The sequence below is a fragment of the Coloeus monedula genome (genome assembly GCF_965178545.1).
Source record: "Coloeus monedula genome assembly, chromosome: Z".
Taxonomy (NCBI): domain Eukaryota; kingdom Metazoa; phylum Chordata; class Aves; order Passeriformes; family Corvidae; genus Coloeus; species Coloeus monedula.
Genome location: NC_138822.1, coordinates 19,587,219 through 19,659,307, shown reverse-complemented (window position 1 = coordinate 19,659,307; position 72,089 = coordinate 19,587,219).

Genomic DNA, 72,089 nt, shown 5'->3' with positions numbered 1-72,089 from the left:
AAGCGCTGACTCTACAGACTGAAAACATTAATATCTTTTAACACACATAGATTATGATATCAGTTACCCTAGTGAAATTAATGAGTTAAATCTGCATGTGCTTCAGCTCTACTGGAATCAAAATTATATGCAGAGTGCCATAATCAATTTGTATTTAACTAGTGTACGCAAATGAATATAAGAAGTGTTGAAAAATTGGCACATGAGGTTGGGGTTTAGGTAACAAATTCTATAGGTTGTTTAAAATACTATTTCAGTCTACAGTGAAAGGATCTTATGGAAAGAAACTTCTTCACAGGGAATTTCATAATATGTTCTATTATCTCATGGTTAGAAATTTACAGTTGTGCCAACTTCTCAGCCACAGCAGTCTAGAAAGAGGCTGGTGTGTGCGAAAGGAGTCAAGATTTGTATTACCACACAGTGCAGCTAGATCTTACTGATATAAATCTACAGAGTAACTAAGCTGAAAGTAAGTGAAACTTCCTTACTTTCACTCTTCTGGGTTTCAAAAGACAGCTGTTTCTCTGCATACATTCATGTAGTGCACAGCTGGCTAATATATGTATATCATTAGTCCAAACAATTGTATAATTGGAAAATAAATCAAAAGAAACCAAGTCAACCTGTAGGACTGAAAATATGACTTTTAGAAGCTGAAATAACAGAGAAAGCAAGATAAGAGTGTAGCTATGAGAAGTATTTTAGTATCACCAAGCTGTCTTTAATAAAGGCTGTTCAGACCAGAGGTGTAAGGAGATGGGACCAGAATTATGCAGAAGAGACTGAGGATGGGAATGGATGCATTGTTTGGTACAGTATGTTTGCTTAAGTGTCTAAATGATTTTATTTTCTAGAATTTAATGTGAGGAGATTTCATCAAGGCTGGTTTGAACTCCAGCTGTGTTCAGGATTCCTCTCCTTTGCTTTTTCTCAGGGTTGCACTGTGATACACATTCTCCTGTGGCTTAGTTTTTGCTTGTTTTCTACAGGCTTCTGTAGAATATTTACTGGGATATTTTTAAAATTTTTGTTTCTGGTTTTGTTTGTTTGTTTGTTTCTTGTTTTGGGGTTTGTTTGTTTGTTTGTTTTTAATCATGTACAGAGACTTAACAATTCTCTCAACTCTCCCTTTGTTAATTGGGAAACCTTTTAGTCAACACAACTTATCCGTGCTCAGGCTCAGCTTTTCATTCAGCATTTTTCCATTATTAATGAACAAGTACATCCACACATACAGCCTGCATGGATTTACCTGTCGTTCCTAGAAAATTTCCTGAAGGAGTAGGACTCATCTGTCCTCCACATGAACTGAGACTTTTCCAATGAGTTGTAATATGGTGAAAATTCTATTATTTTTAAAGAAAAAAAAATCATCATAGGATAATCAAACACTGGAAAAGGCTTCCAGAGAGAGCATGAAATATTAGTTCTTTGAGATACTAAGAGCTGATTGGATAAAACCCTGGAAAATCTGCTCTTCATCTTTCCTGCTCTGAGCAGGAGACTGGGCTAGAAACTTGCAAGGCTTCCCTTCAATCTACATAATGCTATTATTCTGAGGTTATAAATGACAGCTGGGCAAACCAGAAAAAACACCTCAAACCATATCAGCAACCTCTAATATAAATGCACTCTGGGGTAAAAATGAAAGTGACAGAAATTATTTTTATGTGGGATCAGACTCTTCCCACCTAAGGACCATCCAGCGTAGCTGAGTCAAAGTAATCCTGAGCGGCCATACCCCACTGTGAGGGAGTTACTGTACTGGCAATCTGCATGCTTCTCCACTGTCCAAATCCTACATGGGGAAATGCTGTTAGTGGATTTTCCTACTGGTTGGTGATCCTTGCTTTTGTTATGGCCTCACGATGCCACTCACAGCCAAAACAGTTTAGGAGAATCCTCATGACATGTTCCATTCAATCAGGGGGCAGGACACTACACATGTGGTTTATGATCCTGTAATCTTTTAATTCCCACTCCTTGTATCTGCCAGTCTTCTATGTGTGCCAATGGGTGATAGCCAAGGGATAGGCAATTACTGTATTTGGCTCTAAAGAACTCATTCTCTCACGTTAATGATAGCACCAGTCATAAGGGAGACCAGTGCTGTGTCAGTACATTTTAAAAGCTCCATCTCAGCTCAGTAAGTGTCCCTCAAGTAGATCACCACAATATTTAGTAGCTTTGGATCCAGTGATACATCCAATGTCTTTTTCTGGCAGTGGGCAAGGAAAATGTTAGCATGAGGTTTTTTTGACAGCAAGATTGCAAGTTTTGTTGCACGTAGGGAAGCAAGGGCATATCTCCCATGCTTATTTGCTCTGGTTTTGGCTGGGGTAGAGTTAAATTTCTTCAGGGTAGCTGGTATGGGGCTAGGTTTTGGATTTGTGCTGAGCACAAGATTGATAATACAGAGGTGCTTGTTATTGGTGAGTAGTACCTACACAGAGCCAAGACCTTTTCTGTGCCAGTACTGCCCTGCTGGTAAGGTAGGGGTGCATGGGAGCCTGGGAGGAGACACAGCCAGAACAGGTGACCAAAGGGATATTACAGACCATATGACATCATGCTCGGTGTATAAATTGGTGGGAAAAAGGAGGAGGGTGGGGGGACATTTGGAGTGATGGTGTTAGTCTTCCCAAGTCACTGCTATGCTCACCTGGAGGTGGCTGAATACCTTCCTGCCTGTGCGGAGCAGCGAATTAATTCTTTGTTTTGGTTTGCTTGTATGTGTGACTTTTGCTTTCCCTATTAAATTGTCTTTATCCCAGCCCATGACTTCTCTGGCTTTTACGGGCTTTTACCATTCTGATTCTCTCCCCAGTCTTGCTGGTGGGAGAGTGAGGGAGCAAGCAGCTGTGTGGGGCTTGGTTGATGACTGGGGTTAAACCACAGCACTATTGCTATGTCTATCTGAAATAAAAGTCCTACCAAATGTAAATCAGAGCTGAAGTTTATACAGTACATGGATACTGAAAGTATTCATTTGCTACATGTTAAATAAAGTGGTTCTTTTTCAAGTTTTACATCCTATGGGTGGATGAGAATATCTATTATAAAAGCACAGAAAAGCCTTTTCAACTGGTTCTTATAAATATTTGCACTTAAGCAGCAAAGAATGGATATTGTGTGTCAGGAACTGGAAATCTGAATAATAAAATTATAAGAAATGATCACATAAATCTAAATTATGATTAGCTAGAATTTGGAGCATTACTCAAGCAGAGAAAAATGCTAAATTTGTTTAATGAGTATTTTGCTTTGCATGATTTACTCTGCTGTGTCATTTGACATCTCTTTTGGAATAGGGCTATGTAAAATTTTTGAAGAGGAAAACACAAATACATCATTACTTTGACAAGATATAGCTGTGTCCTATTCACCATATGCATATTACTTATAAGCTACAGAAAGTGAGGTCATTCAATATGGTTATGTCTGTAAGTTATTGTTGCCTAAAAACTCTGTTTTCTATATGTAATATATAAGTTTTATATGGCAGGTATATAAAATTTAGATTTTTTTAATAATTACTGTGGCACACTAAGAGTTTTTAACTAATTGACTGTATTAGCTATAGCTTAATAAACCCATGTTAATCATTTAAGTACTTCGTAATTTCCCCTTTTTTATTTTTTATTCATTTCATTTTTTTTCTTTTTTTATGTATTTATTTTTTAATATCATAAGCATCTCCTGTTTGGGGTAAATCCTTTTCCACTAGGATCCGGTACCACATGCCTGCTTAAATAAACATGTGTGACTTTTCACACTACATATCTACGCTTTTAAATGAAATCAATATTCCTGTGAAACTTAGGAATTCTTTAATGCTGTTTTTCTTTATTAAAAAAGCCTTCTGTGTGCAAGCCATATAGGGGGGAGATGGACCAGTAAAACACTTTTTGGCATTTTGCACATCAGCAGTTAACCAGCGTCAATTTGATTCTTTCCTCCACATGTTGAAACACAGCTCAGAGCATTAAAGTCATTCTCCAGTGATTGGGACAAAAGTAGGTTAGTAGAGTGGGTTGCTAGGAAACCAGTGTCAGTGTCATCTATGACCTTGCAGAGCATAAAGAGACCATATAGATTTATTGAGCTCTGTGGCACATTGTCCAAGTCCTCTGCTTGGCTGTCTTACTCTATTTCCATCTGCCATCATGCTGCTGTGCTCCCTCACACATGGACACATGCCCTCCTCCCCAAAAGCAGCCATGTAAAAGGAGAAGCACTTCTGCTTTTTGAGACTTCCTAAAGCATCATTGTAATTATTCTGTTGCATTAATCTACAGCATAGTCTCTCAGCTAACTAGACAGAGAAAATAGCATAAGCAAAACTGTATCCTTTCAACAGCTGTTGGGGTCTCCTCCCCTGCCATGGAGCCCTGGGAGATGGGCCCTGGGGGGGAGACACGGGGTTTCCCTGCCCCTGGTCAGCCTCATTCCCCATTGGTTGTTTTGCGTTCCCCGGGGTGGCCAAGGACCCTGGGGTCCCATGGCTGCGGGGTTCCTGAGGAGAGCCCCGGCCATGCGGCTGGAGAAATAAACATCTCTGAAACATCTACCACGAATCTGTCCATATATACTGCATTTCCACAGGACTCCTGGTTTGATATAGGCGTGTTACAGTAATCCCCGCTGCAACAAACTGGTGGTTTCATTATTCTGTGGCTGCAAGAAATATCAGTTCTGCTGGAAGCAGAATCATTAAAAACGTATAAACATCGCAAAATAATTTTGCTGTCACATTCAAAACATTTTTTCAAAGTTGCATCCACAGTTTTCACAGCTGAGGTGACTTAAGGTTAATCAATCACATATTGTAGGGAGCTGTGGCACTCTTGTCATCTTCCCAATTCCTTTTTTAGAAACAGCTGAAGGTAGCAGGTAGGAAGGAAAACAAATGAAAATTTTATACTCACAGAAAGAATACTAAAAAAAAATTCCTTTGAATATGCAAAATCTCCTTGTTATAAGAATTTCCCTTCCTCTTAGGTAGCTTTAGGTGCTTACTATTTAATGTTGATATTTGTATTATGAACTAGAAACAACATGTGGTGGGAGCCAGATAATGAAATCCTAGTCAGTTTATATTAGCATTTTACTTTAGAGAAAAGGACCACTTGTGAAAATTTCAGTTAAAAAGTACTATGTTGGGTGCCTGGACTATTGTAGGGTCCCCTCCATAGCTCATAATGGATATATGCTATTTTGTCATACAGAAATATTTGTGATACCAAAAGTTATTTTTAGAAAGGGAAGGATCACATTTCCTATGCAACCGAATTATCCATATTGCTTTCCTTTACCCTGTTAGGTCCCAAAAGAATGCTAGAGTGTGAGTAGGTTACTCTGTGAATACCACTGAACTCTGGTTGTATCACAGCAGCCGAAAAGTGCACTCCAGCTTGAAGGGGCTTCTTGCATTTAAAACCAGGGACCATTTTAGAGAATTTCAACTGACTCTATCTGTCTTAGAGGTTCTCAGGCATCATGGCGAGTATTGGGGCGTTAAACTTCTAGGTCACCTGCTGCCAGTAGATATGGCTTCTTACCCAGTCTGTGCAAAAAGTAAGAAATTCAATAGTTTGTTCATTTGTTATTACTCCCTCTCATGTTATGAAACATAAAAATGGGAGAAATGGTAACAGATTAGGCAGCTCTATTTGTTCTGTAAGTAGTCATTGAATCTTTATGTGTGATGGGGCCTAGAAGTGAGATACACAAACTGCTTTGTTTTCCAGCATAGCCTATCAGCAGAATTCAGGGTCTACTGTGCAATCCAGGCCTTAGAACACTCCAAAAATTCACCTAGCTCCTTAGATAGCTAGAAGAGCTCCTGTGACCATTTTAGACTCAAAATTCCACAGAATGTTCACACTTTTGCAGTTGGACATATCTGCAGGAACCTTTACCGTACCAAGAGATAGAGGATGTGTCCCCGCACATTTGATTCAGAAACTATGCTTCTTGCAAAACCAAACTCCCCCTGATGTAGGCCATCGGTGTCAGCTTGGCACACAGCCTAATTATCATGGACATAGTCAGGCTCTCTGGTTCTGCCATGCTTTTGAGTCTGTCAGGTAATTAAACAAAGACTGCCCTAAGTTCTTCATTCAATTTACACTATTTAGATAATTTGACTAATATGGATCCTCAGGTGTACAATTAGAAAGAATTTAATTTTTTTCCTGTTATTTTTTATAATCCATATTGAACTATGTCCACAGGTGGCAGAATATATAGTATAGTTCCCTCCGTTTATAAATGGATAAACCCTGTCAGAACCATTCAAAGCCTCTCAGCACAATATAAAAACGTATATTTTGAAAGTTCCAGGCTCCATTTGGGAGAAAGAAGAGATACAGAAGGGAGATGTATAGCCTTAAGATAGAGCCCTGAGAGAAAAGAAACCTCTTATATCCCAATCTGCAACCAGTTCAACTTACTAGGGCTCTGACACAGGCCAAATGAGTGACCATCCTTGTAGCTTTGTGTCCTACACAACTAGCTGCTAATTTTGTGCCTTCAGTGATGGAATTTGATTAGGAATGTACCGATAAAAGGGTCCTCTAAACTGACCTGGAAATAAATTCATATTATTTTCAACTAATGGACAGAGAGAAGACTATGCCTCTTAATCTCATTAGACAGGGAAGAAAAAGTTAACATATATAAAAAAAATCCTAAGAAAAAATACTGAAGTATAAATCTACACCGCTGCCAAACTTTTACTTTCCCACAGTTTTGAGTTCCCTCTCTACCTTAAATTAAACATTGATCTTTAAAGTGAATACTGTCTCAGGAAAAGAATTTCCTCGTCACAGTATTGTTGTCTATGCAAAGCAAGGGATTGTGTTGTCCTCAGGGTTAGACAGCACATAGCCTGAGTCTTTGTACAATTAATGTCTGAAAAGCAAAGTTGTATTACTGCTGGTCTTCTCCAGAGCAATAAGACCTGGTGTGCTCTTGATTGTCTTTTAAAGCAACAATTAAAATAATAAACAGGAATTTCCCTTTTGCCTCATTTGGATTAAAGTGAATCTGAGGCTGTGTCTATATTAATAAGTAAAGAGAGTACCCAGAAATACCATCATCTATACTAAACTCCCAGATTAGTCAGTACTGTGCTTTGGCTTCTGCCCACAAGTACTCCTTGTGCTGCTGGATGTTCTCAATTTAAAGTACTGCAAAGAACATTACCATTAAGGAGTAGGCATACAACTACGGTGTTGTAGAGGCTACAGGGACATAGGAATGGGGTGTCACACTGGGTGTCAAGGATGCTATGGAAAACACATAGGAAGCATTAGAAATCCGTGTGCTGTTGTGAGCTTTGATTTTAGTGGGACTGTGGAGGTGTTGTGGAAAGGTTCACGTTACTAGGGTGCTTCAGTGGAGGGACACAAGATTTTCCGGAAGGACCAGGTAGGAAGATGTGGACATACAGTCACCCTTTATGTGAAAGAACAGCTTTCTGGAGCTCTGTCTAGGCATTGATGATGAGTCAACTGAAACTTTATAGGTAAAGATTATAAAGCAGACCAGCACAGGTAACATATATAGTGAGTATCTGTTGTAGGCGACTTGACCAGGAAAACGTGGTAGGTAAGGTCTTCTAAAATTAGGTCCAAGTAACCTCACAGGACGTGATCCTCAAGGGGGACTTGATATCGGCTGTAAGAACAACACAGCAGTCCGTAACCAATCCAGAAATTTCCTGGTATCAAATTCCTAATCACTGCTCAGCTGGACCTTGTTGGAGCCATGTTGGAGGGGCAAATGTCAGAGGCAGCCCTGTTTGTGGTGACCATAAGATAGTGGAGTTCATAATTATGAAAGGAGGGAAATGGGAGTGTTGTTCTGCTGGAGGGTAGGAAGGCTCTGCAGAGGGATCTGGATAGGTTGGATTGATGGGCCAAAGTCAGTGGTATGAGATGGAACAAAGGTAAGTTCTGGGTCCTGCCCTTGGGCCATGACAACCCCAAGCAGCACTACAGGCTTGGGAGTGAGTGTCTGGAAAGCAGACCAGGGAAAAGGACCTGGGGGTGATGGTCAAAAGCATCCTTTGCTTGCATCAGCAATAATGTGGCCAGCAGGACTGGGGCAGTGATTTTCCTCCTGTGCTCATCACCAGTAAGGCTACACCTTGAGTCCTGTATCCAGATCTAGGCCTCCCACTACGAGAAAGTCATTGAGGTGCGGAAGTGTGTCCAGAGAAGGGCAACAGAGCAGGGGAAAGGTTTGGAGCACAAGTCTTATGATAAGAATCTGAGGGACCTGCTGAGTTAGTGGAGAAGAGGAGGCTCAAGGAGGTCCTTGTTGCTCTCTACAACTGCCTGAAAGGAGGTTATGGTGAGGTGGGGGTCTGCCTCTTCTCTCAAGTAGCAAGCAACAGCATGAGAAGAAATAGCCAAAAGTTGTGCCAAAGGGGTTTGGATTGGGTATTAGGAAAAATTTATCAAAAGGGTTGTCAAGCATTGGAATAGGTTGCCCAGGGAAGGGATTGAATCACCATTCCTGGAGATTTTAAAATATGTGTGGGTGTGTTGCTCAGGGTCGTGCTTTAGTGGTGGACTTGGCAATGTAAAGTTAATGGTTGGACTTGATGACCTTAAGGATATTTTCCAGCAGTAAAATTCAATGATTCTATAAGAAGAGAGTATACAGATCGTAGAAGTACGGGAAATCTGAGAGGAATACATAGATTCAGAGATACACATAAAACATTATGATATGATTAGGAAAGGCAAAGCTGATCCTGAGTGTGATGGCAAAAGCAATGAGAAAGGCATATATGTAACATATGTATAGGTAGTAAAAAGGAGAGTAGACAAAATATGTACCCACTACTGAATGGGTCAGGGGCAGTGTTCATGCAGAACATGGCAAAGAGTGAGATCCTAAATGTCTTCTTTGCCTTATTAGAAAGATCAGTCTTAAAGAACTGAAGGTCCTTGAAGCTGGAGAGGACTGTGTGTGTGGCAAGTCTGGAGCAAGGAAAACATCCTCTTGATAGAAGAGGATCAGGTCAGGGAATACTTAAGTGAACTGGGCGTACATAAGCCCATGGACACTGATGTGATGCACCCAAGTGTTGAGAGAACTAGCAGATGTCAATACAAGGACACCTTTTGCAATCTTTCAATGATCATGGCAATTGGGAGTGACTCCTGAGGACTGGAGGAAAGCAAATGTCATTTCTGTCTTCAAAAAGATCCAGAAGGAGGACCCTATAAACTGGTCTGGCATACCTGAGTTCCCTGTGAATGTGATGGAATAGCTAAACTTGGAAACCATTTCTGGAGTTATGAAAGATATAGGGGTAATCAGGAGTAGTCAGCATGGATTCATAAAGGGAAAGTCATACTTCACCAACCTGGTAACATTCTACAATGACTGGCTTGGTGAGAGCAGCTGACAGTGCCCACCACAACTTCAGCAAGGCTTTTGACACTGTCTCCTAGTAGATCACTGTAGAGAAGCTAACAAAGAATGTGTGGAATGAGCAGATAATGAGCTGGATTGAAAATCAGGTGAATGGTCAATAATAGGTCCATTGATAATCTAGACAATAGGGCAGAGTGTAGCTTAAGCAAGTTTGCTGCTGACACAAAACTGAGAGGAGCACCTGATGCACCAGATGCTGCCATCCAGAGAAACCTCAGCGTGCTGGGAAAATGGTTTAACAGGAACCTCATGAAGTTTAGAAAAGTGAAGTTGGAAGTTCTTACCTGAGGAAGAATAACCCCATGCATCAACTTCTGCTAAGGACCAAGTGGCTGGAAAGCAGCTTCACAGCAAAGGCCCTCAGGTTCCTGGTGGATTTCAAGTCGAGCATGAGCCAGTAATGTGTCCTTGTTGAAAGGACAAGGCCAAAAACATTCTGGGTTGCATGGCCAGGATATTGCCAGCTGGTCAAGGGTGGTGATCCTTCACCTCTCTTCAGCACTGCTGATGTCACATCTGGAGTCCTTAGGCCAGTTCTGGGGTTCCAGTACAAAATAGATACAGGCATACTAAAGATAAGTACAGTGAAGAACCATGGTGTTACGAACTGGTTTAAACACAGAAGAGCAAGGAAAATTAAGTCTCTGTGAACTCAGAAAGGTTTGACATATACTACAAAACTTGACTAAAACCAAACGAGGTTAGATGTTAGTGCCAAAAAAAGGTGACATATTTTATTTAATAGTAAAAGAGGCAAAGAGAAAGAAAGAAAGAAAGAAAGAAAGAAAGAAAGAAAGAAAGAAAGAAAGAAAGAAAGAAAAGAAAGACAGAAAGAAAGACAGAAAGACAGAAAGAAAAGAAAGAAAGAAAAGAAAGAAAGAAAGACAGAAAGAAAGAAAGAAAGAAAGAAAGAAAGAAAGAAAGAAAGAAAGAAAGAAAGAAAGAAAGAAAGAAAGAAAGAAAGAAAGAAAGAAAGAAAGAAAGAAAGAAAAAGAAAGAAAGAAAGAAAGAGAAAGAATAACAAAGAAATAGAAAAGGAGGTGTGTATGGGGGGGACCCAGGGAGAGGTTGATGGGTTAGGTAGAAACATATCACCCTTCCGGGGGTCCCAACAACATCTCCTTTCTCCCCTCCATCCTGGTCTTCTTGTTAGTGAGGGTCCGCCGCTGCCTGCCAGCAAAAAGTATAGAATCCAATGGATTAATACACCTTTGGGCCAGGTGGGAACGCCCACATGCATCCCTGGGGGAGGGCAAGTTTGACACTGTCCCTTGCAACACTGTGGATCTGTTGCATCATTTGCAGTACTCTGGAGCAGGGTCTGGGGACTTCTTGGGGGTGTCCTTTGATGGGCTATGACACCCCCTCTGCTGTCCTTCGTGTGGATGCAGCTTTCCTGGGATGAAGGGCCCCACAGCTCAGTTGGTCTACACAGTGGAGGATGGATGTTAACTGCCTCGGACTGTTACAGTGGGGATTCTGTAACACGATGTATCAAACAAGGAGGCCCGTGGGAAAGAAATAGATACGGACCGATTCTTGGTAGATGTTTCAGAGAGATGTTTATTTCTCCAGCCACATGGCCGGGTTCTGCCCAGGAACTGTTACAATCACCGGGACCCCAGGGTCCTTGCCTGAGCAGGGGAACACAAAACAACCAATGGGGAATGAGGCTGCCCAGGGGCAGGGAAACCCCGTGCCTGCCCTCAGGGCCCCTCTCCCAGGACCACATGGCAGGGGGGAAGGGACCCCGACATTTCACCCGTTTATTTTTAACAAAAGAGATTTAAAACTTAACATTGAAAACAACTGGATAAACATAACAAGAACAGTTTCAAGACAAAACAAGCCACCCTCCTGAGTCTTTAAATGTCCAAACAGATACTGTGGAACATCTTAGGGCTGACAGAAGGGAGACAGAACTCTCCAGGCATGCTTTGTGGGGAAACTGAGGCAGGAGAGGGTTTAATTTCTTCCCTCCCTCTTTTCATCCCCCCCTCGGCATCGGAGAGGAATTGTAGGGAAATGGAATGGTATAGGGAAGCCATGGGGTGAAAAACGGATTAGGAATAAACTGGGGATGGGGTAAACTTAGGAAGGGGTTCATACTGGGTATAGGGTAAAAGGGGGAAGTAGGCTGTGGGTAGGGAAATTGCAGGGATGAATATTGTTTATAATTTTGTGCATAACAGCTGCCTTTGACAGGAATACCTCCAGGCCCAGTAACATTTGCTGCTTGAAAACCCTTCTTTCCTTGCACTATATCAAATTGTACAACTTCCGCATCTCCTACACTTTGCAGGTAATTTTTAGGGTTATTCGTTTTAATGGCAGTTCTGTGGATGAATAAATCTTCCCCTGTATCATCTCGTGTTATAAATCCATAGTTGTTTTTTACATTGTACCATTTCACAGTTCCTGTGATTTTCATTGCTATAACTTCTCACGCGCTTGCGTGTTTGTCATAGCTGCTTGTCCCGTGTGGCCACCGCCTCGCCAACTCCGATGTCTTGGCCAGGCCCCCGCATTGCAGCTGCTCCGCGCCCTCTGAGCAGCGCTGCTCCGGCGCGTGTCTGGGCTCTGCGCGGCCCCGCTTTGCCTTCACCATTGGCCCCGTGCCCTGTGAGCGGTTCCACTCCACAAACTCCACGCTGCTTTGAGAGTGGCCCCATTTTGGCTCGGCGCTGTGTGGCTTCTTGTGTTGCTATTGAAACCAACGCTTCTCGCTCTACAGAGCTCTCCGAGCTGTGTGCTCAGAGCAGGCTTCCATGCCGATCCCTGGTTGCTGGCTGCTCGTGGGGGCCGCCTCTCTGCTGCATGTGGCCCACGGCACCTGTGGCACCTGCAGCATCGCTCCCTCACTCGTGGTCGAGCAGCAGGGGACCCCGAGACAGGGATGGGGTCCACCATAAGGCGCGCGCTCCCGAGGGGGCCGGGCGCATCCAGCACAGGCACCTTCGCTGGCACAGCTGCAGTCATGTGCTCCCAGGATGGCGGCCGCACGGTCTTGGCCATGGGATAAGTATGATCCTCTGCTTTAGGGGTAATGGGACCAAAGAAATGCTCCTCAAGAGCTTCACTGATTACAAAGGATCCATGAAGAGGTTCCGTCACTAGTCCATGTTTTGTTTGATCCCTTATCTCATCCCAGATCTTGTACTAAAAACACTCGAGACTAGTTCCAGGAGGATCAATATCAAAAACTAAGTCTCGAGAAATATAGAAGAAATTTTTGAAAAGCCAGTTAAAAAAATGTTCTAGATCTCCCGGAACAAATACTTTCTTGTTTTGTTGTTCAAGGATTCCTTTAACTTTCAGATACATTTCTTTCTGTGGTTTGGAGAGCCACATTTCCCACAATTCTTCCATAGTCCAGAGAGAATATCCAAACCAAGGTGAGAAGAGAGAGATCTAGAGTGGTTTTGACTCACAAATTTTCTGTCCTTAGGGATTGAGGATCATTCTGCTCGCAATTCACCACCATTTGTTACAGTGGGGATTCTGTAACACAATGTATCAAACAAGGAGGCCCATGGAAAAGAAACAGATATGGACCGATTCTTGATAGATGTTTCAGAGAAATGTTTATTCCTCCAGCCGCATGGCTGGAGCTCTGCTGAGGAACTGTTGCAATCACAGGACCCGAGGGTCCTTGCCTGAGCAGGGGAACACAAAACAACCAATGGGGAACGAGGCTGAGCAGGGGCTAGGGAAACCGTGTCTCTCCCCCCCGGGGCCCCTCTCCCAGGACTCCACGGCAGGGGGGAGGGACCCCGACATCAGACCAGAAGTTTTTTCACCACACACAGAAAACCCCTCCTGCCCCCCACCCTTTGGTGTGAGGGTCTGTGTGAGCCTGGCAGCTGATGGCCCTGGGGCTGTGGTCTCCACAAAAGTACTAAGCTTGATCCCTCTGTGAATGTATTCATGCCCCAGTCCAGACCTGAGTCACTTTATCTTATCTCCATCAACGAGCGGAGAAGGGCCTTAGTCAGGGCCCCATTCAGGGTGTGGTGGTCTTCAGCTTCTATTACACAGTTTTGCTATAATAGGCAAAACTTTCATGAAAATGTTTAAACCATAAACTATAACATTTCAGTCTCTGACACATGGAGATAATAAAGAACTTGAACATCAAAAGATATGAGGAAAGGCTGTGAGGCCTGGTTTTGTTCAGCCTTGAGTGAGAAGGCTTGGGAGAAATCTTCTCACCTGTATGAATACCTGAAGGAAGGGAACACAGAGGATGAAGCCAGGCTCTTCCTAGTTGTGTCCAGTGACAGGATCAGGGTAAATGGGCACAAACTGAGCCTCTGAACATCAGGGCACTTTTTCACAGTCAATGTGACCAAGCGCTGGAACTTGTTACTCAGGGTTGTTGTGAAGCCTCCATCTTTTGAAACATTCAGAAGTTGCCTGGACATATTCTCTTGTATTTGGTTCCAGATGGAACTGTTTGGACATGTGGTTTGGAAAAATAATCTCCAGAGATCCCTTTCAATCTTGCCCATCCTGTGATGCTGTTCCCAGACCCATTTCATTTATTACATATATATATATGGCTGATATAACAGAAACTCAGACAGGGGACTCTAAGTCTTACCAGCTGATTGAAACTTGCCATCTTTGTCTTGGAATTTTTGTCTGGTGTAGTGACTTTGAGACTCTGCTTCAGCGTACTCAGTTTCAGTATCCATCCCTGCAAGTAGCAAGATTAGGACATGAATGAAAAGCTTGCTAGCTGCTGTTATTAGTATTAAAAGAGTCTTAATGATGCCCCTAGATCAGGCAACATCTGATGTCAACACAGGCTGGGGGATGGACAGATCATGAACAGCCCTGCTGAGAAAGAGTTGGGGGTGATGTTGGATAAGAGGCTGGACAAGAGCCATCAATGGGCTCTTGCTGCCCCAAAAGCCAGCCCTATCCTGGCCTGCCTCAAAAGCAGTGTGGCTAGAAGGTCAAGGGAGGTGATTCTGCTGCTCCACTCTTGTGAGACCCCACCTGGAATGCTGCATCCAGCTCTTGGGTCCCTAGCACAGGAAGGATATTGACCTCTTGGAGTAAGTCTAGAGAAGAGCCACCAGTATGGTTAGAGGGATGGACTACCCTTCCTAGGAAGAAAGGATGAGAGAGTTGGGGTCATTCACCCTTTTTGTACCTAAAGGGGCTGTACAAGAGAGCTGGAGAGGGACTTTTTATGGGACACGTAGTGACAGAACAAGGGATAATGTCTTTAAACTGGAAGAGGGTGGGTTTAGACTAGGATGAAATTCTTTTCTGTGAGACATTGGCAGAGATTGCCCAGAGAAGCGAGGGATGCCCCATCCCTGGAAATGTTACAGGCCATGTTAGATGTGCTCTGAGCAATCTGGTCTAGTGGAAGATGTTCCTGCCCATGACAGCAGGTTGGAACAAGTGAATGGTCTTTAAGGTCTCTTCCAACACAAACCATTCCATGATTCTAGGAAGTGGGGTAACATATTAGCATGTATGATCTAACACTTACTGAACACTTGTTGATTTTAGTTGCAAGGGGAGTATACTGGCTTGAAACCTCTGATCCTCATGCAGGCAACAGATACATTTTGAGAGAAAAAAAATCACAGGAAGAGAAAATATTACATTTTTATTGGTAGAGATAAGCTCATCTGAATGGTGCAGTTAGGCTGGATGTACAGGAGATTCTCAGGCTAACCCAGCAATGTCAGGTTCTCAAGTCCCTGTTCTCTCCAAGAGTTTGTTCACCTGTCACAGTGACACATCAGAGTTGTCACCAGGCACATCAAACAGCACCTGCCCAGGAAGCTTTCTTGAACCATTCATCAGCTACATGTAGCTCAAAATTCACACACTGGCCACTCCTGCAGCATATGGACAGAGTTTAGCAAAAGTGCAACCAGAAATTGTCTGAGCAGTTTTATGTCAAAGGGAACTGGAGGATATGTCAGTTTTCATTTGGAAAGTGTTTCTTTTGGCTATTTATTGTGGCAGAACCCACTTGGAGTGACCAAAGGAGCATAAAAATAAATAGTGGCACTTTTTTTGCACTCTAGAAAGTTAAAAAATTATTCATTGGAATCGTTGGATCAAAAGATTTTAACCAAAGAATGTGTCTTGTCCTCTGTTATTTTGTCTGAATGAAATCTTAATTTCAACAAGGAAATAAACTGAAAATAGAAACGAAAGGTTTAGTGAAATGCATACTATGAAAAATGTTCTTAAGTAGAGCATCAGGGGAAAAAGGGTAATTTTCAATGTCTGAGTGACTGGGGGTCAAGAAGCCCTGCATTTCATTACACTAGGCAGTGTGAGGCTGAGCCCTCTCCCTTTACAGGTATCAGAATAGTGAGCCCTCCCAGCACAGGATGGGTCTGTGAATTTCTCTGCTGCTGCCTTCCCATGGTGCAATCCATAAGCACAGCCCCATAACAAAAACCATTCAGTTCCAGCATTTTGGCCCTCAGGATTCATACATGCATACACCCCCTTGCAAATGTCAGCCACTCAAATGTTTCCAAAAGTATTACAGAAAGATTTCTTTTGGGGAAAAAGTCAGCCTGTAATGGAAAATGTGACTGTAAATGGAAGTTGTGAAAAATGTACTTGAATCTTTAGGCTGGGCTTGAAGCTGTGTGGATAGACAACCGTGTAAGGATCTAGCCCTTTTGAATAAATTTGTGTTCAGAAGCATCTTGAAGTGTGCCATTGCAGTGTAGCTCAGATATTAAATGACAGTACTACTTTGGCATCAAGCCGAGTACTTACAATTACACATGCTTCTTCTAAATGTGGTTTAGATCAAAATTAGATGTAAGGAAGAGATATAGAAAGTTAGTTCTATTGTTGGCTGGCCAGCACTATATACTTTCAAAATATTTAGGCAGATTTCCCAGCCTGTTTTTTAGAACACTGATGTTCAAATGAATGCGGATATCCTCATTTCAGCTACTCACCAGATTATTTCTGTGAATTCCCAAAAGTGACCCTTGCAACTAGAGATTAATATTCACAACAGAAATTTGATTTTTAACTCAAAATTTCTAAGAATTAAATGTCCCATAGATAGATTGTTAGTAATTACCCTGTGAATATTCTGCAGACTGAATGTTTTAACTGACTCATCATCTCACACTCAGATTTTCTTTTCATTTTTCACGTACCTTTTTCCCTTTCTTTCAACATCTTTTATAATTTTTCAGACCCGTGCGTGACTGGGTATAGTACATTGAATGGTCAGAAAACTATTATTCCTTTTCTAGTGGCTTATTTTTCCACCAGTTTGATGAACTGAAGGTGTTCACAGTGGGGTCTAAAGGATATCATGACCACTGAGTATCCTGAGAAAGGGGAACAGAGCTAATAGTCTAGGTCTCTAAAAGTTTATAAATACATATATTCTATATGGTCTTTACATATGAATCAAGTGTAACAGAGATTGATTAAATTAGTCTTGTATATATTGCCCTGGCCCCATAAAATTGTGTACTCTGGGGAAAGCAGTAGTAGGTGTACTTTGTACAGTACAGTCCCAGTGTTCTCTGTCAATATGCTATTGATCAATGAGGCCAAAACATGTATCTCCAGTTTTCACACACGCTGTTGTTCTGGGACTTGCCATCACCTCATTACTGGAGATGCCTTGGAAAGCAGTGGGCAGGTGTTGGGGTTTTAGGAGTTGTCATGGCTTTTTTCTGTTAAAGGAATTTTCCCCATACGTGTTGCTGGGGGACAAATTGCTGGGTACTTCAGAAAAACAAAAGACCTAGCCACTCGAGCAAGGGTGCATCTGGCTACTCTTTTGTTTCACCTGGGTGTGCGAACAGTCGGTCCCTGGTGTTTGGACTGAGAGGGAGGCTGTTTCGTTGGCTACTTTTCCTTCTGCCAGAGAAACCCCAGGATCCCAAGCCTGCCTTCCCTGCCCCGCTGGGAGTCGGGCCGTGGCCGCCCTGCCCCCACCATTGCTTCGAGCCTTCACTATGTTGTAGCTGTGCTTGCCCAGACCTCCGGGGGGTTCCCACCGCAGCCCCACAGTTTGGATACATCTCATCTGCTACCCAGGATTTGTGCTCGTCCCTGCCGCTCCAGCCTGCCGCTCCAGCCTGCTGTTGCCCAGGGTCCGGCCGGACACCGGGATCGGCTGCCCAGGGGTTTGCGAAGCCTTTGTCCCATCCCTTCCCGGCATCCCAGGCCACCAGGGCCGCGTGCTCCCCGAGCTCGCTCCGGAGCGCCCCCTGCAGCCGCGGGGGAACCATCGCACCTGCCCTGCTCACCGGGAGCCGCCAGCGCCCCTGCCGGCTGCGAGCGGAACTGCACCCCAGGGGAAAGGGCCCGACAGCCCAGAGGGCTGGCACTGGGCTTGGGATTGTTTGCTGCTACTGCCAGAATTGTTGCTGTTTGCTTGACTGGTTATACACATATAGATATATCATAGTAAAGAACTGTTATTCCTATTTTCCCACATCTTTGCCTAAAAGCCCCTTGATTTCAAAATTATAATAACTCGGAGGGAAGGGGGGGTTGCATCTGCCATTCCAAGGGAGGCTCCTGCCTTCCTTAGCAGACACCTTTCTTTCAAACCAAGACAGCAGAGAAGCACAGAGCAGTGCAGTGTGCTCCAGACTGATGCAGCGCAGGGGCAGTGAGCAGTGCAAGGCTGCTGGGGTCAGCCTGCCATGCTTCCTGCACCTCTGCTATTAAAGTGCAGGTGCATGCTCAGTGATCTACTGAATCTTTTGCCTTAGCTCCCAAACATATTTGTGTACTCTGAGCCCTTGTCAGGAAGGAGGCCAGCCTTGAGTCTTTGAGAGTGTCTTCTTAACTGCAGAGATTTCAGTGGTCAGACAAGAACAAGTAGCAATTCTCTGCATGCCATCTGTAGCAGGGCTTCATCTTGGAAGTATTTTCTCTGGCAGGAAAGCCAAAGTCACGGCAAGGTCACTCTAATGCAACTGGATCAGAATGATTCAGCCTGGTATTGGAATCTGTGCTCTTGTGTTTAATGAGAATACATTTAAATTTCTTTGGTATTTCTTCTTGATAGGATATTAAAGTTCCCAGGGTGCAACATATTCCATCTTAGTTGCTCTACCTTTGTTAAGTAAGCAAATAACCTGTTGCCTGTAAGCAAAAAAAAGGCATTGTGTATGTACCATGCATTACAACCTTTTCTTTAAAAATAAGTAGCTCTTTCTGCCTAGGATTGTTTTATATTAGACCATTACATATACTGACTAAATATAAATAAAATAATTTTTATTAAAATAAAATGTTTGCACACATAAATTACTTCAGCTTTGTTTTAAACCAGCTCACAGAATTTCTATCTTATTTTAGGAAGAATAAAGATGATAAAAACATGATCTTACCCTGCACCCTGCAATCTATGGGACATAAATATGTATTGCAATGTACAAGGAAATGGAGTCTGGGGACAGACTACCTCGTAAATGTCTAATTTGAAGATTACACGGAGGGGAACTGTTGAGGTAGAAGAAAAAAAAATGCAAGAGTTCTGAAATAAATGTCTGTAGTTTTGATGCAGAGTCACTGAGGGAAGCAGCTTCAATGTAGTAGAGCTAAACCATACAGAATGACCAAGGGCTGCTTTACCTCTTATAGTTCCTATTCAATGAATGGTATCACTGTAGAGGATTACCCATGTGACATTGCTAAAATTATGCAGAAACAGATCACATCCTCAGGAATGCAGAAAACTAGCTATTGGCAAAACAAACCTTTCAGAAGATTTGCCCTTTCAGCAAGAAAGCCAGTGTCAGAAAGACTCACAACAGACTTCACAGATTCTCTGGTCTCTGTGTGGGGAGAGGTAACTAATTTGTACTTGCAAGACATTTACATACTTTGATTAGGAGTGCAAAACAAATGACCTTACTGAGCCAGGAGAATCAGAAGGAGGACTATTGTCACAAGCAGTAAATGAAAGAAATTCATGTTTTCTTTCCCTGTCTCTGCCCTTCTCTTTTTTCTTCCATTTCAAGGTAGATAAGCAAAAGCACTAGGCAATAGCAAAGTATTCCTTTTGGACTTGCTTCAAACCATGCAGTTTAACATACAGAGCTTATTGCTGAGGGTTGTCAATGAGGTTAGGTGTCAGGGCAGGGCCAGCAGCATCCAAAGCTGCAATACCTCGAGAAGATCAAAGTCAGCTGATCCTGTGGTTGAATTGTTTTCTACAGAGATTAGTGAGTAGCCTATTCTTCTCCTTAGTATCTCCCAAGACTTTTCTACAAAATTCTTATTTCTTATCCCTTTTGAAAATAAAGAGATTTAAAAAATTACATCATCTTTCAATAAAACAAACACATAATACCCAAGAAACAACAAACCAAAGACAAATAGTGCTTATTATAGGGTCATGCATTTCATGATGTCCTACCTTTCTTCAAGCTGCCAAACTGGGCCCCAATTCAGCAATGGCTAATATTGCACATTGTTAAGCATAGATGAATTAATGTGTTTTAACTTTACTACATTGCTGTGAAGTTCTTCTGGTTATACCAATAACATTCCTAGCAATAAAAACATTTTAAAATCAATAGGTCAGACAAATGGATATTACAACATGCTCATGATTCTACTAATTTTATTTCATTTTTTTCACTACAGTTATTTTGTGAGGAGAAATCAAGGTATTTCCCTCTGGGTTTCCTTCTCTCATAAATATTTTATTAGGGGAGTAGGCAGTGAATAAGTAAAGTTGTGGCTTACCTGGACAGCCTTTCATAAAGCATGTTCATATACTGACGTGTCAAACTAAAATATCAGTCTGGTGCAGCCAACAGCATTCAGGTGTGTGCTTATGAATACAGAATACAGAATCTAGTGACTAAAGAATGTCACAGAGTTGAAGTCACCTACAAACAGTAGCTAGAAGCAATTCATGTCACTTTAACATTTGAAGGACCTACAGAACAGGTAGTCCATGCAAATTCACAGAGGAATGCCATAAACAGGGGCAAGTCAGCGAGCGCTGGTTTGACAAAAATTTACTCGAAATCTGTTAGAATCCTCTCCTTAATTCTGCTTGAAATGTACTACCCGTGGATTACTGGATTGCCCTGAAGGGTGGGGCATTTTTTGTCCACTATCCATATGCAGCAGTAGGGCATATATTACAGCCTGGAATATTTACTAAAAAGGATACCACTCCTTTGATTCCAGGACTCTTGAGTTTATAAATGCATATGTATGTGTAAAGATAGGTTCTGCTTTCCTAACCTTCATCCCTCAATACAACATACAATGAAACGGAGTAGAAAGATAAGAGCCATTGTGGGAACAGATAGCAGTCTAAACAAAGGCATGTTTAAATGACATATGCAATATGAAGCTGGCTGTATTTTCTCTTGTTTTCAAACTATATAGTGACATGCAACTGAAAACAGATTTAGGCTTATAAAGAGATGACATATAGATCTAGAAATGACAGCACATTTCCCCAGCAGCTGTGATGCACTCATCTGGGACTCTGCAGCACTGCTGCTGCCTGCAAAACACATGGCTCCCTTGACCTTACACCCTTCCTCTGATCTTGTGTGGGAACTGTTGCCACAGGAGCTGTGAGATGTGCATGCAGTCTGAAAGATTGAGGTGGCATTGTGTTTTGCATTCCCTGACAGACCACTTTTTCCTTTTCTTTGCAAGATTCTCTATCACTGTCTCTTTCTCTCCTTCCCTTCACTGCCCTTTACTTTCTCCTTTTTCTTGCTATGATAGATCCCACAGAGGCCAGTGTGGGAGCTTGACAGACAGGCAGTCCTAGTGCCTATTTGGTTTGTTCTGCTGCAGCAGAGACATCTGCAGCAACACCTGACCTTTCCTAGCTGTGCAGCACAAAACACTGTTCCTATGTATAAGAACCGTATTTAAAAAGAAAAATAAATTCCAAGTTAAGAATGTATGCCACCATATCCTATACTCCCTGAGGCCAAACGACTCCAGTACCATGAAGTACACTTTCAGTGGTGTCACTTTAAAATATATCACTTCAAGTGGCAAGATTGCCTCATACTATCATGTTATAGTATATTTTACAATCTGAAGTGTCTGAGTAACCTTTCATTGTTTCCCTTCTAAAAGTAGGATGGTGTGAACTACAGCCTCCTTTTAGGTAATTATAGAGAACAATGAGGTCCTGCCAAGCCTCCTTTTCTCCAGCTCTCTCCACTGTTTCTTATCAGTCTTGTGCTCCAGACCCTTCACTAGCTTTGTGGCCCTTCACTGGACATGTTCCAGCACCTCAATGTCTTCTTTTGCAGGGAGGGGCCCAAAACTGAACACACCTCTCTTCCAGGTACAGGACCTCTCTACCATTGCTCACTGACTTCAATCCCCATCTCTTCAGTCAAGATCTTTTACCCCTTTTAAACTGAAATAGAAAAAAATTAAAGAGAAGGAATAGGAAGAAAGTCAGTAGAAGATCCAAAATTCCTACTCGGCTCAGTCTGGGAAGATTTGCTCTGTTCAGTCTTTCTTCTTTGACTCAAGGTTTTGACCTTGACTTGTTTGGTTATTGTGTACAGTAAGTATTTTGCTATTCCAAAGTCATGACAACATGAGGCAAAACTCTACTAATTTATTGCCTGGCACAGCAGGTTTTGTTTGTTTGTTTGTTTGGGGTTTTTTGGTTTTGGTTGGTTGGGTTTTTTTGGTTGTTTTTTTTTTTTTTTTTTTTTTCTCTCCCTGATATAAAGAGACCTTCAGAAGAAGTCTGTTAGAGTGGAAATCCAAAATTCAGCCTTTCTGTTTTTCACACAGACTTCACATTTCTACTACAATTTCTTCAAGAGATAATCCTCTATTACCATATAGAAAATCCTCCAAGTTTTAATAGCAGTTATGACTCTATCAGCATTTGAACTCTGTTTCAGGAGATAAGCAGCTGTCTTCCTAATCCTTCCACCTCCACAAACAAACTGGAGCTACACTACCTGTAAAATATGCTGCAGTAACCTTCTTTTCTGTGCAATGGGAATATCAAGCATGAAGTTTAGATGAAGTCAGAGTAGCTTTTTTTCTTTTTTAGTTAAAACCCAAAACTATTAACACCCCTCCCCAATGACATATATGCAGAAAATCTACAATGACATATACGCAGAAAATCTACAATGTCATTGAAAGAATACACTTGACTCTTCTTTGTAGGTAGATCAGATGAGAAATATCCTTACTAATTAACTAATACCTGCTATTCCCTGGGCTCTACTCATTGCAAACACTTTTGTTATTAGCCTTCTTAAAGAGAGGCTCTGACACGTAAAACCAAATCATGTATTCCACGCCAAACTTCTTTCTACTTGAAGCAAGAAAGGAAACCAACCCGTTGCCTTTCTCTTGCTTGAATCTGCATGCCCACAGTAGCAAAATGAGCAGGGATAATTAAGTAACCCAAATTCCATCAGATTCCTGTATTCAAAAGGAATATGTATGCTGGGAGCCTTTAATTTGGAATCAGTAATGCAGCTGATAGCCCTAAGCACAGGGAGGAAAAGAAGATTATCAGTAGCCAATAAGAATTCACCAAGGGGAAACCACATTCAGTGAATCTCATGGTCTCTATTACTGGCTGGATGAGGGGAGATCAGTAGATGTTGTCTACCTTGACTTCAGCAAGGTGTTTGTCTCTTATATGTCAGAAAGTATGGACTGGATGAGTGGACACTGAGGTGGATTGAAAACTGGCTAAATGGCAGAGCTCAGAGAGTTGTGGTCAGTGGCACAGGGCCTGTAACAAGCAGTGTTTCCCAGGGATTTGTACTGGGCCAAGTCTTATTCAGCATACTCATCAGGGAGCTGGATGAAGGGACAGAGTGTACCCTCCACAAGTTCTGTGATGATACAGAATTGGCAGGAGTGTCTGATGCACCAGAGTGCTGTGCTGCCAATCTGTAAAGACTGGAGAGCTGGGTTCACAGGAACCCGATGAAGTTCAACAAGGGCAAATGCACTCCTGCGCTCCTGCACTTAATTCCATGCACCAGTACAGGCTGGGGGTTGACCTACTAGAAAGCAGCTCTGCAGAGAAGAACCTGGGCATCCTGGTGGACAACAAACTGTCCATGAGCCAGCAGTGTGTCCTTGTTACCAAGAAGGCCAATGGTATCCTGAGCTGCATCACGAAGAAAGGGAGCAGTGGGTTGAGGGAGGTGATCCCCTCTACTTTGCCCTGGTGAGGCCACGTCTGGTGTGCTATGTCCAGTTCTGATCTCCCCAAGTTACGAAAGACAAAGAACTATTGGAGAGGGTCCACTGGAGGGCTACAAAGATGATGAGGTGACTGGAGCATTTCACTTATAAGGAAAGGCAGAGAGAGTTGGGCCTGTTTAGCCTTGAGGAGAAAAGACTGAAAGGGAATCTTACCAATGCAGACAAATATCTTAAAGGTGAATATCAAGAGAATGGGGCCAGGCTCTCTCCAGTGCTGCCCAGTAGCAGGACAAGGGGCAATAGACACAAACTGAAACACAGTTCCATCCAAATATGAGGAAAAACTTCTTTACTTTGAGGGTGACAAAACACTTGAATAGGTTGCCCAATGAGGCTTTGGAGTCTCATTCTCTGGAGATATTCAAATTGATGCAATTCTGTACAACCATCTCTACAGATCCTGTTTGAGGAAGGGGGTTGGACTAGATGATCTTCAGAGGCCCCTTCCAACCCCAGCCATTCTGTTGATTTTGTAACATAATGTACAGCAAAAAATAATTATATTGCAAATACCTTTCAGTCAGAAATGACATGAATAACACTACTGTAAGAAAAGATTTTGTTTTACAATGTTTTTTGACCTTTAGAAGTGACTGAGCTGATTTATCATTTAGCATTCTCAGATATTGATTAGTTAGAAATGTATGTTTCTAATTATGATATGTCTTTAATACAAAAAATATCAAATATTAAAGGAAGAATGCTTTAGAAGGACAGATATATTAAAAAAAAATTCCATTTATCAGTCTAAAATCCACAATGATTTCTTAGATCTAAGACATGACCAGGAGGAAACACTTCACAAAGGTTCCCTTTACTGACTGCTAGAAAAGATGTTGAGTAGTCCTCAAATGTCCTCTTATTTCATGAGAACTACAACAACAAAAGACACTAGTACAGTTGTATTTCTTTGGATGTTCCAGGACATACATTTAATGTTAAAGGCCAGTTTTGTGGTTTTGTGTATTTCAGCAGGCTAAGGACAGACACAGGTCTTAAGGGAGATATTAGAAATTGTTTTGTTTGATTCTGTTTCAGTGAATTAAAAGTCTTGCTCTGACAGGAAAGATTTTTATTCCCAAGTCACCTACAGTCATAAACTGTTCAAGGTTTTCCCAGAATATTGAACCATATTTGAAACTTACAGTAGTTTACTTCAGTGGAATTCCTTTAGTCATACGGTCTAAACTTAATCAAGATAAAACCAGATGCAGATTTATAGGGTTTTGAGTTTTTATGTATGTTAAGAAAAAAAAAAAAGGAAGTGAACAAGCGAGCATTCAAGAACAACTATATTTTTTTGCAATGGCAATTCAGATAAAATAATATAATGAACAGTTTTCTAATCCAGGGGTATCTTTCAAAATGGTTGCTTCAGCAATCAATATTAACTGCTGTTTCTGTTGCATGTTGCTTGGCCAAATACTACTCAAATGGAGTTTATACAGAGAACAGTGGAAGATTAAGAACTGAATTTGATAATATACAAAGTTGCAAAATTATTTTCTAATATAATTACATATTTTAGTGATGCAGTCAGATTAATTAAACACACACAATTCTGTTTAATATTTGACTATTTTGCCTACATTATAAAAACCTGGAGGAAGTCATAATGAATGTGTCATGAAAAGGGTGATAAGGTTTAAGAGAGACCTATAACAGAAGATGATTGAGAATAACATCCTTCCTTCCCCATCTCCCCAAAGTGGAGGCTGTTAAAGTGCGGATGCTGTAACGCGCGTATCAAACAAGGAGGCCCGTGGAAAAGAAATAGATATGGACCGATTCTTGGTAGATGTTTCAGAGAAATGTTTATTTCTCCAGCCGCATGGCCGGGTTCTGCCCAGGAACTAAGGCAATCATGGGACCCGAGGGTCCTTGTCTGCGCAAGGGAACACAAAACAACCAATGGGGAACGAGGCTGACCAGGGGCAGGGAAACCCCGTGTCTCCCCCCAGGGCCCCTCTCCCAGGACTCCACAGCAGGGGGGAGGGACCCCGACATTTCACCTGTTTATTTTTAACAAAGAGAGATTTAAAACTTAACATTGAAAACAACTGGATAAACATAACAAGAACAGTTTCAAAACAAAACAAGCCACCCTCCTGAGTCTTTAAATGTCCAAACAGATTCTCTGAAACATCTTAAGACTGACAGAAGGGAGACAGGACTCTCCGGGCATGCTTTGTGGGGAAACTGAGGCAGGAGAGGGTTTAATTTCTTCCCTCCCCCTTTTTCATCCCCCCCTTGGCATCGGAGAGGAGTTGTAGGGAAAGGGAATTGTATAGGGAAGCCATGGGGTGAAAAACGGATTAGGAATAAACTGGGGATAGGGTAAACTTAGGAAGGAGTTCATATTGGGTATAGGGTAAGAGGGGAAAGTGGGATTAGGAAAGGGAGATTGTAGGGGGGGGGCTTATAATGGAGATATTGTCTAACATGACTACGATTTTTAGCATACATACTGCCTTTTACAGCAACACCATCAGGCCCAGTGACCTCTGCTGCTTGTAATCCTTTTCTACCTTGCACAATTTTGAATTCCACCACCTCTCCATCTCCCAAGCTTGGGATGCATTTTTCAGGGTTATTCTTTTTAATAGCAGTTCTATGAACATAAATATGTCTTGCTGGTTGTCACATCTCGTTATAAAACCATAGTTTTGTTTAACATGATACCATTTTACTATTCCTAAAACCTTAGCTACAGTGATTTTTTCCGTTTTCCGAGTGGCTGCTGTTTTCTGTCTTGCTGTGTTTTTGCTTTCTCTTTCGCTTTCACTCGCTCCCATGTTGGAATTGTCGGGGCTGCTCATGCCTGCCTGCTCTTCCCGGGGTCGCATTCAGGGCTGCGTGGGCTGTGTCAGGCTGCGCCACTCAGCTCCCTGTGCGCCGTCTCCTCTGCTTTCAGCTGTGCTGCCGCTGACTGGGGCCGCGCCCACGTCTCGGCCGGGCCCCTGAGTGACGACCCCCCCATGCCCTGCTCCAGCGCACTTTTCGGCTGGGTGTGGCTCTGCTCCGCCGCTACTGCCGCCAGCTGCCGCCCATGCGCCGCCCCTCTCAGTTGGGTGCTCATGGGGCTCTCTCCACCATGCACTGTGCAGGGCCGGGTGGGCACCGCCGGGTTGCCCCACTCCCGCTGCACCTCGCTCCGCTGCTGACACCGCAGCTCGCATTGCTCTGCCCGCGCGTGGGAACTGCCTCGCTGCTGCTCAGAGAGCGCTCGGTCCATGTGGCCTGGGTCGCAAGGACTCTGAGGCACGCTTCCCTTCACCAAGACACAGCTGACATTGCTCAACAGTCTCGGTAATTAAATAATATTCACGAAAATATTCTTCCATCGGGATATATTTTGACTCAAAAATTAACTGTGTCCAAATGGTATTCCAAAAGTCTTTGGTAAGAATTAAATCCCAAGAGACATAGAAAAAGTTCTTAAGCAAGCATGAAAGGAAATGTTTCAGTTCCTTTTGAGCTTGAATTAAGCTAAAATTTACAAATCGTTGGTCAAGAATCTTTTCAAGTTTAAGATAAATGTCCATATGCGGCTCAGAGAGCCAAGAGTCTTTCCACGGTTCCTCCATAGTTTAGATATGGAATAGCAAACAAAAACAAGAAGAGAAATACAGAGTTTCTAGAGTTTACTCACACATAAGTTGCGTAGGGATTGGGGATTGTTGTGCTTGCAATTCTCCACCATTTGTTACAGTGCGGATACTGTAACACGATGTATCAAACAAGGAGGCCCATGGAAAAGAAACAGATATGGACGGATTCTTGATAGATGTTTCAGAGAGATGTTTATTCCTCCAGCCGCATGGCTGGAGCTCTGCCGAGGAACTGTTACAATCATGGGACCCAAGGATCCTTGCCCACGCAGGGGAACACAAAACAACCAATGGGGAATGAAGCTGACCAAGGGCTAGGGAAACCCTGTCTCTCCCCCCTGGGGCCCATCTCCCAGGACTACATGGCAGGGGGGAAGGGACCCCAGCAGGAGGCTCTTCCAGACTATACACAAGGTGCCTCATTTTATCCTGTTATCTTTTAAATCACCTTTTGCAAACTTTGTGCTGTAATGAGCTTGGGCCTAATATTTTCAACAATTAATATGGTGTTGGTTTTTTGGATTACACAGCTGGAGTTTCTAAAACACAAATGAGGTTTTCTTAATTTATTATTCATATAGTACACCACCAGTGTCTTTGGTAAACTATTTCTGTCTTTCAGAAGTTCTTAAAAAATGAAAATATATAAACAGTTTTTGAGAAAATTGTATTCTTGCAACATGACAAACAGAAGCACAGGACTGCCATCGTGTCACATACGGCCTTGCTTGGCAGAAACTTTCACAGTAAACTAATCCATGCTAGTCCCAAACCATATGCAGAAGAGATATGCTTGAAGAGATGGGTTTGGAGTTTTTTGCATGGACTAGATCACTGTTCTTGGCTAGCTGAACTTTTGCCTAGGAGTTATAAAATCAGAGGAGATTTCATATCTGGAGAGTGATATATATGGGTTATTTCATTAGTAGGATGCTCTTTCAAATAATGAACTCCAAAATTCTTCAAAGATAGTCAGCAAAGAGTCCACAAGGACTTAATCGTAAAGTGCGAGAACTAGTGCTTTTAATCTCTTCTGCATGTTTTGCCTCTTCTAAATGTGCTATGAATATTCTAATTTATCACTGCAATCCCCAAACATTTTTGTGTATCCATCAGAACTGTTCTCCTCATTGACGTCTTGTAGCTATGAGCTACAGCTTAATAAAACACTACCTTAAGCATATTTATTTTCTCATCCCTTTCTCTCAAAACAGAGAAAACACCTGTGTTCATTTACCTGTAGAAACTTCTTGAAGTTTTTTTGCTATTTTTTTAGTTCCTTTTCATTTCTACCTTTTACAATACACTTGAGCTGTTTGGAGAGATAACACATAACATATTTACTAGTTTCAGTGAGAATTTTTATACCATAAACATGAAATTGAATTTTAGCTAACACATTTACTTTGACTAAAAAGAATAAACTTAAAGAAGAGCTAATCTTTACCAAAAGATTAACTCTTGGTAGTTTTCAATACATGGTACCAGGTCTTAACAATTTCAGTAAGACTCAGCCATGATAATTTTTATGCCAGGACCTTTATTATTTCACTTAGATGACTGAGTAGTTAATTATGAAAGAGTTTGAATCTGATGACTTTTTTTGCAAGGTCATTTCCTATAATAATTTTTTTTTTTTTTTAGTGAAATAATGGCTTGATACTTTATGTTGCATCAAAGAATAATGGATGTACTCCTCTTACTCTTTTACGCCTAGCTTTGGAGGCAGGATTCAAAATGTGTGTGTTAAAAATAGCTGTGCCATGTTATGCTTTAAACAGTATACATTAGAGTCACTTTCTTACTAGTTCCTCTGGCATTTGAGTAAGAAAAGGCTGAAAATCAAAACATTAATCTACACTTTCTCTTCATAAGCCGGTTGTGTTTAAAATGACAAAAAGTTATTTACTAGCCTCAGTTTTTGTATTTGTTGCATTTTTGCTATTAGTAAGAAATAAATAAAAGACTTCTGAACATCTGTTGTAAAGCTAAGGCCCTTTTCCTTGTTTGTATTATTTTCTCATAAATTCTTCCAAACAGGTATATATGTTTGTTGTCAGCTGTATTTGTCACTGAACAAGCTGTCTCTTGCCAGTTTTTCAGCATGTTGCTAGACATGATTTATTGTGTGCTGTCATCCTATAATATTTTTACAAAGAAGCCAATCTGACTACTATTCCCGAATGAAGAAGTCATCCAAAAAGCAGTCAATAGAGCATAGAATTTAGCTGATAATCTGCAACTTGATATTTAGTAAATCTCATAGTTTTCTGTTATTGGGAATTTCAGATGGGAATAAAAAAAGAAAACGTATTATTGCATTTAATTCTCATGGAAAAAATAAACCCAAATTTATACAAATATCATAATCTATATACTTTTAAATTAAAGAATGTATTTTTTTCCTGTGTTTTTTAATGTCCTTTATTACATTCAAAGTGAGTCTCCTTGGGCTGTTAGTGTTATTTTACTGGCCAATCATCTCACCATAAAACCATTCACAAAAGATAATACATAGATTATATTCACCATCATTTCATAAATCTGGATCAGGCAGAATTAATCATCATAATCTAATTGCCCATTAACACATCTGCAATGGTGTGTTCCTTTCATAGATGCATATTTATACATGTCTGGTAAATTGGTATTTCTCAATCATATAGGGATCTAGGACAAATGACAGAACAAGAAGGGAATTGGTGATAAATAAACTAAAAGATCCATTCACCAAAAAAATCTCCAGTCTCCACTTTCAGAATTTAACACTGGTGTTTGAAGATATATGATGCCGTACAAGGTCCATTTTCTTTTCAATATTTTTCAATATTCAGTATTCAGCAGAGACAATCCACTCCATATAGTTCCAAATACAGCTTATAACTTTGTAGTGTAAGATACTTATGTTCTACAGTGCACATCACCCTAGGAAAGAGAATCAATGGGCATTAAGATTTGTAGGTTGTTAACACTGTATTTTCAAACTGTACATTGTAAACTTTCTTTCCATGTGACAGATTCTACTGCTATTGTCAGGAACATATGGGTCTCAAGGTGAAAGCCATAATAGGCAATACAAATGTCACTTTGATGATTCCAAGTGTTTGTTACTATTTTGAAGAGAAATTTCTGGCCTTATTAAGTCTACTAATGTTGTTTTATCAAATTAATTCAACATTGATGGGTGCTACTTTCTTCCTTTCATCTTCTACTATGCTCACAAGGAGTTTTCAAATCTGAACACTCTAATTTCTGAATGTGGCTAGGTACATCTCTCTTTCCTTGCCTTCTGATATCAAGAAAGAAACAAAATGCAATGGATATGACACACATTGTCACTTGCTCTTCCTAGCTTACTACATTTGTTCATGTCATAGAGCCTTCTTGGACACCGGTCTCTTCAAATCTGTGTGCTGCTAATGTTACCAAAATTTGGTAAAAAGTAAAAACCTCCTCAACACCAATGTAGCATTAAGAAGCAGGCATTCTTTATTCAACCAGATCCACAAGGGGATATTTCCTCTGAAATACCATGCATACTGAATATAGAAAAATTTCTGGTTTTATACTGTATTTTACATACACATTCATTGATTGTCCCAGAATACACATACATATGATAATAATTTTCCTGAAAACATGAACATACTTTCTGTCTCCTTTATGCATGTGTTCTTCTGCCCTGGCGGTCTCTTTGGTAGTCCCTGGTGGTTAGGGACCCCAAAAAGGGCTTACTGACTGGTGAACTACAGAAACTGGGGCTGGTTACCTTCCAGTTCTCCTTCTTACACAATTGTGCAGTTCCATGGGTCAGTGGGCTTTGAAGACTAAGCATTGTGTTAGCTCACCAGGTGTGGACAATTTTTCATCTGGCAACACTAATATACCCAGGGAAAATAAAAGGTACACCTGAGACAAAGATTCATCTAAGCATTGTCATTTTTCTAGTACAGCTGGTGTTGCTTTCCGTGGAGGAACTATTTTGACATTTTCCACAGACAATAACCTACCTTTGTCTGTTTATAGCCCTAATCATCATAAATCATTCAGAGTAAAACATCTCTGCATGCCTCCTGAGACTGGAATAACTAATTTGGCTAGTCTATGGTCAAAATAATAATGGCAATAAAATGACTGGAAAAAACTATTACTTTGAAGGTTCTGGATTTGCGATTCTGGTGAATAAGATGAGTGTAGATCCACAGACTGCTGAAATATTAACAGGTTGAGCACAGCAAAAGGTATATTTCCACACAGTGTATTTTTTCATGTATTTAGTCACTAGGTACAATGCTTGGCAAAAGCAGGATTCACATGAAACAACTCAATAAACCCAAGCTGAACTGCCATATTCCTAAACAAGCCATTAAAGATAGATTAAGACACATTTACGTTAAAATGAGCCCATCTCTTTGATTTCAGCATCAACCTTGTGATATTCCCACTCTGAGTTGGGAGGCACAATCTGACAAGCTTGCTTTGAGTTGTGAATCACAGCTAGTGCTTCGTCATAAAAAAATTGCAGCCATATCTCCTTCTACTTAATATACCACGGTTCAATGAAAAGAGTATTTATTCTGTTGCTGCAAAGTCTGTGTAATTCTGCTAAAGGGAGATGAACGCACATTTGTAACACTTAAGTTCTTTATGTGAATACAGTTTCAATATTAAGAAATAAAAGTTTTTTGGGGCAGTGGAGGAAAATGTATCTATTTTAAAAATTATTCATTGTTATTCGTGAGATTATATTGACCTAACCTGCTGAATATCTGACCTATGGTGCATGTCTCCACAAACAGTCTTGGTTTAGGAAGCAGACCTGGTGTCTGGTATTTCCAATCTCTGATTGTTGTTTCCTGCTTTTTTTTCCTACATGTCCACTCCTGTTTTCTGTCAGCACATTTCAATACTGAGTCAATAGTGCTGATGAACTGGCAATCTTCAATTTAAAGTAGTGTATTTCTGTGGTTCGTTCTTGTAAAAATCTGAATTCTTTTCTGTTGCAAAACTACAGTTCACTTCAGGAAGGGCATTGGTAAGACAGATTTTCATAGGGAGAGAAGAATAGTGCTGTAGGATATTTCTCCTCCTATATTTGCAAATTTAATAAATGTAGTTGTGCAAAATAATTATTTTCCAATGACACTCTGAAGAAAATAGGAATAATTTCTGAGACCTATCCCAGAATTTTTCACACATATTCATGGATAATATATCCCACTGTACTATAGATAATATACAACCATGAATTAAGGCAGACCATGAAACTTTCTGTGTTGTGAGTACCAAAGACTGCGGTATAAAGAATAAGGTACAAAGTGAGATTATGTGCAAAATCAGATTTGCTTTCTCCTAGGAAAGATTTTGCAGAATAGAAAAATGATAAGGGGAATATTGTTTTGTTTACAGAATAAAAAAGCAAAAAAGATGGACAGATTCATACCACTATGAATCTAAAGATTGACATTTAAAATCTCTTAAGCTTTCTGCCAAGGTCAAGGAAAGATTTTTTTTTTCCTCTTTTTTTGTTAAAAAAGCAACATCAAAGACTTGAAGCAAAGGACAAATGTTTACAAAGACTGGAAGAAAGGAATAAATATTTCTGTTCTTAAGAAGAAAGCCTTAAATTTTAATAAGAAACTATGAGCCAATAGGTATGCACATTTGCCTGCTACCAGATGCCTCCCACAATAACAATCTGACAGCTGGCCTCAAGGGAAGTTAATTTTGTAATACAGCATTGTTTTAGGCCAGGTACTTCATACTGTCAGTCCAATGACCCATTCATAAATATGTGGAAACAGACTGATCTATGGCATGCACTGTAAACTTTCTGAATGGCACCAGTGAAAACAAGGTTATTAGCTGCTGGCATTTTGCTTGAAGAAAATGAGAAATTAGGATTACTTCAATGGATGGCAAGGTTATTGAGCACTGTATATTACAGGAGAAAAAACGATCCAGGGACGCCTCTGAAATATAGGAAGATGGGGTCTACCATTTGTGAGAGACTGCAGGAGATTCCTGGCTTGAAACATTTTGGGTCTGTGTGAGGAAAGGAGCAGGTTGGGCCTTGCTCTGGTGAGGCAATGCCCTGCTCCACATATGCCACCCCTAGAGGCTATATCCCAGTCCCACAGTGGCTGCCAGTCCCTGGCATATCGCAGGCAGTGCTCCACACCCTGCTGCTGGAGGCCCAGTCCAGCCCCAGAGTGGCCAGATGACTGGAACAGCCACCTGGGGAAGGGCCCAGGAAAGTCAAAGGGTACTTAACCCTGGAAATGAGGCAAGCACACGTCTTTACCCTACCTCCTCTTGGAATTTCTATCAACTGAACACCTCTGGAACCAGGAGTAGCAGATGTATTTGTTCTTTTCTGTATATTTTCTGTCTTTCCTTCTTTCTCTTTCTTCATCTAATTTCCTCTTCTCAGAGTTTTGATTAACTTGAAATTGGATGGGCTTGGAGTTTGCTAAGTTGAATGGGCTAAGTTAATGCTTTGTGGACAGTTTTACGTTGATTAAACGATGCTCTAAACTTTTGCCAAAGTTCTCTGATTTTCTGAAGTTGCCAATAAAGTTTTTTTCTGTTTTAATCTCTTGAGAAAATCTCGTCAGTATTTCTCCTGTGTGTCTAACTCAGAGTACATAAAAAAACCTGCAAGCCCTTTTAAGAGGCTTGTTGAGCCATTTTTCCATTTCACAAAAGTATTTCTGTATGTATGATTGAGACAGACTAATTTTTGATTAATCTTCCATGAAGACTAATTTAGCACCCCCTGGGCACACTGCCACACCCTCTAAAGGAGTGGGTGATACCTCCCAAAAATGTTAGCCCAAGGTAACCTTTTTTTTTTTTTTGCTTTTCAGGAAATGTTTTTCAATTCAATTTAAATCTCCTGCTGTGATTAATATATAGTTATCTGTATCAAAGCCAGATATGCTAAAGCTTTCTTATATAAGTGAATATGACACTGCAGTCACAATAGTATGAAATTCGTAAGTTAATTAAAAAATTTTTCTTTCCCACCTCCAGCCTATACGTTGGGAGAAACAGAATAAAAACCATACTGTGTTGATATTGTGCAAGCAGGGTTCAACAACAGCTAAAACATTCTTGAATTATCAGCACTGGTTTGGTCACAAATCTAAAGCACAGCACCACATGGAATATCATAAGGAAAATTAACTTCATCACTGCTGGACCCAGTAAAATGGAAAAAAAAGAAAGAAGATAAATAAAAATAATTTGCCAGTGTAGCAAAATAGTTCTTCAAGTAAGACAGATGAAAAATAATAATAAAAGGAAAACCTAAAAATAATCCAGTAAATTAGCTTATGTAGACTGAAACAAAGTCATGTGAAGTATATTCTGTTTCTTTCTTCCTCTTGTCTTCTTTGGAGGGTAGATATCTTTCACTTTTGAGTTAATTGTTCAGAACATAACAGCATGATAAAAGTTTTTTTTATGGAAATTTCTCACAGCAAGACAATCAATCATATTTCCAACACATTCACTGTCTTGAGCCTCTGAGCCTCAAAGACTTTTTTTTCTATGGAGCTTACTTGTTAATTTAACACTGATCAAAGGCTAAAACATTTATCAGGCTTATTAGTGAATAAACCTAGCAGCAGGTATCCCAAGTGAGGAAGCAAATCCTCATTTCCTGCAAGAATGAACTGGATATTATCCAAAGCTCTTGAAAACATTTTTCAGGAGTGACAAGCTGTCAAAAGGAGGCAATCAGCAGATGTGGCAGCTCTAGGGTTAGGAGGAATGAAAAAAAAAAAAAGGGGAGAAAAAAAAAAAAGGAAAAGCATCTTGCAAAGGTATCTATTGACTGCTCCATGGGGATATTCCACAGTTTCATTTCACTTAGTTCTGAACTCCTGTACCAACTGATCTTGGAAAGAAGTTCTTCTATAAATTATAATGGAAATTGTTCACATTTGCTTCTCTAGAGCCCTAATCTTTTTTAGTTCCTAAAAGTGAATGCTGACATGTTTGGGAGGGTTTTCTGAAACATCTTCCATACAAACAACTCCAGTGTGACCTCAGGAGAAGTAGTAGACCCACCTGTACCACCATATAGCAGAGAGAAACAAGGGCTGTATCGTGCACAGGTTCACCCCTGAAGGTTTGGATGCATTTACAACCCGGTAACCTATCCACAAAAGTTTCTTGGGGAAGTAGGAGCTTGGTAAACCTACTGAGCTAATATTCAAACTAAGTAGGGACTTGCATTACCTGATGAAGGCAATTCCACCAACAGTTTTTGATTTGTCCTGCTTGCATTTTACCCAAAGACACTACCACGTGTGTTTTAGTCTTTCCTCTTGTTTGCTTGTTCTCACTTCACTTGGACACAGTCTGATCTTGCTTCATCTTCCACCCAAATGCCATCCTATCTTGCTGTACCTAGATCACCTTTGATTCCGTCTCACTGATAGCTGTGGGTTTCTAAATACTTTGGTATTTTCTCCGTCTGCATTTATCTTTCAGACTTCAATGCTTTGACGTAGCTAGCTACATGTTCATCTTGATATGCTATCCAGGAGCACAAAGAATGTGGATTATTGCAGTATTTACCTGCAATGTTTAGCAGTACACTGCTGCTCTATAGTTGAATTATGTTAATGCAGGTGTACTTTTTCAGCTCTAGTAACTGCCACACTTATGGATGCTGCAATGAAAGGATAGACTACCCAATAATCTATACAGAACAAGACACATATATGGTATAAAAAAAGGAAAACTAACCAACAGAAGAGACAGTAGGTGTCCTGGTTTCATATAGCTGTTCTTGGTAAAGTATATTTGTGTATTGATAATTTTTTTGTGCATTGAGTTTTTGTATTTGATAATAAGGGTGTTATAAATTGTGAAATTAAGTAAGAAACTCAATACAGCACACTGGCTGGCAGAGCCAGGATTATGACTTCATTCTGACTGATGGATTACTTTTTGAGATGTTTAAAAATTTTCTTTTTGCCTGGATTACTTCTTTGCAATAGGAGCCTATCAATGTTCTGTGCATCAACTCACTCATTTGCTGTGGAGAAATATTCAGTTTAGAACCGACAGATACGAAAGGTCCTTGTTACTATTCATCTTGACCACTATTCCCAAGAGCAGAAGAGGACTGTGTGAATGTACTTTCCTGTGTTAAACAAAGTTTATTGGTGAGAATATAGTTACTATTTTCCATGATAAATATTAGAAACCCATAGAAATTAGATGATGTATATGCCTCCCTCAGAAGAGAGAACACCACACATGGAACATGTGGTTATTTTACTTTTCTCTTAATATTCAGTGGGTATTTTCATGCTAAAGCAGGGAAGAGACAAGGAAAACACAAGAGTTTCAATATTTGCACAGAATGTTCTTTGTAGTACTGAGCAGAAAGTAAGTCCAGGAATAGTGTAAGTGAAAGCAGAAGTTATGACATAGTGGTTTTAAGGGTAAGATTTAAATGATAAATTCCTCAAATGTCTCACATATTGTCAGGAGTTCATAGGCTTAATTGTGATCTTTCAGCTGTTACAAGAAGAGCCTCATTTTGCAGACAGGCATGACAGCTGAAAATAAGACCTGCAAAGACTAATTTAAAATACATGGAAGTATTTTTATTTTGCAGTGGATCTTACTGATTCTATGTTCTCCTGCTGAAGAGAAGTGCGGTTGTAATTTGAAGATGTTCTGGTTTGTTATCTATTTTATATTCTCTCAAAGGGAAAATGAGAAGTCTTGTGGAATAAAATACAGTCTCCCACTTCCTCTGTACTGACCCTTGCTAAGGTTCCTCAAAAAAATACAGATCCTCTGGTTAAAAATATGAGCAGCAACAGCTATTTACTCCAAAAAAACCCCCAAGCCCACAACTGAGAAATCATGTTTAATACTCCCTCCTTACCTTGTATTTTTATTGTCACCAACATCAGTAGTAATTGTAATATTAGACATTTGAAACTAACAATAAAAATAGAATTCTAAAAAAGAATACTAGGAATAATAATTGAATATTTTTGATTTATTGAAACTGATATAACATTTATTACCTTTATTAAAAATCAGATAACGTTACCGCAAGCTAAGACAGAAATTCTGCAACAACTTAAATAATTGAAAACAAGTATGAAATTTTGAAGATGATAAAGGTAAAGACAGAACAACTTCAAAAAGTTGCTTCCTTTTCCTTGCTTTTATTTAGTATTTTTTGACTATGGACAGAGGCAGAGCAGAAATTCTTCAGTGAAGTAAGCTGAGTAATTCACACGCTGTTTTTAAGTGTAGAAAAAAGACTACATTTCTGGTTTTTTTTCCTTAAAATGCATATTGAAACACTACTGTTGCTATGTTCTGCTAAATAAATCAGTAAAGATGTGCAAATATGTGTTTTGAATATTTAACAGAATAAAAAAATCAAACTAGACATTAAGCACTATTTGGTTATGAAATAATGTCCCTTGAGAAATGGTGGAAAAAAGCTCCATTTCTAAGAATACTAACAGTTTTATTACAAAAAGTATTGAAAAATATTATGTAAGAAATAATTTTGTACTGACAGCTATCTACACTAATGTGCTATTCCCTTTCTGTAATTTCTATAATAGCTGCAAAGAATATGTTTTAGTTACTTGATCTTGAATTCTCCTTTGAATCAGCCATAGACTTTGATTACAGCACACATTTTAATAATCAAGTATGGACTTTAAACACCAGGATTTGTATGGAAACCTGAATAATAAATAATGCTTAAAATTTACCAAGCTTCTTTCATGCCTATCAAACATGGTTGTAATGCATATTTGAACATAGTGTGTGATATCCATGTAGCTTTCCCCTCCTTTCAGCAAGGGCCAAGGGCTAACAATTAAAAACAATATGACACTATACAAGCTATTCCTGGCTTTTGAATACTGTTGCAAGTATAATAAAGGAAACAAGAAAATGCCTTGAAAAATGACCATCCAATCAGCCCACTGAAATTCCTCCAAAAGAAATAAATGTTATTGTTCCACAGAGATCAAACATGCTCATAGTTAAATATATTTTACTGGGAAAAGTTCTCAATCTTTTTTCTTCACATTTTTGTGCAGTTACGACTTCTTTCACCAAAATCAGGTTTCAAAATGGCAATATTTTGTATCTTTACTTCATTCCAGTGTGTGATTAAAGGGCAGGGTACAGAAGAGATTCCAGATTAGCCACCAGCAGGCACTTAAACTGGTTACAGCATGGTGCTAATAACACCTAGGTAGTGGGTTTGATCCCTGTACAAGCCATTCACTTAAGAGCTGGACTCAATGGTCCCTTAGAACTCAGCATATTCTTGGAGAATTGTTGAAGATTGATATTCTGCATTCCAAGTACTTTTATGTTTCTCTGTTAAGACATCCTTTATTTCCTTGATGGACTAATAAAATAAGTTCCGACATTGTTTACATCACCAGCCTCTTCCTCCTTTTTACTTTGCCTTCACATTTCTGAATATTTCCAAGTAACCATTTTATTTTCAGCTACTACAGTCTGTAACAGTGACTAATCAAGATCTGAGTCCTCTCAGAGCTAGGCCCAGATTCCCTAAAAGCCTGTGGCTCCTTCCACTCACATCAGCTACACCTCTATCAGGCTTTGAGCAGGAGTCAACTTCTACAGTTACTTACTTGTTCATCTATTATTAGGGAAATTATTTTATGATGAATACTTGCATTATAAGAAGAAAAATTTTAGTACTTGTGACACTGTGTTTTGAAAGACAGCCCTTGTTATTCAGTTTGGATGACTACCTGCCTGACACAGATATGGAAATGGCTTTTCCACCTTACTCATTTTAGCTGTTGATTATAATTAATTGGAGCTTCTTAAGGACAAGCATATGTTGTGCAGTAGCAGATGTTCAGTATAAAAATTTGTCTTGGGAAAACACATCTAATCAGTGCTTATTTGGTGAAAGAGGACTGATGACAAAGAAATAATTAGTGTTCTGTAGACAAATGCTTTAGGGCCCTGAGTCCCTGAACTGTGAGGCCACAGTGTATTGATCTCGAGGTGCATCTTTACATATTCCTCATCTGCCAATGACACGGCAAAACAGAAGAACATGATTTTAAATTCTACTGGACTCTGACACTAAATGACCTAGGGGCTAGAGGATTTTGTGGGCATATTTGGAAAAGAGTAAACATACAGAGAACTACAGGGTTGTAGAATGGTCTGGGTTAGAAGGGACCTTAGAGATCATCTAGTCCCAACCCCCCTGCCATGGGCAGGGACACCTTCCCAGATCAGGCAAAGTCCCATCCAACCTGTCCTTGAATGCTTTCAGGGTGGGGCATCCACAACTTCTCTGGGTCACCTGTTCCAGTGCCTCATGACCCTCAGAGTAAAAATTTCTTCCTAATACCTAATCTAGACCCACTCTCAGTTTAAAACCGTTTTCCCATGTCCTATCACTACATGCCCTTGTAAATAGTCTCTCTTCATCTTTCTTGTAAGCTGCCTCAAGGTACTGTAAGACTGCAGTCAGGTCACCCTGAAGCTTTCTCTTCTCCAGGCTTCACAGTCCCAATTCTCTTGGCTGTTCCTCAGAGGAGACATGCTCCATTCCTCTAATCACCTTGGTGTCCTCCCTCTGGACTTGCTCCAACAGGTTAATGTCCTTTGTCTACTGGGGACCCCATAGCTAGACATAACTTTCAGGTGGGGTCTCACCAGAGTGGAGTAGATGGGCAGAACCTCTTCCCTTGCCCTGCTGGCCATGATACTTTGGATGCAGCCCAGGACATGATTGTTTCTCTGGGCTGCAAGGACAGCCAACTCTTGTCCAGCCTCTCATCCACCAGCACGCCCAAGTCCTTATCCAAAGGGTTGCTCTCGATCTGTTCATCCACCAGCCTGTGTTGATAGTGAGGGATGCCCTGAACAGCTGCAGCACTTGCTCTTGTTAGACCTCATGAGATTTCCCGGGCCCGCTCTTCGATCATGTCTGGGTCCCTCTGGATGCCATCTCACCTTCAGTTTGTAACAAACTTGCAGACTTGCTGAGGTGCATTTGATATCTTTTTCTGTGTCACTACTGAAGACATTGAACAAGGAGCAGGAAAGTTAGCATTTTTGTTAACTAGTTAATATCAACAATAGCATATGAGATGTTGTTAGCCACAGTCAAGCAATGGAGTATCTGATAGACTGAGTAACTTTAGGAAAATTTTACAGGCTAAATGTAATTTCCTTAAATACTGATAAAGTGACTCCTGCAGTCACTGTGTTGCTACTGGTCATTTCACTCTAATTTGCTTGTCCTGAAGGCTCAGGCACAACCTTTCTTTTCTGAAAGAATATGACACACCAAGAATTGAGTAAGCTCTGCTGAATTTTCTTCCAGGTTACTTTGGACTCATTTAGTCATAGTTTGGGAGAGGGGGGGGATTGTTGGTCTTTTTTCTCTGCTCAATAGCTGTAGTTTATATAAGAAAAAAAGCCTGTGCAAATATCTTGTGAAAGGTGGATGTTTCTCATATGAAATGACAATTCAAAACAGTTTTGCATCATTACAGATTTTTTTTTTCGTAAAGAAAAGCAAACAAGCTTATCAGAAAACTGAAACCTTATAGTATGCAGGTAGGAGAAATGTAAACATATATAAAAATGACATACATCTAAACATCAACCACTCTCTATTCACATGGAATAACTGACTATTGGAAGACTTGATTAATTTGATTCATGGCTTTGGTTTTAACTGAACTGTATAAGCAGGGAAGAAGCACAAAACAAAACACAGAATTGTGAAATTTAGCTGGAAGTCCTAGTAGGAGATCATGCAGAAATATTTCAGCTGTGCAGATAAACAGAAGCTAGACAGAAGGACATAAGTGTTCTTACAGCTGATTCATTTTAAGGAAAGTCACTAGTGAAGTGGTTTGGCTTAAGGGTTTAGAAAGATGAGGGTGCCAAAATAAGTTTAGCATTGCCAGTTAATTAGCGCGTTAGTAAAAAAAGGGAGAAAACCCCCCTCTGCTCTCACAGGAGACATCTCAAGTCAAATTTTTATTGTATTTGTAAAAGGCCAGATTTGTATTCCAAGTCTCTGGAGTGATGACCAACAAGATTGTTTCTTTTTTCCAAGGGTCCAAGTGTTATTTTTATTGAGACGGTGGTATCACTGCCCTGGACTGACACTGGGAGAATTCTGGGAGTGTCTGCAGCTGTAGCATCACACTGAGAGGAGCAGAGTGGCCCTGCTCCAGTCCAAGTTGCCCCAGCCTACCAGCAGTGCCTGGCTGAGGCAAGAAGGCACCAAGTACCAGTTGCCCCAGCTGCTTGTCTTGCCATCTCCTACGGAGAGGAAGCACAAGTTGTCTCTCCACAAGCTGTAGCCCCTGACTGAGTACCAGTTGCCAGAGTGGGAAGTTCCATTTGCTGACAGAGCTGCTGTCACTGCTGGAGAGATTGGGGGATGCAAAGGGGTGGGAGGATGAAGCCATTTTCCCTTTGTCTCCCCACAGCAGCTGGCAATGGGAGCCACCATCCAGGGGAGGCCTTATCCTGCCATTTTAAGTTTCTCCTTGTTCCCAAGGATCAGTTAGATTTCAGCAACTTGGCAGCTAGTGACTCTTACTGCTATTTTTTGCCTGTTGCTATTATGTTTTTAATAAACTGTTATTTTTTCATTTATATCTACTTGTATTTGTTTCTCCTTATTGGTGGAAAGGGATGGGTTAAACTATGGCAGAGGTAACTCATTCTAGAATGTCCCCCTTAAATCGTCTTAAACCAAGACATTTGGGGTGCACATTAGTGTACTACCTCAAAAACTACATCAGGAGTCTCTGTTACAGGCACAATTGTAAATATACTTTTAATATTCTGGTGTCTTTTTGCCTCAGATTCCCTGAGATAGTAATTCTCATATATAGAATATATTGATACAGAAATTGGCCAGATAGAAAGTTTCTAATGCGGTTTTGAGTATTAGAAATCAGGCATTCTTTATTGCAGCACGCTGATCACTTGGAGCATTCTTCCTCTAATTGAGTGCCCCACGCATCAGGTAAAGAGAGTTTTTGTCATATGCACTGATTACATATTCATTAGCTATCCCTGATTAATTGATGTATATGTATTACTTTATTTTACATGTTTGTACCCCTGTTGGAAGTCCTTACATGGTTCTTTGGGGTCCTTTTCAGTGGTCTTCAACATCTGGTGTATTTTTTGGGTGGCTGTACCTCAACCCCCACTTTTCAGTAAGTGCAATATCAATGTTTTGCATAACTTCTTCTTTGTCAGCCTAGCAGAGCTGAGCTGAGATCCTGCTCATTTATGACTGAGCTGGCATTCTGCCATTTTATGACTCATGTTTGCCTAAGTTACATCCTTTATCTACTTCTCCAAGGCTGTCCTGTTCTGTTCTACCTGTCCTTTTCAGAGTAAAATGCTGTTATGTTCTACTCTCCTTATTAATATGAGAAAAGAAAATATCCTTCAAATAATAGAAAATAGATCTATTCTCTTGTTCTGGAGTTTCATCTGTTACAATAGACTTAAGAAATTCTTATCTGCATACTTCCCATTAAATTGTAGTTGTTGTTGTTGTTTTTGTTTGTTTGGTTGGTTGTTTTTATGTAGAAGAGTGAATTATCCATGATGAAGGGTAAACAGGTGGAGAATCAGAGCTAGTGAATTTTAGAGACCAAAAAATAAACAATTATTAGTAGAAAGAACCTAATCAACGTTAAAAAGTAATCTGTACTTGAAATAGATGAGACTCAGTTTGTGTGAAGTCCATGCCAATGCTGAGGTACTCTTTTAAACACTGCTAACTAAAACAGAATTATAGATGAAGAATGGCTTAAGGCAAAGAATTAATGAAAAAACTACCCTGTTGTGAAACTCAGCAGATTAGCAGCTATAAAATGGGTATTATATTTAGAAGTGTTAAAGCTGGTCTGAGTTTTTAAATTTCAGGATGGGAAGTAAGATGTACTCAATAGAGTACATCTGTTAGCAGTTAGCTAAAAATAGTCAACACATTGCTGACCTCAAAAATATCCAAGGAAAAAAACCCAAAAGAAATTAATATAGTGGGGAGGCATGTGAAAGTTCTGACCTCAGAATAATTAAATAAAAGTTATTCTTTTGGTTGATATGGTTTTTAGTGTCCCAGAGCCTCTTGATCCCTAATTGGTTTTAGAAAAGGTGAAGTTGCTAGTCCTCAGAGAGAACCCACAACCTAATGAAAACGCTTGTTAAACAAGCACTGTCAGATCCACTTGAAACGACCACACTTAATGCTTGAATTATGTTTTTATTTACTTACTTATTTAAGTATTATTATCTATATATTTAGCACTTCCGTAAGGACGAGTTGTCCACTTCAGATTTCTTCCGTCAGGCAGAATAATGGAAGAGACATCTGGCTCAACTCCTCTGATTTGGTGCTTAGGTAGAGCAGGATCAATGAGTGGTTAGTGGTGTGCAACATTCAGCAAATGTCCGAAGCAATTAGAGGGACAGGGCAAAAACACACTGAAGGAAGGAGGGGCAATTGATTGTATACATATGCAGCCATCAGCTCTAGAAGAAAACATGCACACCTTCCTTCAATTACAATATTGGAGAAGAAACTTGAATGCAAGACTGCTGTCCTTATGAATATAAGCTAGTATTAGCAAAAGTTTGCATGAGGGGACCAAACCCCAACATTCCTCTCAGCAACATTCTTCTGCCTAGGATATAATGAAAAAAAGGCATATTTAAAATTTTATGCGAAGAAGGGGAGGGTGATGAATGTGTAGTCCAACAACCAACAAGCTTTGTATGCATACAGTGCAGATGAGCCCCAATGAATGGTTACAAAACAAACATGAGTTTCCATACTTCCATGTAAGTCAATGTCATTAGCAGGGAAGTCACTTGCTCGTATCAGTGCGAGTCTGTCTCAATATATATACAACTATCTATCTATCTATCTGTCTATCTATCTATCTATCTATCTATCTATCTATCTCCATGTTATGCATGCCTGAATGAATAGGGTTAACTGTGTCTACATGGATGAGGCATGTATCTAGAGGGAAGAGGCATAAAAATTCATTATAATCATGCGTGCTTTTATGAAAAATGAAAGCAAAACCCCCCACATTAAAATATGGTGAAACACATCAACTGCATTTATATCGCTTACCTTGAACACTTTAAGTGTCACTATGCTCAAGTTGAAAAAACCTAGACTGAAAAAGTTTTATCTTAAGTTCTTGGAAGGCAACTAGGGCAGAGTAAACTATGTTTACTTTTTATGCAGTTCATTCTGAAGTAAGACTCTAGCATGTACTATAACATTAAAGAGTCTTTGACAGGTTTATATCCCATTTGAAAAAAATGCTGACAGCTAGATATCATATGGGGTTTGCTTTCATATGCAAATCCAAGCTTTTGCGCCTGGTTCCCATCAACAATTCAAAAAATTGCAGACCTTTTTTAATTAAAATGTTTTAACAATAAAACCTGAGAAAAGCAATCCTGAAGTCTCTTTGATGTAACAGAAGATAAAATCTAGTGACAATTCTGCTAATGTATTTGAAAGATGCCATTTTTTTTTCCTTTTCCAATAATTGAGTTTAATGTCAAATCACAGATCAGTTCATTATCAGTCAGGGCTAGAGGCAGCATGACCCACTTGAGAGTATTTTGAACTGAGGTGTAAATCTGAGATTGGATTGAATGGTCATGTTTTTCAGATAGTCTCAGGCAGTAAATCAGACACTTCACTTAGAAACAGATTTATTTGAATGGTGTTACATGCAGACATCAATAAATAAATTTTTCTGTTTCAGAAGGAATAATTGCTGGCAACCTGAGTTTTAACACGATGTAGAACCTGGATCACTAAGCTAATTTATTTAATCAAGCAAAGTTCCTGAGACGGAACAACTGAATTTTGAACATAAGACCTTTGGTAAAGGTTACAGAGGGAGGAATAAAACTTAAGGTGTCTGAGATGAAATAGGCAGCAGACCTAAAATCTTATCATAGGATAGTGGCATACAATTTTCATGTGTTTGTTTGACATACCCCAAATTTTATTAAGTCCTGATCCACAATTGCTATCTTTCATGATGCAAAGAGTTGATAAGTTAGTAAAGTGGAAGCAGCTCCACCAGAAATGTTTGTCTTGCAGCCTTGTACAAAAGAGTAGATATGAGCAGGGCTGGTGTTGTAAATGTTTGGTTACAGTTCATTGCAGCAAAATGTAAAATACAAAGACAGCTCAAGGGATTTTTCTGCCTGTGACAAATTGAGACTCTACAACCTTCTCAGCCTTCAGTTATTCAAGCATTTTGATATTTCTACTATTTTCAAATGCTTCCTAGGTTATGACAAGAATTCACAATAAAGTTGCATGTAATTAAAAATGTCTTCCCCTGCTCAGTGGGAATTTATGAATGAAAATTTTTTACAAAGCAGAACATGGAAAGAATGGGTCCAAGTGAAGTGTCATTGATACCAATGCCAGCATTTTGTCTTAGTTTAAGAAAATTATATGGGGCAGAGACTGTCAAATGAGCTACCTCCCCCTCACTTTTAGCCACTCCCCTTTCACCAATAAAGAGAGATGAAAGCAAGAAGATTTTAAGTGAAAAAAATAACAGTTTACTAGAAAGCAAACCAGCAACAACCAAGATAATGGCAATAACGAGTAGACAAAAACGTGCTGAATCCCATGGACTCCCTGGGAACAAAGAAAACAAGATGGCAGAGAAGCTCCTCCTCGCAAGATGGCAGCTGCCATAGCAGACTGTGTGGACCTGAAAACAAAGACAATATGGCAGATAAGCCCTGCTTGGCTGATCCTTCCCCCTAGAACAAAAAACTGGGAAGGCAGGAGCTTGCAAAGCAGTTCCAGTGGCAGATGGGCGATGCTGGCATTGTGTGGGGCAGCTCTGGACCCACATGTCAGTTTCCCTGACTTCCCTGCTCCCTGGCTGGACCCAGCTGGTGCCAGTGTTGCAGTTCCAAGTCACTGCTGTGTTGCAGGGGGAAGAAACAGTCCCACTGAGCACAGAGAAGATGCAGTGCCAGGCTGGGTGGTCCCATGTGTCGGTGTGTGTGTGTGAGGTCAGTGCTGACACTTGCTGCCTCCTCCTGCTGCCTGCTAGACTCAGCTGGTGTTGGTGCTGTGGTCTTGGGTTGCTGCCCCAGTGTGGGGAGAAATAAACAGTTCTGCTGACCGCTGAAGAGTAGTAGCCTTGGCCCCTCCCACTCTCCACTTGGCATGGTGGCTTTTGGAAAGGTATTGCAAAATTACCTCTGGAAGAGTAATGGGTTTTGAAATGCAGCTTCTTGGGCTGCTGCTCTGAGACTTGAACCAGGCAGCCTCCTTTGAGGCTGGAGAGAAACAAAAGAGGGCTTGAGCATGTGCATTCCCTATTTTTAAAGAGACACAGTGCACCATCCCTCCATGAACTTGGGGCAAAACACACAAGTTATGTGTCAGATTTTAAAAAGAAAGGACAGTAATAATCTTGGGCAAGTTGGCATAGAGAAGAAATGGAGCACTCAATGATTTTTTGGTTCACCCAGCTTGGTTCCCAGATTTTTTGAGACAATCAGTAAAGCCAAGAAAAGAAATAGCTGAAGTGAAGATAGCAGCAAATACACAGGAAGGAATTCGGAAGGAAGGAAGGAATTCGGAAGGAAGGAATTAGGAAGGAAGGAAGGAAGGAATTCGGAAGGAATTCGGAAGGAAGGAAGGAATTCGGAAGGAAGGAATTCGGAAGGAAGGAATTCGGAAGGAATCTGGAAGGAAGGAATTCGGAAGGAAGGAATTCGGAAGGAATTTGGAATTTGGAATTTGGAAGGAAGGAAGGAAGGAAGGAAGGAAGGAAGGAAGGAAGGAAGGAAGAAAGGAAGGAAGGAAGGAATTCGGAAGGAATTCGGAAGGAAGGAAGGAAGGAATTCGGAATTCGGAAGGAAGGAATTCGGAAGGAATTCGGAAGGAAGGAATTCGGAAGGAAGGAATTCGGAAGGAATTCGGAAGGAAGGAGAGGAAGGAATTCGGAAGGAAGGAAGGAATTCGGAAGGAAGGAATTCGGAAGGAATTCGGAAGGAATTCGGAAGGAAGGAAGGAAGGAAGGAAGGAAGGAAGGAAGGAAGGAATTCGGAATTCGGAATTCGGAATTCGGAAGGAAGGAAGGAAGGAAGGAATTCAGAAGGAAGGAAGGAATTCGGAAGGAATTCGGAAGGAATTTGGAAGGAATTCGGAAGGAATTCGGAAGGAATTCGGAAGGAATTTGGAAGGAATTCGGAAGGAAGGAAGGAAGGAATTCGGAATTCGGAATTCGGAAGGAAGGAAGGAATTCGGAAGGAAGGAATTCGGAAGGAAGGAATTCGGAAGGAATTCGGAAGGAAGGAAGGAAGGAAGGAATTCGGAAGGAAGGAATTTGGAAGGAATTCAGAAGGAAGGAAGGAAGGAAGGAAGGAATTCGGAAGGAAGGAATTCGGAATTCGGAATTCGGAATTCGGAATTCGGAAGGAAGGAAGGAATTCGGAAGGAATCTGGAAGGAAGGAATGAATTCGGAAGGAATTTGGAAGGAAGGAATTCGGAAGGAAGGAATTCGGAAGGAATTCGGAAGGAAGGAAGGAAGGAAGGAAGGAATTCGGAATTAGGAAGGAAGGAAGGAAGGAAGGAAGGAAGGAAGGAAGGAAGGAAGGAAGGAAGGAATTCGGAAGGAAGGAATTCGGAAGGAAGGAATTCGGAATTCGGAATTCGGAATTCGGAATTCGGAATTCGGAATTCGGAAGGAAGGAAGGAAGGAAGGAAGGAAGAAAGGAAGGAAGGAAGGACATCTAATGTCTAATTTGTGCAGCTGTGAGCTCCGCACAGGATTTGTACACAACCTTCAGCAGAGTGCCATTTGAGCATTTACTTGCCAGTCGCCTTCACTCATTTCTGCTACCAAAGCTGGTGGTGTCTCCACAGGAAATTCAACCAAGGGAAGTAGTGGTGTCATTCACTCCACCATACTGATGTAATGATACCAACTTTATCTGATGACAGCAGGGATAAGCTGGAAATCACTGGAAGTCACCTGCATTTCCCTTAGTACATGAGCTAAACTTTTCAACGCCGCCTTATTCCTTGCCAAGAGGAAGACACTGAGAGAGTCATTAGCCTTGTAAACGTCTATTGTTTTAAATGTCTGTTCAGTTGCTTATAGTTTGCACAAAGTGCTTTTGAAAAAGAAATTTTAAAATAGCATTCTCAAGAATTCTTGGTAGCAAGAGATATCTAGTGATTTCCAGTCCCATGATGAAAATTTGATTGAAATTTGGGTAGGACGGGAGTGTAGGGTGAGATGATCAAACGTATTGCTTGTGATATAATGGCTCAATGCATTGGTAGGATTACACCTAATACATGATTCAAAATAAAAGAGTGCAGGGGAAACTTGTTACACAATCACCTATAGAGATAGACATTAGAGAAATAAAAGTTAAGCAATTAAAAACATGGGGTTTTTTAATTGCTTAGTAATTTTTCAGTTCATCGGCTCCATTGCTTTGTCTCTTCTACTTTGTGATTCATTTGGTTGAAATTCAGATCAAAAATAAAGTAACAAATATGCTGTCCAAAAGAGAAAATTGTTGTATTTTCTCAGGGCATACTCTCGCTAGGTCAGAAACTCTAAGGTGACAGCTACAAATGTACAAATGTATTTATTATACAGAGACATGTAGATACAGGGAAATCTTTAATACCTGGTATTCCAGTTACAGTTTCTTTAAAATATGGCTCTGAAAATCTCAGAGGAGAGTACAGCAGATCTTAGCAGGTGAAGTTTAGGTCTGGTCCTTTTCTCATGGAGGTTTTAATAATTATACTCTTTATTATTAGTAACAAATCTTCATGTATTTTACTTCTGCCCTCTTTTTACAGGAAAGCTACTCTATGGAATCATATGAAATATTCCTCTGGCACAGTATCCTGGCTCTGATAATGACCAGTAGCAGACACTTAGAAAAGACATAAGTTCATGTCTTTGCCCTGATGCACCCCACCTTAATTTATCAGCAATTTGTCAACTGGCCTGTGGATCATTCAGCTTAGATGACCTTGACGGAGTTAATCTTGTAAAGTTGTTCAGACTCATTTCTCTTTCATGACAGATGTGTTTTGCTTTCAACATTTCCAAGAGTCTGAGTAAAAGAAGAAATGAGTTTACACTCTACTTGTAAAGCTTATATTATTTTTCATATTTTGAAAACCAGTCAGAGGTGTATCACCAAGTTCAATTGAAAATGAGACTGAAATTTTAAGTTGTAACTTTTTAAAATTTTCCAGTGTTCAAGAAAATTCACTTATGTACTTTTGGTCAGAAATGGGTACTCCATCTCTGTCTCTGACCTTCTCATTAGTCCTATAAGGGTCAACAAACTATCTAAAGTCCAAATCCATTCTCACGGGACACGAGTTTGCAGGTCAAAGATCAAAACTTGAAATTTTAGCATGTCTCCAAAAGTATCAAACAGAACTTTATTTTTCCTTTTCATTTCTCTACTTTACTGTTCTTTTCCTCTGTCAAATGAATGCCATTGCATTTAGTTCTGTGGTCACTTTCCAAGACACTACTCTCTAGTCTCTTGTTCCCCAGTCTGTTCGTACATCCAGGGCTGCCCCATCCCAAGCACAGAATCTGGCACTTTCCCTTGTTGAAATTCATATGGTTGGTGATTGCCCAGTCCTCCAACTTGCCAAGGACTCTCTGCAGGATCACTCTGTCTTTGAGGGAGTCAACAGCTCCTCCCGGTTTTGTATTGTTTGCAGACTTGCTTAGTATCCCTTCCACTTCTGAGTTCAAGTCATTTATGAAGATGTTGAAGAGAACAGAGCCAAGGATGGAGCCCTGCACAACCCCACTGGTGACAGGTCCCCAGTCTGATATCACCTCATTCACTGTAACTCTTCATGACTCATCCATGAGCCAGTTGATCACCCATCCCATGATGTGTTCATCCAGCTGTGTGCTGCACATTTTGTCCGGAAGGATACTATGAGAGACAGCACTGAAAGCTTTACTGAAGTCCAAAAAGAGTACATCCACTGGCTTCCCTTGCTCAGCTCGGTGGTTACCTTGTCATAAAAGGAAAGCAGGACTTTCCTCTCATGAAGCTGTGCTGGCTGTGACCAGTGACTGTGTTGTCTTTCAGGTGTTTTTCAGTACCTCAGAGAATAATTTTCTGGATAACCTTACCAGGCACTGAAGTGAGACTGACAGGCCTGTGGTTTCTGGGGTCCTTCTTGCCCTTTTTGGAAATCGGGACAATGTTCGCCAGCTGCCAGTCAACTGGGAGCTGGGGCCTTTCTGGATTCCCAAGACTGCTCAAAAATCACCAAGAGAGATTTTGCAATGACATCAGCTAACTCTTTGAGGATTTTTGGATGAGTCACATGAGACCCCGTAGGTTAGTAGGCATCCAGCTGGAGTAGCAGAACCTGTATTATATCAGGGTCTGCTGGGAGTTGATCATTCTCACAGTCATGGTCCTCCAGCTCAGGCTACTTAGACCCCTTTGGTTCATCATCTCTGTAGAAGACAGAGGCAAAGAATGCATTAAACACCTCTGCCTTGTCCATGTCCCCATTTTCAGTTCTCAAACTACAGCTTAACCTAAAGGAAAAGATGTACATGACTGAAAAGACATACATTTGGTTTAGTAAAACTTATTTAAATATAAATTATTTTATGTACAGCTGCAAATCTTAGGCTCAGCATACAAAAGAAGAGAAATTAAGGAAACATCCAAAAGGTAAATAAGAGTTCAAAAGAGTTTGGCAGAGTTTGGCAGTGTTAGTTGTGCTCTTCATGAATATACTTCAGAATTACTTTTCTTACAGCCACATCTTTATTCAACATTACACCTTCCTGAACAGTGAATTGTTCTTGTGTACTATGCAAAGTCTTCAAGGTTTTCATATTCCTAATAATCACTTACTGATTCAAATTATTCCTCAGTATTGAGAGTGGAAACTGTTCATGTAACACAAGTACTCATTATACTATTTAGTGGCTGAGATAATGCTTAAGTAATGTACATTCTTCATGCATATTCCAGTATACCCTTTCCACAAAATTATTTATTATTCCAGATAACCAATTCATCACCGTAAGACAAGCAGGTATTTTAAGTCCTTACCAAAATTAGACTGGCAATTCTGCAAATTGTCTATCTTAGTGGCAAATTCTTGAGTACTTTCAATTTTTACTACAGTTCTATATGGAATGATTGCTCAGTATTTTTCTAGTATCTTCACAGGCATTTCCTTACTGGCTGGAAGTGAGTGAGACACATGTAATAGATGCTTATCTTTAATACCTTTTTTCAATGCTACGAGCAGAAGGGCTCCTCAGGTAGCCAGCTGAGAACCAAGGTCTCTCTGATCTCCTCTCAGGTTTTAAGGCTTCTGTGAAATGACTTATTGTAGCTGATGAGGCCTCTGCCATCAGCTCCCAAGGTTGTCCTGCGACTGGTTTTCTTTCGGAAGTTTGATTTTATTATTGTTGTCATTGTTATTATTATCCTTATTTAGTGGAATAACAAGTTTAGGGAGGGAGGAATGAATTTTGCTTTAGTCATTCTGGTACATTTTTTCCTGATTATTTCTAATATTTTAGGTGCTTGAATTCTGTTTGCTTCTTGTATCATTTCACACCCTCCCACTTCCCAGACAAATGCAAGAATTAAGCATTTTAATTGTGGGGTAAAATGACATCTCAGAAGAAAATAGTAGGATGGGGAATTCTTTGAAGATAAAGCATTACAAGATTCCCTTCAGAAAGTCGCCCTTAAATCACACTGCTGTGTAATCTGTTCTGCTTAGCCCATCTCTGATGAACAGTGTTATCACAAGAAGGCAGGAGAGTCAAATTAATGCTTGTCCTTCTAGTTTTATTCCATCTGAGCTGCTGTCAACATTTATCTGAGCTGCAGGATGTGGACACTCTTCTTTAACCCCATATATAACGACATTGCATTCTCTAATACAGTTGTCATTTATTCTGCACGTTGTTATCTCATTCCAGCTGGCAGCTCCACAAAACTGGCTACATCTTTATTGTCATGTAGATGGTTTAAAAGCATGAGTACCACAAAACCGCAAGTAGAACATACTGGGATCTGACATTGAATTTTTTTCTTTAATTTGGGAGCTAAAAATAGTTCATTTAATCAGAAAATTACTTGTGAATAATTCTGTACATATGACTGTTCTCTTTGAAAGCAATGTAATTATTTGCAGGCAGGGACGAACTTGGAGGAACCTCAGAATTTAGATTTACAGTAGTTTTTAACACTGGTTTTGAAAACAGAGAGGTAATGGAGAAACTGTCTCAAGATATCAGGAGCTTAAATTTCCTGAGGAGGGAGCAAGTGATTTAAGGCTTGCTAGGAGCAAAGCTGAGGTCCCAGGAACCAAAATCTCAAAGTTGCAAGGTATCTTGGCATATCTATCTGTAACTGTGGTTTCTGATGGAAATACCTGCTGAAAGATTTTAATATAACTGGCATTCTGTCTCAGTAAAGAAGTTTCCCATGATTCACTACACATTTGGAATACAGCTAGGACTCATCCATATTAAGAAAATCTCATCAGAAAATCCACAAACTGATTGCAATTAGTATAAACCCAAATAATGGGACAAGCATTAAAAAAATTGCATAGTATGCAGTAAAATTAAGCATGAATCTTTCATTTTGGGAAAGCAAGAACATTTGAATTAAAAGGGTTTTTCTTGGAGGTGGTGGGTTTTCTCCCCTGCCAGTCCTTGCTTTCCATAGAGAAATATGTCAAAAAGATGGAGCAGCTTTCATGTCCCGTGAGTTTTTCTTGATAGTTTTAATGGCAACGCATTAGACCGAGAGGCAATCTTTCAAAGCGATGTAGAGGGATTGCACTATGCAACCCCCATTAAAATCACTGGGAACCTGGAGGCTAAACCTCTTCCCAGCTTTGAAAATATACCCTAAACTACAGTAATTGCCATTTATCTCTGCTTGAATTAACTGGATGATTAATCATATTTCATTTCTTAAGTATTATGATTCCACTTCTGGGTACCAACTCAGTTCTGTTTCAAAGGTATAAGTGCATTGTAAAATCCCAAAGCAAGCTCTTTTTCATTGGTCATGTAGTAAGCTCACATATACACAAATGTAAATTTTTTATTAATTATATCAACCAATTATCTTAGTACAAAATAAATAGAAGAGAAATTTCTGTCATAGAAGGGGATATTGTTCATTTTTTATGCGTGTTAACTTCTAAATAAAAGTCATAATGAGCTAATGTGAAACCTCAACAAATTAATCAAACTAATAGACATTGGTTGTAATGTAATGTAACATAATGTAATGTCAATATTAGTAATTCTAAAAAGTTAGTGCATATATGTGTGCAAAAATCTCTCTACAATTAATTAAAAGAAGTATTGTAAGCAATATGAAAACTGAAAGATTAATGTGATGAGCTCAAAATGATAAGCTGTCGGGCTGGGCAACTTGATAGACTGCAATACGCCACTTAAATGTATTAAGAATATGTTGGCCAATGCAGATATTAGTGATCTTGGAATATGAAGCTACTAGCACTCTATTTTCTCACTTACAGATATTTATTTGACTTTTAATACCAATGTATGACTGCCACTGATGGGTTACTTGAGCACATTGTGAGAAACAGTCTTTTCATATGTGTCTACATCCTGTAAACATATTACTTTCATAAACACAAACCTTTGTAAAAACCTTTAATGACTCTGAAATGTATTGTGAAAACATACAGCATATGAGAAGGATTAGACTGTTTGAATTTCCTTACATGTACCCTTTTGCTGCCTTAGATGAAGAATTCCTTAAGCGTATTAAAATAAAATTTTGTTTAGCCTTGTACTACATTCAAGAGGAAGACAGATGTCAAAAAGTTCAGTGAAACTGATTTGTAACTTCAGATCCAAGCATAATTTAAAATCAAAGCCAGAGTTTTGACAGCCTTATAGTAACAGAAGTCATGAATTCTAATCTGGGTACAAAATCTGTGACCTGTGATTTTGTTTGTTTTCTTGTTTGTTTGTTATATTTTACAAATACAAGTTTTGTATAGGATAAAGATTAAAATCCACTGTCTACTTTCCAAGAAACATACCTGTATAAAACAAAAATATTTTTATCAATGCAAATTCAAAGGAATAGAGTCAAAACCAAGTAGAGCTATTTCTCATGTAGTTAAGGGGTTGGTTCTGGTTATAGCAATCCTTGAAAAATCTAAAATCTAAAATCCACCAATATGCTGAAAACTTCACAGAATCAAAGGGAGTGGAAGCCAGCAGTAAAACAGAAGCAGCATCTCAGTTTGTCACAGCTACAGGCAAACATCAAGCTGGCAAAAAAAAAAAAAAAAAGTGTCACAGTCAAATGCCAGAAAGGATAATTTTCATATTTCATTGCCTGACTTTCTGTAATTAACAACAAAAAGAAAGGGGAAAAAGATAGCTGGTGCCAAAACTCACAGCAAATCCCCTAGTGCAGTCATATTTTAAAAGGCCACAGAAACCAGGGGACAAATCTGTGTCACATACCTAGAGCAAACATAATCTTAACTTAGACTGTAAAACAAAAATTCAGCTGCAAATTATCACTCAGATCATGGAGATTATCTGAACATGAAACCTGTACTTGCAGTAGTCCTACTTGTATTCCTCTCTTCCAATTTCCTGCTCTCCTGCCTTGTCCCACTGTAGTGCATGCTCATTATAGCCAATAAAAAGGGAACCTAGCCATAGCTCCATTCTCATTTTGACACCTGATAACATCATTTCATCTATCATTTGCTCCAACAACAGGGTAGTTAGTTTGCAGAGAAGATCACCTTTAGAAATGTTAAGAACTGATTTAAACAGAATCTGGGCACCTGAGTACCTAAAAAAAATCTGTCCTTTCCTTCCCTGTCTTCATGAGCCTACAAAGTCAAGAATGGCAGAGTGAAGTGCAGTGCCTGCTCCAGCACAGGTGTTCAGAGTTGAAGTAGCTGTTATCCCCGTGGGTCTCTCAGCAGCCTTAGTAGACTCCATAACACAGCCACTGTCCAAAGTTAAGGACTGTTCTTTAAGTGTACTGTACATAGTAGAGACATCTGCTTACACAGATGACTACCAGAATCATGTCAGACCTTTTATTTCATGACCCTTGTGCCTGCTATTTAGCCATTGCTCTCACACTGATATTTCTTAGATGAGAGTACTTTACTCAAATGAAATAATTTTACTCTATGTATTAACTGCACTGCTGATGCAGGTTTATTTTGCTCAGACAAGGTAAATTTAATTTAAATTATTCTCCTCAATTTTCTACTTGGAAGAAGTATGTTGAGTTAAACTTAGTTCAATATTCTTCTTCTCCAGGATACTTTTTCTTTCTACAAGTCTGTCTATTTCTTCTCCCAGGGTTTATTTACCTAATGATGAATGGATAAAAAACACTTGTTGGTAGGTAGCAGGTAGCTTGCTGTTATTTGAAAGTATTGTTTTCATATTATGAACTACAAAAATGCAACAGAGTTCCATCTACAGCTCTTTTCCTCCTCCCTGAAGACAAAAATGGGTAAAAATTAATTGCTACTTTTAAACTTTTCTTTATCTGCCTTCTAATAGGTTTCATTTTTTCTCCTCTGCTCCCCAGCATGTAATGCTCCCTATTCTGGTTCCTTGGCCCATTTTCCCTTCACCATGTAACCAGTCCTACATTGTGTTGTCAAAATCCTCCTCTCTTTTATATTATGTTTGTTTTGTTTCTAATTCTTCTGACCTGTCTCCTCTGCAGAACGAGTGTCTGCTCACTCTAAAATCGTTGCTTCTGTCTTCATTTACTCCTACATTCTCAGTATTTTTTCCATGCCAGCTTCTTCCCTTCCACTGCGACTTTCACAGATGTCCTACCAGTCTAAACAAACCCCTGGGTGATAATATCATAAGTTCTTCCTTTTGTAATTTACTTCCAAAAATCTATTTATTCCATAAAACAGTGATGGCTTTCATAAAACAGAATATATAGGTATCAGAATGTTGGAAGTACTGGTTTTGTTCACAGTTGACAAGAGGGTGTACTTGTTACTGAAAAATCCGATGGACTCAATTTGAATCTTGACTGTTTATAGCTGCCTATGTTCGTCCAAAAGAACTCTTCATATGCCCAAGATAAATTTATTTCCCCATTAGAAATTCATGTCACTGCTGGAGAATGGATGGGATGCTGTACAGCTAAAGTTGTGTGAACAGATGTTCCTCTGACATTAAAAAAAAAACCCAAACCAAAAACCACCACCACCAGTCCCCCACAAACAAAAACAAATCAACAAAAATGCCACCTGGCTCAAGTCCAAATTATCTCAATTTATGGCCAGAGGTTTCATGTTAACTAATTACAATAATGACACCGAAATTAGAAAAATCTGTGTAACACTGGAATAACACAAGGCCAGCTTTTGGCAGATTAAAAAGGGTTTCCAAGTCAAAGTATTTGACACACAAAATCCTTGTCTGTAAACTGCAGAGACATTGATTTGGCAGATAGACCACTCGGTGGATAAGGAATGGACTGAATAGTCACACTCAAAGGAAACGTGGTCAATGGCTTGATGTCTGGGTGGAGACCAGTGAAAAGCAGCATCCCTCAGGGGTCAGTATTGGGTCTGATGCTGTTTAACATGTTTTTCTGAAACATGGACCATGGGACATGAGGAGTGTATCCTCAAAAGTTTGATGGTGACACCAAGCTGTGTGGTGCAGTTGACACGTTGGAGGGAAGGCATGCCAAAGTCAGAGGGACTTTGACAAGCTTGACAGGTGGACTTATGCAAATCTCATGGAGTTCAACAAGTCCAAGTACAAAGTTCTGCACCTGGGTCAGGGAAATCCCCAAAAAATATATGGTGAGCAGAGAATGGATTGAGAGCAGCCCTGGGAAGAAAACCAGGAGATGCTATTGGGCAAGAAGTGTCCACCATCTCCTGGAAATGTGCATTTGCAGTGCAGTAAACTTCAAAAAAAATGTGGGCAGCAAGTTGAAAGAGGTGATTCTCCATTTCTATTCAGGTCTCCTGAGACCCCACCTGGCGTGCTGCATCCAGCTCTGGGGTCCTCAGCGTGAGAAGGCCTAAGGAGAGAGCCCAGAGGAGGCCATGTAAATAATCAGACAGCTGGAGCATCTCCCATACAAAGACAGGCTGAGTGAGTTCAGGCTTTTCAGCCTGGAAAAAGAAGGCTCTGGGGAGACCTTACAGAAGTTTTCTAGTACCTGAAAGAGGTTGGCCATGAGAGATTTAGAGAGGGATATATTACAAGGACATGTAGTGACAGACAAGACATAATGGCTTCAAACTGAGAAAGAGTGGGTTTAGCTTAGATATTAGGCAGAAATTATCTACTGTAGGGTTGGTGAGGCACTGGCACAAGTTGCTCAGAGGTGTTGTCAATGCCCCATCCCTGTAAGTGTTCAAGACTCTGTTGGATGGGGCTTTAAGCAGCCTGGTCTAGTGGAAGGTGTCCCTGCCTATGGCAGGGGGTTTGGAACTAGACAATGTCTAAGATCCCTGCCACCCCAAATCATTCCATGATTATATGATTCCCAGATTTTGACTCATATTTGTGTCTCAGACTTATTCTTGTACACAAAAATTATGACTGAAAGGGTCAGAAAATAGATTTCTAAAGAGGTGATGGTTGTAGATTATGTAGCACCTCTTATTGTAATTCACTCATCACTTTATACATGGCTTCCTCCACAGACTCATAAAATGTGCAATGGAAAACAGCTCTTTTAACATTAGCACATATCTGATTTCCCAAAATGGTATGATATTGTTGCATTGGTAAGATGAAAACTTTTATGTTCCTCAGAGACATGCTTACTCTAGTGATTTTAATGTAGATGAAATGTCAAACTTCTTGGAAGTATCAGTTGTGATATATAGGCAAGTAATTGCCTTGGAAAGCTTTAAGGTAGTGAGTCAATACAGGAGACTGCAGAGCTGACTAATGCAGATGCTTATTCGTGGGGAGGAGAGAAAACTGTGATAACAGTTTCTGTGAGAAATAAAATGAAATTCTAGCTTTTAAAAAACTAAAATCCCTTCACATTTAATCAGAAGCTCCTTCACACTCATTCTTATGAGATTGGTCCCACCTGTAAATATCTTATCAGTAGCTATGGATATGTCAGTCCTCATTCTTACACAGTTCTTTAAATGACCAAGATAACACAGTTGTGTTACATATGACATGTACCAGTCTATTACACTTTCATAAAATGTGGTAAAAATAACATAAATTTAAAATTCAAATTACCCTAAAATATTACCTAAAAATAGTTTTGCTGAAATCAAATTTTAAACATGAATATTTAAAATGTAGAGGCTTAGCTGGGAGACATAAATATATCAAAACCTTTTTCCATACAATGTGAAATAAGCTAAATCTTTATGTTAAAATTTGGACTCATGCACTGCAAAACTATCCTATGTGTCCTTAGATTGCTTTAACTTCTCCAATTTGGAGGCCTCATGCTAGACAACATGGTAGAAATCGATACAGTTTTTTGTAAACTGTCTAGTTGATTAACTTTTGTTGACCCCAGATTGAAATGTCTGGCTTAGTTTTTTTCCTTTTACCCTTATAATGAACAGTCCTTAATAAATGAGCATAACAAATGCAAGGATGCAAGTACAAAAGATCATTTGTTTCAAGATTCTCAGATCAGAAGAGCACTGCAGTAGTATAAACTCTATGAAAAAGGTTAATGACCTTTTTGTAACCTCTGACATGGTGGCAAAAAAATAAAATATAAACAAAGCATACCGGGGGGTTTCTTGCATTCTAATTACAAAGGAATTTTAACTGTGAGCATTAGGCAGTGTTTCATCCTTTTGTTGGTATTTTGTTCAGAGTTGACTTCTCACTGAGAAACCTATGTAGATAAAATATAACTGTTACATTGATAAGCCTGTGAAATTAAGGACTTCATAGTATAAAAGCTCCATATTAATATTTAATTTTATCATTTGTGTTATGTAGAACTTTTTAGTGCTTATAAACCAGTTTTTGACATGATCACAGTAAAGTTATAATGATTTTCTTACATTCTTCAGCTTACTGCAATTACAGCTGAATTGAAAATCAGGTTTGAGGAGTGCATTCTGAATATTATTCCAGATAAATAATACGAGTTTACTATTAGAAGGAGTTGAAACAAGTACATGTCTACGGGGATTTGTTAAAAATTAATCCTTTTCAAATGTTCAGACTAGAACTAGCCAGCATCATAAGATAAATTAACTTTATCTACCTTTCCTTTAGAGAAGATTTGACACCTGCAAAATGTGATTTTATTAAACCTAATTATTTAAGCCTGTTACATTTATTAAAGCCAAACCACACTATGTCCTAGTTTTGCTTGCAGATGCTCAGGTGAGCAGAGTCTAGAGATGTTGTGGGTGTGGCTAGGTTGCTATTCTATACCAAGCATTTCATCACTGGGGAGCATGGCTTTAGGGAGAATTAAAAGTGAGCGCATCCTGGAAGCAGCATGATTCCATTCCGTTTCTGTCTTGGGGAGTTTGCCAGGACTATCACTGTGAATTTTGTCCATCTCCCACTGCTGCCCACCCCTTCTTGTCCCTTGGGAAGAACACAACTCCAAGTGCCAAACACAGTCGAGCCCAGGGAAGTGCATGTGTCCCATGACACTGGTGCAGTGAGCAGCCATGGGCACTGAGTGGTGGAGGAAAGCCAAGCCCAGCTGAGGCCAAGTCAAGCAGAGAGGAGCAGAACCCGACCCGAGTGGAGACGAGCTGATCTGAGCTGAGTACTGCTGACCACAGCTAAGCCCAGCGGTCTGAAAAATAGGTGACACAATGTGGATAATTCCATCCTGGTTTTGTTGGCTCAGGCTCAAGGACAGGAAACACCGTCTGAGGAGACCGTCCACCATCTTGTCCTTGTCTTGGTGGCCATATGAAACTGAGTTGAGGTGTGAACACCTTCTGTGTGTAAAGCCCATTCTCTTTTGTGTATTTTTGTTACTAATATTGCTGCTGTTGCTGTGGATTTCTCATTCCATTGCTGTTTGTTTTCTGTAGATTGTTATCTCAACCTGTAGTCTCTGCTTCTATCCCTCTCTCACTGGAGCAGGGCAGACAAAAGCAGACCTATTTATTTGGAGTTTATTTCTCAGCTGTTTTTTCAAACCACCACACACTAACATGACCATCTTTTTCCATCCTCATAAATTTCCCTTCAGGATTTTGAAGAATTTTTTGTAAACAAGAGATCTGAATCTTCCTGCACTTTTATTAGTTTAACTATACCGAATCTAAGTCCTGTTTATAGGCAGCTTGGTATAATCCATAGAGTAAACCAAGATTTAGAAATATTTCAAACAATATTCTAAATTCAACTGCTGCAAATCAAATCAACCAGATCAGTTATATCAATAATCAATTTATCTCTCCTGGATAACACTGCCAATGTAATTGCCAACCAATCACACTAAGGTTGTCATAGGTGTGCTTCAAGCTGCAGTCATGAACTGAACTTTCCCGAGTAAGACTGTATGACAAAAATTTTCTTAAATTACTATTTGAGGGAAAAACCTGTTCCTCAAATATGCTTATTTAGCACCCGAATTATCTAGCTGTATGGAGTTAAGTGAGTTTACTTGGGTTTTATTGTATTAGCAGTAGGTCATTTACATCATCTTCATGCTGGCAACATCATTATTTTTCCATTAGTTCAGGGCTAAAAGTGGCAAAATTCACAAAGAGCTACTTCAAAATATTTTACAAGTCAGGCCTCAGAAGTTCCTCCTCAAAATATTTTCCATCAGTTTATGCACATCTTGCTCTCCAACATTGTAAACCAACAAATCGAAGTATCACAAGGCTTTATTGCGTATATTCTAAGGAGTGAAGTCCAAATAGCTCTTTCTGTAAAAGGTAATTTTTTTTACAATTTCCTTCTCAGAAACTTGCAAGCAGCACTCAGAGTCCAAATATTTATAGCATAATTGCCAAAGTCTTACGATATTCAGCAACAGGTTCAGAGTAAATATTTAAGTACTTGTTTTACTTCAGGATTGCTAATGTAGTCTCAACTAAAGATCCAAAGTTAAAGAAAATATTTTGTAAGGTTTTATTTGCATGAGAGTCATTCTATTATTTGTATGGGAGATTGTCCTGATCTTTTAAGAAGTCACTGCACTAGAAGGTCAAATGACTCGCATAGTGGGATGATATTTTTTTCAATTCTGATGACAATATCACACAATGAAATGGGAAAATTGTTCCATTACATGATAAAACCCTGGTCTTTAATTACCTGCAAAGTAAAATAGCCTGCTCTGAAAAAATAGGCTCCTCTTGCTTTTCCCAGGCCAATCACAAGACCCTGTTCTGGAGCTCATAGTGAGTCATCAAAAACAGCTCTCTAGGTCACCTTTGGGACTGAGAAGAGTAGGGGCCATGTTATGGGATGCAGGGAAAGAGCCTCCTGGGACTGTACAAGACTTCTTAGATGTTACTTGGGATCCCCCAAGTAACTGGGACCTGGTGGCTCCCATTGGATGCATCAGGTGTTTAAACCCCACTGCTGAAGGGCTCTGCACTACATATCTGTGCATACAGTGTTTCATGAGTGGACTGCTATCCTGGTAGTCCAGAGAGACAAACAGGATGATGCTATTGTTGTTTGTGCATGTGTGAGGGCACTGCATGTCTGTGGTATGTGTGGCTCGCCATGTAAAAATGTTCCTGTGGTGTCTCAGGCTTGCTACTACAACCAGTAGCCCTGATGTGCCCTGGAGATGTAGCATCCTTGTCCCTGTTGGGCTATCATGATTGGCAGTCTTTAAAAGATACTACCTTTTGTTAAAATTAAAATTAAATTTAAATTTAAAATCTCAGTTTAAATTTAAAAACTGGCTCTTGTTAAAATTTATCAAAAAGGTGTGGCACCTTTTTACAAAGAAGTGATTTTATATTTCAATCAAAGAAATTGAGAGGGAGAAAAAAGCAGGAGTGAAGCATATCTTTATATGTTTACATATAACTTTCATGTTATTATATGCATTTTTTTAGCATCCTTATATGTTCTAACTCCTGGAATGGGACTCTATACTATCTTTCTTCCTTACATTTTCCGTATATTTTCTTTCCCTTCCACCTAAAAGAATAAACTGCCATTCATGTACCTTTTTCACTCACTAATTCTAGGTCAAAATCCAAGACTTTGATAATAAATATTAGTATCTATTAAGACATATACAACTTCAGCATGACTGAAGTCCCATTCCAAAATGCCCTATAGCTCACGATAGTCACAAGGAGTATAATGCCAGTTCTCGGTACCTCTGCCTTTCCTAGAAGTGAGTCTTTGTGGATGATTTTTTTATCTATGTGTAACTCTTTTTAAAATACAACTATGTATTTTTATTAGTTGCACTAATCGTGCAACTATTTTTTCTTCTTTGTTTTGTGATGTCTCTTTAGTAAAACTTTGCAGTTTATCAGATTTTGACCAGTGATCTTCTTTTGGTGATAATTTCTGTGGTGTCATATGAGTGTCCTACCAGTGTCTTACAGGCTTCAGAAGGTTTGTACCTACCTTTTCAAACATGTAGTTCAATGAGATGCAAACTCACTTTGCTTAAGAAGCAGCTCATTATTCCAATTTCAAAAATATCTTCAAGAAGGTAATCTTAAGTATTTTTTGTTGGTGAATATGTCTCATCTGCTTCAAATTATAAAATAATAATAAAATAAAATTGGTAAATAGGATTAAAACAAGCCCATAGATAGAGATAGAGCCTTTTAGTCTCAATGGAGGTAATACAGAAGGAAAATCCCAAATAAAAAAAATTGACTTAAACATTTATTGCATTTGAATGCCTTAGATGAAAGGCCCATATTTGACAACCTGCAATTAACTTCAAAAATGTAGTTTGGGAGGAAGCTAAAATCTTTCCAAGATCGTATTTCAAGAGAAGAGGGAGAGTATAAAGAGTCAAAGCTAATGAATTTTGTTGGCATCTCAGACTAAATTTAGTCCACATTTCTACTGATAAAAGAAAGTAAAAATTAAGCATATAATCTCCAATCAGAAATGATACAATATATGATAGCTCCATAATATAAAAAAAAGATAAAATTTATTATTTAATCAAAACCATCTTGACATCATATAGGTAAGAACATAATCAAAACCAAATTTCTGCTGAGTAAAATCGACATTTTATTCAAAAAAATCAAGAGAAATCAAATACATCTAATAATTTTGAGTTGACTTTTCAGTGAATGTAATATAATAAGAATAATAATTATAGTCTACTATTATTATTATTGTTACTATTGTTGTTATTTCATACGCAGTGATTATTTTATCTGTAACATTTTCTCTGTCAATAATTTTCTTGGAAAAGGAAGAGAGGTTGGACTAGATCATATCAGGAGGTATATTCCAATCTAATTATTCTGTAATAAACAGGATAATGTTGTAGGTAAGTGCAGAGAGAGACTTGTTCTTTGGGGAAAGGATATCATCTCTAGCATGACTGAGTCAGAGCAGGCGTCGCATTCCTCTTTCGCAATTTTGTTGTCTTCTATGTGTCATATAATAAACCTTGTCACAGTTGAGTTGCTATTTCTCTTTCTTCAGGAGTTCTACAGGTAAGGACAACCAGCTGATAATGTTCATTCTACCCCTGTAGAGAAAACACAAATAAAAATATTCCTGATCTTACTAGAAGGGAGTTTGTGTTCATCTGGCTATTCTTCAGCTACTTTCATTCCGGAATTCACACATCTCAGAAATTTGCCCTGGAATCTTAATTTAATTCTAAATGCTGGTTAAATATTGTGCTTGCTTTCAAGTTTTACCTAATCAGTGCTATTTCTTAAAATGAAAATAAATAATAAAAAATGTTTTTATGATAATTAAGATTCCTCTGATCCTAATTTACACATGTAAGAGTTGCCTTTTTTGCAGTGTCATCCTTTACAGTATGTTGCACCTCCACTTGACAGTTTATGCTGCATTAAGATGGGTATTTGCATTAATTGCATATTCATCTGAGGACATTTATAAAGAGAATTTAACAAGCTGAGATTTAGGTAGATAATTCTGTTGTTCTGAAATTTAATGCGAATATAGTGCCCTCAGTGAAACTTTAATTTCAGCCTGTTTCTGAAAAGGTATAATTATTTATTTCCTCAGCATTGTCAAGTCAGACCCTAAAATATCCTAGCTTTTTAATTGGTTTTTTTTTTCAGAAGACCTCCTAAATAAATAGGTAAATAAAGAAATAAAAAAATAAATGAATAAAAACCCGAGAGGACTGTATACCTTACCTTCCACACTTCGCAGGGTAGAAGGTGTTCAAACATTTGGTGCCTGAAATGTTTATGCAAGTGAGGAGAGGAAACATTCCTATCTCCAGACACTTGTGCCTCCTTTTGCCTTTAGTGAGAAATAAATGTCAGTACTGTCTTGGTGAAATTTCTGATTATATTCTCATGTATAAAGTATACAGAAATATGTCAAAGGCCTCCCACTACTTTTAAATGAGTAGGTTCTGTCTTTGTCCTAGAAGAACTGTAAGATAAAAGTGGATTCACTTAGTGGTTACACTCTATTATAACACAATACAGATTAATAGTCAGGGCAAATGCCGTTTTTGGGGGTAAAACCCTACATAACGCAGCTGGCATTTATCTTGAATTCACAGAATTAAAGATGAAAATGAGAGATGAAGACAAAAGCTCCATTAGCTGAACAAACTCACCTGCTATCCATGAACTGTGCTTCTTAAAAAGACATATTCTAGTGCAGCCTGGTTTTCAAATGTGCCATTGTGCCAGGGCTTCCATCACTATTCTGGGATACCTCAACACTGCTAACTGGCTAACCAAGAACCATCACTGTGGAACTAAAAAGATTAAGGGCAAAGTTTGATTTCTGACCTTGAATTTAATTTTTGTAATTCAAACTAACTTCACTGCAGCAAGACTTGGTGACATTTTTCAGCTTTCATTCCGTCTCTTCTCACTCCCGTCAACTTCTACCTATGTATGATGTAGAAGTCTGCAAGCCTGAAAATATAAAATTATATTTATTAAAAATTAAAAATTGTTGTAGTTTAAAAAGTATAGTTATATTAATGAAAAATGAGCTGTCAAAAATATCGAATGTTCTAAAACTGAAAAAACAGTCAAAAGAAGAAATAAATGCATGAGGAATAGGAACACATGAGGAATCTGCTTTGCAATTCTCCAAAATTCATCTATCATTTGGTTTCATTTAGCAATATGATGTTTACACAAAATACATTATTTTGAACAGGCATTCAGTGTCACTGGAGAATTGTTTTGAGCTTTCAGCCATACAATTTATCTTGCATGAATTCTTTTTGCAATGTAACTTCATGACAAAAATATGTTGCACTAGCATCATAATTTGTAGTGACACGGTATTTGTAATTATAAGATTATTAAGTAAGCAGTGGAAATCTTAATCAAACAGAGCAGCCACCTCTTCTTGTCCACAGAACAGTTCAAGAGCTGCTTTGGGAACTATGGGTACGTCAGGTCAGTTATCTACTCTAACCAATTAGAGTAAGGCTCTCTCTTCCACCACACCCAAATCATCTTCTGTTAAGAAATTATTCCTCTTTTATGCAACAGCATACATTAAAGATGGAGCAAGCCTATCAGTAAGTCTACATGGAGCAGTGGAGTTCCACAAAAGCATACCAGTTGGAAATGAGAAACTCCCTGAACATTAGTATGCAATGCTAATAAACCCTATACACTCTGTATTGCTATTTTTTTTCTCTATCAAAGAACCCAATGAAACTAGAAACACAAACCAACCCCAAACCAAAAAAACAAAACACTGAAAAATTCTTACTATACTCTTCTCCAGCCTCTAGGGATTTTTTTTCTCTCCAAAGCCTGCATATTTTACAGGATGGGAGACCCATTTCTTTTTCTATCTATGACTCTAAACTTTCTTAACAGCCTGCTTCACTTATTTTTGCTTTGTTTCTTGGATCTCTGACAGAGGAAATTAGTTGAAACCTGAGTCTATGCACAAAATAGTACAGCTGTCTTCTGAAGGCAGAAATGCTATATGTGACAGCTGGTGCCCAACGTGAGGTCTTCCTGAGGTCCGAGACCCCACGCCGAGGATTTTTTCTGCAAATCCATTGGTGCGTCAGCAGCCTGGGTGGGAGCAGACCCGTTTTTGCCGGGTGGCGCCCCCGGGGCAGGAAGCGGCGACCCCTCAGCACCAGAGGGATCGCTTCCCAGGGAGAGGACCTTACCTGCAGCACCCCGTCCACAGAGCTTTGTGAGTGAGTGTCCCTATTGGCCAGGGGACAAAAGAGGGGCCTCAGTTGGTTGTGCGGGTCAGGGGTTAGAGTGTGCACCCCTGAGAGTGTGAACCCCCAAGAGCTCCCGGACCCTTTTTCTTTCTGTTCCTTTGCCTTGTTGTTTTGCTGTGGGTAAGGGTAAGGTCTACTGTGCCGACAGTTTTTTTAGAGTGTTTGGCCCCCAGTTTTTTCAAATGGGCGCACGGTTGTCAGCATAGCAGTGGGGAATTTATCTCCAAGTTGTGGGACTCCTAGAGGGAGGGGGGAAAAACTTTAAATAGGGGTTATTAAAGAAATTCGTTTGTTGGCTCTTTTTCCATTTCCCATGGGTGTCCCCAGGAGATGTGGCCTCGCTCCCCTTCCGGAACGTGGTGGGAGTGATGATCACTCAAAAGGTGAATGAGGGGAACACCCAGATGTCCGAATTAATACCATTATATGTTTTAATCCGCCTTACACTTAAAGAAAGCAGGGGAATGGAAAAAGAGCCCCTCAGTTCTTCCCCTGTTCTTCACCATACCGCTACCCCCTCCCCTAATCCCTCTCTGGGTGGTTTTCGAGGAGCAACCCGGCAGGGTAGCTGCAGTAGTGCCAGTCTCCCTGGCTCCTCGCGAACCCCCCAGTCCCCTAGCCTTGGTTGGCAGGGCCAGCCAGCCAAGGCTTCTATCCTCAAGCCCTCTACCCCAGTTCCGTCCCCCAAAGTTGTTAGATTCAATATCCCCAGTTCAGATCCCTCTACCCCCGATTCTAGTTATTCCCCTTACCCATCCCTGTGTTTCTCCCGATCTCCCTGGTTCTCCCGAGAGTCTCCCTATCCTTGCCCTCGTCCTTCCCATTGCTCCCGAACTCCATTACCTTCTCCCTACCCATCTCCTAGTCCCTCACTCCTATCCCTCCCGAATCCTCAAACTGGCCCCCAAAGGACACAAGATGGAGGGGACCACATGGTCGGCCCCCCCCCTTATGCTTCTTGTTCCCAAAATCCCCTTCACCCTAACTCCTCCCCCACCTCCACCTCCCTGGATCTTCTCCCCTGCCCTTCACCACACCCCTTTTCCCAAGACCCTCAGCCCCTACTTCATCCCTCATGGGAGGTGCTCCAGGACTGGTCCACCTTTTCCAGGTGGAAGTCGGCCCTGCCCCTGTTCCCTCCCCCTTCTCTGCTGACTCCGCCTCCCTGTTTCTGACTTCCAGTTCCCACGCCCTGGCATCCTGTTCCCACGCTACCGTGACTGGATGTGGTAAGCCTGGGGCCCGGAACCCAGAACCGGGGGCAGTCTACCACGCCGCGCCTGTTTCATTTGGTGGGATAGGGGGAGGCCTTCGGGAATGGAGGCCTTTCTCCTACCAAAATAAAAAAGAACTCTGCAAGGCCCAGAAGGAATTTGGGAGAAAAAGTGAGTATTTCAAAAGCCTTCTAAAGGCCACCTTTTCCTCCAACGACCTGGTCCCTTGGAATATCAAGGACCTGTTTGCATGCCTGCTCACCCTTACAGAGTACATGCTGTGGGAGCAGGCATGGAAGCGGTCCTTGCAGGCACTCCTTCTGGACCTCTGGAGAGACCAAAGCATGGCTGTTGATGCTGATGAATTGACTCTTTCAATGGACCACCTGTGCGGTGAGGAAGACTACAAAGAGCCTAGGGGGCAGGCCCGGGTTTTACCCAAGGCTGCCCTAGAAAAGATCATGGCAGCAGTGGAGAAGGCTTTCCTTTCTCTTCCCGCACCTACCCCAGAAGCCCTCAAAAGTTATTTAAGTATCAGACAAGCCCCTAATCAGTCTTTTATTGAGTTTGTGGACCAGATAAGGGTGCAGGTAGAGCGGCAAGTAGAGAATCAGGCCATGCACCTGATGATTATTCTCGAGGTGGCCAAAGAGAACACCAATGAAGCATGCAAGAGGGTGATTGCCGGGCTGCCAGTGTACCCTGAGCCAACACTCCCTGCGCTCGTGGAAGCCTGCATGAAGAAGGCCTTCACAATGGACGCCAGACCACCACCTTGACGGCCCATTCCAACAACAGCCATGGCAGTCCACCCACAAACTCCAGCACAATCACAAACACCACAAAGACTAAAGGGGGAAATGATATGTTTTTACTGTCAGGGGGTGGGGCACCTCACTAGGTTCTGCCCCAAAAAGGGTGGCAGATGCAGCAAGGGAAAGGGGGGGAAGAGCTCCAACACCATCGGTGCCAGGTGCTGTGCCAAAAAAAACCTAGGCGCACAGCATGGTCCTGCCTCGCGTGGAGACAAAAATGAGGCAGGATCTGCAGGGAATAGGGGGGAATCAGGAACAACTCCACTCAAAGGATGTAACATAAAAATCGGATGTGACTCTTATATAGGTTTTTGCTCTACAGTGCGGAATCCCAGCAAAACCTGGCGCCCTCAACCGCCACTGTCTCTGAGGACGGCAACGGACTACTTGTTAAGATTGGATCAGTGGACAGTAGTTGCAGTGGGACCACTGGAAGGAGGATTGGTACTTTCAGGGGAAAGCTGTAAGTACATGGCCATCGGAGACACTAAGCACACACCTCAAGAGCTGGAGGTGTGCCCGGCCATTCTCACGAATGACCTGGCACGACTTCTGCTGGTGGCACGGTGCATCAACCCACCCTTCTATCTAGCCAAGGGGCAAGTCATCGCCCAGGCTATCTCAGTATCATCGGAGATCCCAATAGACAGCAAAACACCAGACGTCTACTGGGCAAAAGTGGTGGGGGAAAATAAACCCGTTATTTACTGCAATGTCCGGCAAGGCAATGACACAATCTGTTTGGAGGGCCTGCTGGACACAGGGGCAGATGTCATGATCATTCCCCGTGGGGAATGGCTGTCACATTGGGAATTGCAACCCATGGCAGAAAGAATCCAGGGTATCGGAGGGACAAAATTGGCTCAGATTTCAAAGAGCATTGTACAAATTGAGGGACCGGATGGGAAATTGGCTACTCTATGCCTGTTTGTGACTGATTACCAGGCGCCCCTGTGGGGATGGGACACCATGTCTCAAAGGGGGGTTAGATTAGAGATCCCGAAAACCCCTTGGGATTTTTAATTGCAGCCACTGTGGAGCGCCCCACTCAAAAGTTAGATTGGACAACTGATTGCTCCGGTTTGGGTGAATCAGTGGCCGCTAGAAAGAAAGAAATTGAAGGTGCTCACCAAACTTCTGGAGGAGCATTGGCTCTTGGAAACATTGAGCCAACTTCTAGCCCTTGGAATTCTCTGGTTTTTGTCATCAAGAAGCCGGGGAAGGACAAGTGGAGACTCCTCCACGACCTTCAGGAAATCAACAAGTTCATTGTGGACATGGGGCCCCTTCAACCAGGGATGAGTTCCCCAGCAATGTTCCTCCAAAATTGGAATTTGGTTGCTATTGACATCAAAGATTGTTTCTTTAAAATTCCTCTGGACCCTGCCAATGCTCCGTGGTTTGCCTTCTCGGTTCCCTCCACCAACCAAGAAGCCCCAGTGAAGCGGTACCACTAGCAAGTTCTTCCCCAGGGCATGAAGAACTTCCCTACCATCTGCCAGTGGTATATCGCTTCATTGCTGTCCCCGATTTGTGCCACCATGAGGGAAGCCATCATTATATGGATGATGTGCTAGTGTGCGCTCCCGATGACCATGTGCTTCAAGACACCCTTGACCAAGTCGTCAATGTTTTGACATCTGCTGGATTCACTCTCCAGGAAGACAAAGTTCAAAAGATGCCCCCTTGGAAATATTTGGGGCTAGAGATCACTAAGAGGACCACTGTTCCTCAAAAATTGGCCATTAAAAGTGATCCCCAAACATTAGCAGACCTCCACTCACTGTGGGCACTTTAGGATGGATCAGGCCCTGGCTAGGGATTACCACCGAAGACCTAGCCCCCCTTTTCAATTTGTTGAAAGGGAAGGAGGTCTCCTAGGACCTTGACCCCAGAGGCAAGGGCTGCCTTGGAAAAGGTAGAGGTTAAGATGCGTGAGAGGCAGGCGCATCATTGCAAATTGGAACTGCCCCTCAAATTTATCGTCATGGGAAAGTTGCCCCACCTCAACGGGCTCATATTCCAGTGGGACCGGGGCCAGAAAGACCCTCTCCTTATCATTGAGTGGGTGTTTCTGAGCAATACCAGGTCCAAAACCATCACAAAGGCCCAGGAACTGATGGCCCAGTTGATCCAGAAAGTTCGGGCGAGGCTTCGGGAATTAGCTGCGTGTGACTTCTCATGCACCTACTTGCCGGTCCGTTTGGAGCAGGACAAATTGTCCTCCACAAACTGACCAAAGAGATGTTCAAGCAGCTACTAGCTGAGAATGAGACCCTTCAAATACTTTAGATAGCTACACAGGACAGATTTCTGTCCACACTCCTGCTCACAAATTATTCCAGGAACAATTTGTTCTGTTCCCAAAAAATATTAGAAGCAGGCATCCTCTAGAGGCTGTGACAGTTTTTACAGATGCATCCAGGGGATCCCACAGATCAGGGATGACCTGGAAGGACCCTCAAACTCAGCAGTGGGAGGCAGACATTGAGTACATTGAGGGTTCCCCTCAAATTGCTGAGTTGGCCGCTGTCATCAGAGCCTTTGAGAGGTTCCCTGAGCCATTCAATCTGGTAACGGATTTGGCCTATGTCACAGGAGTGGTAGCAAGAGCAGAAAATGCTATTTTGAAAGAGGTCTCAAATGAACATCTCTTCCAGTTGCTCTCGAAGTTAGTACATCTTGTCTCCCACCAAGAGCACCTGTTCTTTGTGATACATGTGAGGTCGCACACAGACCTGCCAGGCCCGATAGCCGAGGGCAATGAGAGAGTGGATGCCCTCACCGCCCCTGCAGAGATAGCCACGACGCCAAAAGTTTTTGAGCAGGCGAAACTGAGCCATCAAATGTTCCACCAAAACGTGCTGGGGCTGGTCCGTCAGTTCCACCTGACGCGTAGTCAGGCGAAGGCCATTGTGGGTATGTGCCCACATTGTCAGTGGTCAGCCCTCCCCTCTTTAGGCACTGGGGTGAACCCCAGAAGGTTGGCTAGCTGTGAGGTGTGGCAGACTGATGTCATGCACTTTCCCGAATTCGGCCGACTAAAGTATGTTCATGTTAGTATAGATACCTTTTCCGGAGCAGTCTATGCCTCTGCCCACGCAGGAGAAAAGGCTGAACATGCCAGGAAACACCTTCTCCAGGCGTTTGCAGGCTTGGGGGTCCCCAAGGAAATCAAAACTTATAATGGCCCCGCATATAGATCCGAGGCTTTCAAGGAGTTCCTGGACGAGTGGGGAGTAAGACATAAAGGGCATCCCTTACTCCCCGA